This window comes from Trachurus trachurus (assembly GCF_905171665.1).
Source record: "Trachurus trachurus genome assembly, chromosome: 17".
Taxonomy (NCBI): domain Eukaryota; kingdom Metazoa; phylum Chordata; class Actinopteri; order Carangiformes; family Carangidae; genus Trachurus; species Trachurus trachurus.
In genome coordinates this window covers 22,389,261-22,444,638 of record NC_139900.1, presented here as the reverse complement: position 1 = coordinate 22,444,638, position 55,378 = coordinate 22,389,261, and the positions used below count along the sequence as shown (strand labels likewise).

The following is a 55,378-nucleotide window of genomic DNA, read 5'->3' as shown; positions in this document are numbered from 1 at the left end:
TCACATTTTGACAATGATGATGATGAGTCGGAGGACGAAGGCCTGAAAGTTGAGATAGAACAGAAAGTCGACTAAATACATCAAAAATATTTACTATGTATACTGAAAATTCACAGTGTACAGAAATATGTTTATACAACAAAACAAATACAAAAAAGAAAAAAAAAATTACTGTTGAGCATTGGGAAAAATATATCCAGTTGCTCCACAGAATTAAACAATGCAAACATGCACAGGCAAATATCCATTACAAATTCATTTATTGAGATGCATAAAGCCATTTATATATATATTTATATATATATAAAAAATAATACTATTGATCACTTTAACTTCCCACTGATGATGTTGAAAACAAAGACAAAAAGACAATCAAAATGCTTTATAAGTATGTTGAGCTAATACATTCTGCTGTTATTATGTTAACAGAAATGGATTTTGAAAAGAGACGATTTGGGTCCAGTCCATTTGAACTCCTCCAGCATTCTCAAAATGAGGGGGGTGGGGTTGGATTTTAGATCAAATTCCAATCATTTCTGTACACTTTAACAAAAATATAACTTGTTTGTGATACATTATCAATGAGAGCTGCCTTCACGTCCTGTCAAAGGTATCGTTGTACGGTGCTGTGGCAGTCAGTGGGGAACATAAACTCTCCTGGCTGGTGCATTCAAGGATGCTCAAACATTCAAGCATTAAGGTGACACTCCAGTGATGTAGCATAGCTCCTCCACAAGACAGAATGAAAAAGACTGAAAATCAGAGCAGCAGCAGAGGTTGAGTTTAAATCTCTAGTACAGATTCAATTATAAAATCCTCAGGGTTATTACTTTTAAACCTTGGAGAGCTTCCTCCAGAACAGCATTAGACAAAAAGGCTGCTGTGAGATACTGCTCATAATTAGTATTCTGTAGTAAACTTGCGTAAAATCAGCGGAGCGCCCCTTTAACAGTCAGCTGGCAAGACCCACAGAGGTGATGAGCTGTGATAAACAAAAAGCAACAACCACACATGAAATGAAAAGTGAATCTGGCCAGTTTTATAATATAATGGTAACTGTTTAGCAGCGAACATTTAATTAACTTATGAACATGTAGTTTTATGGGCTAAAACATACGGAGCCTCACACTTGATATAATGTGCATACAGTATAGATATGAAATGAACTGGTCCCAGATGACACGAGTGAGGAGCGACCCGTCCTGACCCGGAGCTAACCGTAAAGTACATACTCAATCAGCTGCCGTTACTTTCTTGCGTCAAACTCTTCGCTACAGTTTTCCAGGTGATGAGGTGTAAGGCACTGACAGCGCCTTGTGATAGTGCAATGGTCAGCTGTTCACTGTACACTAGCTTCTTCAAAAAAAGAACTCCTAAACAGCGTAGTTCTCCAAAAAATAATGATACATTCCTTCAAACCCAATGGAACTGCTCTGAAGAGACTGGGTAAAATACGTTGGTGTCCGATTCCAGCAGTGTTTGTGGAAACTTAATCATGGAAAGTACCACAAGATGGAGATTTGTAATAGACAGTAATAACAGCAGCTTATTGATTGCAAGCACTGGAAGTGGATCTATATGAGTACAAGGTACAGTAAACATGCACTTCCAAAGAAGAGAGAGTAACAACAGAACATAGGTGAGTCTCCCAATGATTATTGTCTGAACCAAAAAAAACAAACAAAACAATACAATTTGTTTTGAAAATGTACCATGACTATATAAAGCTGATTTTTTTTGCATTCATGTTATAAAATCATGATGAAATGAGGGAAGTAAGAGAAGAAGCAAAATGCTTACTTCCACGTCTAATGCTGAATACTTTCTAATGTATGTCAATGTAGATAAATACTTAGACGCATGTGACATGACCCTCGTCTGCAAAGCGCAAATGCCTGATCAGCACATGTGATTTTCATTTGTGTGTCAGCCTTACCACCTCGTAGATCAGGAAATTATGCTTGTGCAAGTTGCACAACAGACAAAAATAAAGGGCTGCTGACATTCAACACAAAGCCAGTTTAAAACAGACTCTTCAGTCACAACACTGCTTCTGCTAGAACATTTTAAAGATGCAGTCTGAGGAAGCACATGGTGGTGAAATCAAAACACAAACTCTAACTTTTGTTTTCTCTGAAGCAGGGATGTCACGATACCAAACACTTGGTTCCCTGTAACAATAACCAACGAGTTCCATTAGTCACAATACAAAAAGCACGCACACTGGTGCACACAGCCTGTTGACACACACATGCAGGCACCTTTATACAGTATAGTCATTGTGCAAGTGACTCTTTAAATTGACCAACATGGAGAAAATAGTCATTTGTCAGTATTATATTTTCAATGATATACTAATTCTGCAAGTAGCCACATCATGATAGCTGTCGCTAACTTAGCCTCAATGAGCTAACGTAACCTTTATGAACGTTGTGCGTGGAGCTTTGCTACAACAGATGCCAGCTGTCGCAATTCACAAACAGTAACATTTCACGTTGTCAATGTAAAGCTAACAACTGAAACTCACGCCCCCTGAATTCTGTGTACTGATGTGGATGACTGTCTCTGAGGTGTTTAGATAAGTTTGAGGTGTTTTCTCCTGCTCTGTTCTGGCTTTTGGTTGTCTGCAACTTGTCCCTGCTGAACCACGTCCAACACAAACACCTCCATACACTGGTCTGGGGTGATTTTCCACAAGTCAGGGCAGACCTGCACCTGCACCTGCTTCCATTCAACGTGTTGTTGTTTACTGTGGCTGCCTTCTCGTTCTTCTTCTTAGCTTTGTTGTCAGACTACAACACTTGTATGGTTTTTATACAGTTCCTGTTTGTTAGATAAGAATCACATCTCCAGTACCCATGATATCTACGGTACCTTTGGTGCATAAAGTACTGCAGAAAAACAAGTATCATTGCATTTTCTGAATTTTGGCATCGACTTGGTATCCAAGTATCGGTTATCGTGACATCCCTCCTCTGAACAAAAACAATGGAAAGCAGGCCTGCCTGTGACCAAAACACTGGGACTTTGTAACAAAATAAATTATTAAAATTAACCTAAAAACAAAAAATATATATTTATATTCTACAATCCAAGATTTCACCAGATAATTTAGAGTAACAAAGTCTGCAGCAACCGGAGGTTGGGATCCAACATAGTCTCTGCTCTCCTTGACCTGTGCGTTTCTGCTGCAGCCTGAGGGCTCACAGCCCATGAAGTAATCAACACAGTACCGTGACATGAATCAACCCAGGGGCGGAGGGATTTGCAAACAGACAGAGAGGAGTAGGAGAGATGCAATGTCCAATTTTGACCTCAGGGCTCACCTGCCAGAGCTTGTTAAGGTGTCAAAAGATAGACCCCATCTTGGAAATGGTTGTAGTAATGCATGTTTTCAAGGTAATGTAGTGTAGAAAATTTGAAAAGCTAAATCATAATTACAAAATTACAAATTTAGAGTTTTGATTGAACTCTTTAAATAATGTATTCCCATCAAGCTTTCCTGTTTTCTCAGGGATGGCCTCTCACCTGATGTAACACCAGCCACATGGAACAAAAACAAAAAAACAACAACACAACCACTCGGTGTGGAGCCAGAGCACCAAGCACCTACTATGTGAGTCACTGACACAATTCCTCGACAGAGACTTCACACAGAAAACTCATAGTGTCTCGAAGTGACACCAGGCTGTGTGGCAGGTGACCCTCACTGATTTATCTGCCGTCATCTGGCAAATGTTTATTTTGGACCCTGGACAGTGAGTAAAAAAAAAAACTCGAATGAATGAATGGACAAATGGCAGGTGTGGGGTGGTAGGAGAGGATGGGGTTGATGGTGCGGGCGCTGCTGCAGCTTGTTAAAAAGCACAGTAAAAATCTTTGATATTTACACTGAGGAAAGTGAATACATTCAGGCAGCAAAAGGAGAGGCGGGCGTCCTCTCCCCTGTACGAGGTACGTTTGGCACTGCTAATACTCAACCCATCCCCCCGCACAATCTCTGCGACAGTCCTCCTTTCATTTCTCACTCTTATGTCCCTTGGTCATCTGACGGCTGCATGTCAACATGCCACACCTCTGCTCTTACTATTAATTCATGTGATACTCAGGTGTTTGACGTGGTAAACGCTGAAGCGTGGGGCTGGCGGAGCTTCTCTGCGACTGTCTTATGATAAAGACAGGAACCAGGCAGATCCAGTCCTCCCCAAGGCCCCTCGCCACCCCCGCTTCAATCAGCAGGAGTCTTTGGTTCAGAAGGCACATGTGTGCATCTCTCAACAGAAACCCTCCTGTACCTTTTTTTTTTCTTTCTTTCTTTTTTTAAATAATCTCCTTTGATATAAAAAAAACCCCGGCAGTGTGCAGGCCACCCGGATTCTAAAGGTTCTTTCTCCCCAGGACGATCCATTTCCCAGCTTCCTGTTTTGTAGTCCTTTGGGAAAGGTGGAGGGAGACTGTGGGTGGGTTGTAAACTCAGATACCATTGGTCAGGTCTGCGATGACTCTGGCCTTCACCAGTTTGCGAAGGAACTCCTTCTCCTTGGATATGTTGTGTGTCCATGACTGTAAAAGATCAAGAGACAAGATTCAGCTCAAGCAGAAGGACAACTGCATACGCCAGACTCAATAACACTTATTATAAAAGCATTATATTCAATGAGCTACAAGCCCGTGTGTTAGGTTAAGATTTTCGTATTCCAAGTGTCTATACATTTGTACATTTATTTAATGTACACATGTATAATGTTTAAATGTACACAGTGGGTCACACTGGGTCAGCTTTCCCCTGCTGTGCTATGAGGATTTGGTCCTATGGGTCAACATGTACAGTAACCAGAGCTGCAAGTTCCTGTGTGGTGCTTTGGGATGGAGGAACGAAGAACCGGCCAGAGAGCAGATGAAGGAGGAAAAGGGTGGAGGAAGAAGGATACAGGAGGGAATAGCAGGAAGAAATAAGCGGAAAGCTCAGCCGGGCCCTACAGGACTTGGACTCAATTTAAGACTCTTCTGCAGACTCTGGGCCGTTCAGAGTCAAACCTCCTACCACTGTATGATGGGTCACACCGGGACCACGAGGAACAATGAGCTACAGTTTTATTGGAAATTAGCATTGAAACAGGCCTGCGGCATTTGATTTCCAACTGAAATCCATTTGGAGTCGAAAAATCTTGTCAGATTCATTTATGAACTGATATAATATGTAAAGTAAAATGCTTTTATAGCAACCAGCAACATCCGAAGTGGACGGTCCAGTTAAAGCAGAAGTAAGCGGAATGTTTGTGTTAATATAAGTCTTAAATAGTTATATCTTCCGACAGCAATCACTTACATAGAGTGTTTGGTCTGAAACACGGGTCTGTCAGTCACTCCGCTCTGCTGTAAGCCGAGGAGAAAACTTTCCTTGTATCCTACAACCTTTATCCAATGAGGAGAGAGAACGGCATAAAGGGGCGGGTCCTCTCTGTGTGTGCAGCCAAGGGATGCGCGAGAATGTGGTGACGTAGGGATGAGGGCGGGGACTGCTAACTCCATCGGCTGACAAGAAGTTAGCCAAAACCACCGGATCGCTTACTTCTGCTTTAAGTGAATGAAGACTGGGATAAATAAGCATCAACAGTCAAGTTTTTAAGCTTTTCTAAATGCTAGCAGTGACCAGCTAATTGTCTAGCTTGTACAGCACAGCAGGTGACCTCAGCAGCACCACTGTCTAATGCCACATGTGTGACATTTTATTATTGATTTTTTTGTACCTTGACGGAAAGGAAACAAGCTGTTTCTCCAAAGCAGTGGAATCATCCACTGGTCAGATAATCAAACGGGCTCAGGGACTGGCAGTGGTTAAGGCCTTCCAAACAAAAACGTCAGACGTATTCCCATTAATTAGCCATGTGTGGCTGATGATGACAATGTTGATGAAGATGGTGATAATAAATGCCAAAGGTTCGCTGGGAGTTTAGACAAAGGTTATCGTCATACTGAGCTCATGGTTTACAACCATCAGCACATGGGTGACATCTTTGATTCCACTGGGTTGTAGTGTAAACACAGAGAGGAGGACTTGACCGATGGAGGGGAGAGGGGTCTGTCGTGTTGCTACGGTGACTGATGACAGCCTAGTGGCACTTCAATCCATCCATTTCTTGATGTTTTATTTTGTATGTTAAAAAAAGTCTAGTCTAGTCTCATTTCAAGTTTTAAATATGAGCTTTCTAATGTGCGCTGAAAGTTTTTGTTTCATGGGTTGGGATGAAAAGAAGTTTTGATTTGTTTCAGTTTTAATTTAATACCTTCTTCACCCGCATATCCTAAGGACTTTTGAGGCAGAAGGAAACAGCAAAAGAATACAGATGTCTATTTGTCCATAGCGGCATGTACTGCCTTAAATATATACATTGTGTGATTATGCAGATAACACAAAGGGAATCTCCAAAGTTACTGAATGGGAACATTTTGAGCCCAAATAGTGAACGCTTTGTAGTGAATTTATTTTGGCTGTAAGCCATTTAAACTCCCCCTCAACCTCTTACAGAACAGGTGGTCCCTCCTCATCAAATACTACAGTTTTGTCTCTTCACTTCTTTTTCAGTGGGAAGGGAGAAGCCGTAATATATTGCTCTCAGGATAGACATACTGTCACACTGATTATTCAAAACATAGGGCAATGAGTTCTGCTTTCAGACGTTTGAACACTCACCTCTTTAATGGCGGACATCTTGACAGTCTCATAGTAGTGCAGGGGCGCGTGGGGAGTGTTCATGTCGTAGCCGAAACCTGCCACTGCCACTTCGTCACAGTTGTGCAGCGCCATCGTTATAGCAACTGTCCCTAACGTTGGAATGTTCTGTGGTGAAGGCGGAGAAACGGGCCGTCAGATCACAGCAGCATATAGACACACACACACAACAGGAGCATTTATCAGTGAAAGTGCACATGCTGAATAACACAAGGATTAATACTGACTAAAACATGCAGTATTTATTATCATTATTTCCAGCCAAGTCTGAAACTCTAGTTCAGAGACAGACGTCCACTCCCTCTCATGTATCTGCCTTCCTCCCTCCTTTATACCTCTGTCTTTGTTCTGCCCCACTGCTGCTAACTGACTTTGAACACTTGGTGATTAACTATTACCTTTAAGACACGACCCCTGCAGACCCCTGCTATGACACAGTGATCTACAGGGTTGCACCGTGCTTCCTAACTGCCCTGGGCTGCCAGAGATCTGGGGGGTAAAGGAGCTGTGTGTGTGTGTGTGTGTATAAGAACAAGAGAGAGGGGGGGGAGTGTGTATGAAGGGGAAAAAAGCAGGTCCTGAAGAAAGAGTGGAGGGAGGCCCCATTTAAACCATTACCCTGATTTGCAGCCCTCAGGGTAGGTGGAGCTGAACTAGCAGCTGGCCAACCCCCTACTGCGTGCTCTAATACAGATTAATTTACACACACTCAGACACACACTCCGCATAAACACTTGGATAACAAATAGACCTTCTCATTATTTTTCACATACATAAACATACACTCTGATAGTCAGAGGACAGACAGGAAAGTGTTTGAGGGAAATAATGCGCCAACTCATACAACTCTGTGGCTTGTATTGTATGAGACAGCACTGCAAACAGACACAGACACAAATGACCACGCACTCTCTCCCTCTCCCTCCCTCTAACACACTCAGGGGCCAGATGCCCACATGTTGAACACATGTTGCAGAGGGGAGTTCATGCTGGGGTGCTCTGGTGGCCCCAGAGGGCAGAGCAACATTGATGCACTCCTCATTTCTCTAATAATATTCCACTCTCTAGCAACAGATCACATAAACAATATGTGCATATGGAACCATGCACATACACACACACTGAGGATTTGACTATAATCTCTGACAAAATGTTCTCTTCATACTGCACACTCGGGTCCAAACAAGCATGATTCACGACCAAAGTACGTACATCAACTTTTGAAGCATACTGTAGAGTTTAGAGTGAACCAGGTTTGCAGCAGGTATCCAGCACCTTGGCAATGCCTTGGCATTCCCTCTTTTTCTCTCTCTCTCTCTCTCTCTTTATAATGTGATAAATGGTGGTGGTACGCAGCCTTCCTGAGGTTAAGAACCTCCCAGAAAGGCTTCAAAAGCTAGATTTGAGTACAGAGTAAGAGTCATATACATCTGAAGAGCAGATCATCTCCTACATGTCGGAGGAAACCTACGATTTTGACAAAATAGGACCCATATCTTTGGTACAAGTGTTCCCTAATCAAAGCTCCTCACTGGTCTTACCCCTTTGCCCATGAGGCCGTTGTTGAAGGGCAGGCCGATGAAATGGAAGGCGGCCTCCTGGATGAAGTAGGGGTTCAGGATTCTCATCTCAGACGGCTCCCGAGGCACAGAGTCAGCCACTGGCTTCCAGAAACCCTCTGTACCCCTCTGAGGAAACAGACAGAAGGGACGGTGGGAACAAAAAACAGAAAAAAAGAGCATTAGTTATGAATACCGGTCCGTTTTTGTCTCTGCACGGTCAAAGTTATGTACATAAAACACAACTGTGACACTCACATGATGACTCCTCCATTGTGAACAGCCAACTGTGACTTACCACCAACATCAAAGCAAGCTTATCCTCTGCAACACTGACATAAAACACAGAAGCCAACCAGAGGCCAGACCCCTACTAGCACTGATTAGGAAAATGGCTTTTGGGCCTTTAATGGATAAAGTCAGGGTGAGGGGCTCGCAGGACATCGGTAATTATGAGCCCTGGTAGGAGCACAGTGGGTGAGGGGGGCATCCGAGAGGGAACTGGTTAACACACATTTTGTAGCATCTTTTAAAAGTGACAGCAAGAACAAACTCCTTTTTTCATTCTGTTTTGTGTATTTAAAGGATATAAAACTCTTGTGCCCTTGATTTACAAGTAAAAAACAGAAAACCAATCATTATGATCATGGAGCTGGTGATGAACATTTAGGAAGTTCATGTTTTGCACACTGATGCAGGAACAGGATTTTCCCTTTCCATTACTGGGTTGATCTTTCCTATTTTTTTCCCCTTATGTCCTGATAAGATTTCTCTGACTTTCCTCTCAGAGCTTTCTGCTTCTAGACAGTGATAGAGCAAAAGTTGTTCAGATGATAAATGGTTATGTTTGTTCGGTGTAATGGCTTTAGTCTATTAGTTTGTTACATGCTTTTAATTAGAGAAACATGTTGAGAAAGTCAACTCTGATTTGTTATTTGTCATGTAGTTGGGAAATCACAAACCCCAAAACAGTTTTGCTAGCCAGCATCCAAGGTTAAATAAGGCATTTGACAGGAAATGGTTCAAATCACACCTTGACCTGAGGGCGTTCTGCGAGACCTCAGGTCTTTTTACACAAGGCAATCATAATCAGTCGCCAGGGCAACCTGTCAGACAGGCCTGCAGCACCACCTGTATAAAATTATGTAACTTTAATGAAACACATTCACTCAGCCACAGCAAACAGCTACTGATCCACTGAATAGTACGGAACAGAGAAACCTAACCTTCAATATAATTATGCAAACAGATACCTATGAATTACAACTCTTACAAATCACGCCCCTTGTCAGAATGACTTTAAATGATAAACCTAAAGACATGCAATGGACTGGCAGTGCGTGATTTACTTGCCTGACAGTGTGACTTCCTACGAGGCATGAAGCCAACAGGGTCAGCAAATGTAAATGGGAATCACCTGTTCAAATAGTCAAGCACCCACCCGGTCGCCTTTGATACAGCAATGCATGACTCTGTGTGTCTGTGTCTGTGTGTGTGTGTTTGTGTGTGTTGGCAGAGGCAGTAGCAACAAGTCTGCTGGCTTTGTGGCTTCAACGGTGGCGGCTCTTTTTGAACGCGGGCCCAGCTCTGTGCCTTCGGCAAGCTGCAACAGGAACAGCAGCTCATCTCTCCTGTCAACACAGCTTGTGTTTGCCAGGAATCTATTTAGCAGCGCTGTTTGGATGTGTGCGCGTCTGTGTACGCTGAATAAAGAGAGTGATGCATTTTTTCTTTATTCTAGGAAGGAGAGGAGCTAATGACACACACACACACACACACACAACACACAACACACACACACACACACACACCCCTGGCTTTACACAGCTATGACCTGACATGTACATAGACAAATGTCACAGGGTGGGGATCTCTTTGAAGATATTCAGACGAGTACAGGTGGCTTTGACAAATGTAAGAGCAATTAGTATGTAAGGATTGAGGTCTGGTGGGTGGGAGGGAATGGCAAATGCTGTTGCGAGACTAGGAATGTCAGAAATTGCTTACATTAAAAGGTTTCCAGCTTATCCTTCAGCAGTTAAGATGATCAGTGAAAGTTAATGACAACACTCAACCCTGCTTAGAGCATTTAGCTGTACAGTGTTTGCAAATACAACAGAGTTACTGGACATGAATTGAATGATAAAACTGCAAAAAGGGTGAGTATAAATAAGGAGTTCAGTCTTATGTGAGTAAATAAAGTTAAAAGCACGACTGTTCAGTCACTGCACTATCAGTCATGAACACTGCAGTACTCAAACCTCTCGCAAATAACCTCCAGAGAACAGGATGTGACTTCCACTGTGGACTGACCGCTGACCTCTCTGCGTGAGTGTGTATTGGTTTGTCAAGAGAAACAGCGGTGCACCAGTAGCATTTGAACAGTGACAGAACAGGAAGCTGCAGAGTAGTCCTACACCACTTACTCACCGAGCCCTGACACACACATGCTCAAAAGGTGAACACAAGTGTGTAGCTTGGCTGGTTAGGCTGTCGCTGGGCTGTGGTCAGAGAGGAAATGGCTGTTTCCCTTCTCCTGCAACAGCTTTATGGTTAAATTGGTCTGGATTATTAGATTTAAGTGTGTGCACAAGGCAGTGCACTTCAATAAAGCACCTGTTAAAACAACCTTGAACTTGGAGACTTAATTGTTTGCATTGCAAGGAGGGGAGATGGACGATGGAGTGGCCAACATAATTTAGTTCGAAGTGGTGGTGAAGTGGAGTGTAGCAAAACATTTTAACTAGTTTACCAGAAAATTTGCAAATGAAAATGTAAACACATTTTCACATCCGGAGAAGCTGTTGATGGCACCAATTTGCCGGGCAACTGCCAATGAATCACTGCAGAAGGAGACAACACTGCAAGTTTATATAATTATAGTGTCAGTCAAACCTCAAACAGCAGGTTGATGGTTATTGTTGTTAAAAGCATCAGATATGTGTGGAAAGATGAGGAAATGGACCTTCAAAATAACACATCAAATACTCTCCACCATGTTTTCATCTGTTGTGTTTTCTTTAATTGATATGTTAACCAAGTATAAACATTTTTTTTCTTTTTGGAATTACCAGTGTTTCCATTCAGGTTTTACATCTAAGTGGGGAAGCTGATAAAAAAAAAGAGGTGGATGGGAGCACTTACTGTCCACATCTTCACAATTAACTATAAAGATTTTTATTTTATATTTTCGCTGTTATTTCAAAGACAAAACAGGTGCAAAAAGCACTTAGGTGTGTTTTGGAAGTTGACAAACTTTTACCTCTTAACGGGCATCTTAATTTGCGGCGTTACGAGTGGTACTGTTGCATATTCCCAGTGGCGCCCTTAATGAGAGCCTGGTATTGTCAAGATGTGACAGTTCTTGGCAGTGCCTCTGAGATTATGAGTCAATGAGGAGAAAAAATAGTTGTGATGAACAACATGGCACAAGAAAAGAACAGTCACAGTGCCTTGCTTCACATTCAGACATTTAACAGAGCCTGACCAAACCTGGTAGGCCACATGACTACAACCATTTAGAAGGGACTGTATTGTCAAAATAAAGGTCCTACACCACTGCATCATCAAAACACAGAAGGCAAAGCTCACAGGTTTTGAACAAGTTTCAAAAAGCAGGTTGGGTAAGTGAATAAAAAAAGAAATGGTCGTCAAAGAAGTACACCTATTCATACATTACTTGATATCTGAGTGGCTAGTGGCAATCTGCTGTACATTGCTAACTTCAGTAAACATGTTCTTCCATACACAACGAGCTGGGAAGTTGGGTTGTGTAGTCGTAGGTGATGTAATGTGTGAACAGATCTTGCTGAGTATAAAATGAGCGATACCGATGCCAGTCTACAGTGATGACTCCTGTTGCTGAGAACTTGAGGTAGTACCATTACTCCATTTGCCACAAACAGACTAAGACCATGACAACACTGTCTCTTCATGACAGTGTTGTCGACTACACCAGAAGCTTTGTAAAGGCTAAGTGTATTTGTCTTGTAATTGTACAGCTGTAGGAAAAAACCCAGCTATACAAACCAACACCAAAGGAGCTTAAAGCACAGGATTAGATGAAGACAGTGTTAGAGGGCGAGAGGAGCTACTGTAAGCCAACAGAAGTGATGGATCAAACAGATGGAAAAAGTGATGCAGACTGAGAGATATTGTTCAGGATGGTGACTAAAGGTGTGCTGAAACGGAAAATGTCAAAATTACTATGATGGGCCCTTATCTCCTTTACAAAACATAGCCTATAGTCACAATGAAGATGTACAAAACCTATTAAAAAAATGTCAGACAACCAACTAAGGGTTAGTGCTGGTTAAATACTTATATTTGCCTGGTCATAAACAGCATGACATGAATTCCTTTCCAGTTGCATAAAACTTAAAATACACCTTAGTTGCACTTCACTCCATAAATGTAAAAATGCCCAAATAAGAAACAGCATGGTTTAGAGTCTTGCATTTATAGTTTTCAGTGTGGTTTGGTTTCAGTGTGGCGTTAAGCACAAACCAATGAACCTTATTCACCTTTAAAATAACAGGTCTCTCTGTGTTGAACGAAGCTCAGTTTATAGCTCCCGCAGGACTGAATGTAATGTGTAGCAACACAGAACACTGAATGGAAGTGTAATAAGAGGAGGGGGAAAGGGAAGAATAAAACGTTTCACATCTGCTTGGTTACTACAGGTGGCCTCAAAGCCCCTCAGTGTAAACAAACACAAACATAGTGAAGCCAGACCGTCTCTTCACAAGATACAGTGCATGCTGGGTATTGTCCACAATAATCTCATGATACATCTGACATGACATGTCGGACATCTCTTGATAAGCGGCTATCATACAAGTGGCTCTATCCATAAGTTGCTGTGTGAGGATGTGGTAATGTTTGATGTTTACGAAGAAGATGAGTGAAATGAGGGTGACTGGATTCCGGAAAGTCGACCTAAGCAATTTAGAAGCAAAAACAGCAGCCACCAAACTGCCAACAATCACAATTAAGGTTGTCTGGAGGTCATTAGCACTGTATACATGTAGGACCTTTGAGTTTACAAGTTGCAGTGTCTCACCACATAAGTGCTCCACTGAAGAGGAACCGTATCAGCAAGAATGTTTGAAAGACAGAGAGGTTTCCCTGAAGTAGGTGGCAAATGGTGAGGTGCAGGGTAGGGGACTACGGTTTCTTAGATCCACAGAGGTAAAATTGTGGAAAGCTTTGGTTATTTTATAGGGGTGGGAATATTTTACTATCTCACGATTCGATGCGATTCGATTCTGATTTTTGGGGCGATTGATTCATAATGATTTCTGCTTCAGTCTATCGCTGTGCAAAGGATCCTCATGATCTACTCCAGTCTGCTTTGCAAGACAGAATGACTAAAGTGTCTTTTTCACATATATTGAGTTTTAAACATGCATCCATGCTTAGATGGAACTGTTGAAACTTAAGCAATATCACATATTGCTTAAGTAACAAAATTATAAGTGCCTCTTTATTTAAAAAAAAAATAGTGCAGTTAAACATGCTGCCTTTTAAATTCTAAGGAAATGGAGGCCGACAGCCAGCAGATTTGTTTCATATTATTATTATTTTAAAATCGATTTTGGGACATTTTATATCGATTCTGAATCGTATTAAATGAGAATTGCGATTCCTATGTGAATCGATTTTTTTGGCACAGCCCTATTATTTTATTTACCTCTATGTGCCAGGAATCTGAAGCACTCCCCGGTTTGCTTTAACACGAACCGTGACCTTTGCCCTCATTGAGGTCGCAGCCGCTTCACTTTCCTTTCTGAGGTAAACCGCTGTGTTAAACCCTTGTCTCCATATTCTCTCTATGTGCAGAGTGGCCTCGGGCTACTAACAGGTGACATCTTGGGAGATCACACAGTTATCGCTGCTGACGGGACCTGTTCTTCTTGTATCTGGCTAGAAAACAACAAAGTGTTTCTTTTGGCCATTTTGACTTGTCAAAGTCCTCAAACTTCCCTTCATCAGATGACAACGTACTACTCAAGAAACAAAATGTACACGTCTGAGTGTTAATCACTGCAGGGTAGGTAGGTGACTCATTTCTGAAACACAACACCCGCGGTAATCAGTGACATCCGGACACCATGTTAGTCATTTGGTTCATGTGCAGAATCCATGTTTACAAGTATATAAATGTTTATGAATGCATGTATGCATGCTACTTTGGGCTTCTGCACAGATGTTTGGGCTTAAAAAAGAACCATATAGCTGTTATTTTTGTCTCACAGTGTGTTCAAGTTACAATAAACTTTTGGGGCTAAACTGGCATGTCTATAAACTGAAAGAAATGGGCATTACACAAACTGTAACAACAGGAAACACTTCCTAACCATACTCCAGCCGGATAGAGTTGATTTGGAAATTTGTCCGCGATATGAAGCAACAGGCTATTTTAGTCATTTCTCTCGCACTATCAATTTCTGGAAGTGGAGATGTGCAATGTTTTTAAAATATTGGCTTTGCTACAATATTTTGATACTTCTGAGTTGGAACCCTGGCTGTATTTCTATTAAAGGAGAAGTACTCTCTTCCTCAAATTGTCTCCATCCATCATTTATCTCTCTGGCCTGAAGAGAGTCAGGGAAAGCTCCTGTAAACAAACAAGAGAGATAGAACACCGACACTCCACCTTCGAACCCCGTGTTTACCACCGGCTGTATATCCTTCACAGGCTCTGTTTGAAAAGATCCCCGTATATACAAACAACTGCGGCTGTGTGTGCATGAACCGTGAGCGTGCGCTGTGCATGAGGGCAAAAATCAAAAGTAGACACATAGGGAAAAAAGGACATATCAACAATCGTTGGAAATCATGTTTGAGCACAGTTGCAAACAGCATGTAACCGGGCAATCAACCAGGCTGCTGCACATGTGGGGTCAGACTTTCAAGCAGAGTGACAAAGTTGAATGGTATAATCACGTAGGTCTGCGGTAATGAGGGATTACGGGCATTGGAAGCCTTGTGATGCTGCAGCACTGCGAGGGCTTCACTGAGCTAAAAGATGAAAGTTGGGGAGAGACCCATAAAAGTCTACAAACTGAAGAGGACCAAAGTCAAGTTTTCAAATTTAGACTTCATCTTAATGTTGCCCTGATGTTTATGACTCGGTGCGCGTGTGAGTGAGTGGGAGGCCATGTGTGTGTTTGTGAGAGTGTACAAAACACTAAATAACAGATTGTGAAATTGCCTCGCTAATATCTATTTAGTTCAGCCATCCAAGACTGCACTGTAGGCGTTTGAAAAGCCACAATAGTGCAGGATAGTGAAGCACGCTGACCACAGGCAGGATGAGTCACTTGCGGCTGCACTACAAGTGTGTACCGCCCACTAACCTTTAAAAAGAAGACGGCGAAGAAAGACACTTGCTTTCATAACCGCAGTGGGTTGAAAAGGTTTTGCATCCCTTCCAGCTGTGAGTGTGCAGGTTACACAAAGAAACCCCCTTCTCGGCCAGCAGATGTAAAAGCTCCCGAAGGACAGCTGTCCATAGTTACATTATGTCTCGTTCTGGGGCCGACTAAATGGACAGAGCAAGAAGAGGAAAGCTTCTTGCTACTCGGTCCCACTGTGTATCCTGGAGTCTACAGTATCAGTCTCTGAAGCAAATGTCTCTTGACCGTTTCATTCAATTGATTTAGCTACGGATTGTCTGGTAATAAGCGAGAAATTGAAAGGAAACATTTGGTTAGTGTTTTTGGAAATGTCTCCCTAAGTTCACCGGTGGCACATATCAGCACTTAGTCTAATGTGGGTGTGAGTCAGATACAATGAAGCTAGTGTAACAGCCTTTTAACAGGTCTTCAGATCCTTTCATGTTGTTGCTAAGACTTAATATCCTCTTGTAAATAGATATTGTTGCTCTGGAAACACAAGGCAGCAAACACTCATTATAATAAGAAAATGGCACTTTGTGTGTTCTCTTAAAGTGATCCTTTTCACTTGATATGAAATAAGCGGATAAGTGCAACTGCATTTTAAGTGAATTCAAACGGTCATTTATGGAAAAAAATGACTGAGGGAGTCACACAGTGGGTTGAAAACCTTCTAAACACCAACATGCTCACCCAACACCTAAAATCTAACTGCACAACAGTGGGCGCCAATGAGCCTGGACTCTTACTAGCAAGGTTAAAATAGCTTTGGATCATTTTGGACTCCGAGTCCACACACTGCTATTCCATGTTTCATTCATCTGTGGTAATGTATAATATTGCAGACACTGAACTAAGCTTATCTTCAATGCCAAAAACTAATTCCAGTGACCTCAGCCAGCTATTAAAGTGAATAAACTGCCCATGAAACATTAACAAAAGGGTGATATACTGTATTTATGTGGTAGTAAATCAACTACTGCAGATGTATAAAAACAAACTAAAGACTAAAGACTATCCAGAGGTCAAACACGGGTCTTTGCACATCTGTCAGTTCTCTTCTTCCATATTATCATCAAGGCTTGGATCAATGGACACTGATGATTTTTTTCTTTACTTTTTGTTCCCTGATTTTTAACCCATGGGAAACATTCTTCCTTCCTCAGCAGATCAAAGAGGGGCTGAGTCAGATGCCAGGGGCCAGATCAATTATCCCAGGCAGCCATTTCCACTGTCCTCTCCCTCTGACACACCAGCGAAATCTGGGCCCTATCAAAGGCTGAAGGGGCCATCAGCCAGCCAAGCAAACTATTTTCCTCCATTTTACTTTACCGTTACCTTCCACTGCTCATTTTCTTTTCCCCAGCTATTATCCCTTTACTCTATTTAACTTTATCTTTTCCATCTATCTTTCCTCTCTTCTCTCATCCTTTAATCCAATGTCACAGCATTACTTAGTTTCATCTTGCCATTCTATGCCCTTTCCATTGTCGACTATAAAAGTATTGTCCTTTCCTCTGAATTTTTTTTTAATCCCCATTTTCTCACTCATGACATATTCCCCCTGATCCCTCAAAGTCACACAGCTGGGATGGAAAATAAAAATTGGTTCCCCGACTGAACAGATGCATCCTGCACCATAAAATGAGCAAATGTGTTATTTAGTTTTTCTGCCTGAGTAAAAGAAAAGCTTAAGGATGGTTTAGCTGCTTATGCATGATTTAGCTCATTTGTTACAACACTTTTGAAGGTCAAGTTTCAATCTGAAGGTTTTTTTTTGTTGGTATAACTAAAATTAGATATAGTATTACCCAAGTACTATATAAGATGTTTTTTTTTTTTTGTTTGTTTTTTTAAACTTAAATCTTAATTAACCATGGTTGATAAGGGTTCCTAAATGATGGTGAGTAATTATAATTGATAGGAAACGGGCTAAGACATAAAAGAAAAAAAATGATGGTATGTTTCTTTAAATACCACCACCTTTATTTTACGGACACTGTGATGAGCTTTTACTAAGTGTTCCCATTGTCCTTGAGTTGAATAAGCTCAGAAAAATCTTGCAGAGATGCTAAAGACTGTTCAAGAAGAACTGAATGAGAGTGCTTATGAAAGCTTTTTTTCAGTGACAAAGGTTTTCAAATAGGGAACATCAGAGCCATTAAAAATGAATGCTTTCTGAAACACATTAAGAGATATGGGAGACCCTCTTCTGTCATTCATTCTGACCCTTGTGATAAGAGGCCAATTCACAGCCTGCCAGTTAACTGTGGCAATGAGAATGTTTCAAAGGACACCCAAGAGATTTGTTATGTGGTGAATTAAGCCATAATTATAAGTGGCGCTACACAAACATGAGTGAACAAGTGAACAGGAGAGAATGATCATTCAGGATAAAATTAAAACATGGAGTGAAAAGCCAGGGCCAGAGCCGGGGGGATGTGTGTATACATGTACCAGTCATTGGTTTTTCTCATCTGTCCTTTCCACATTAAGTATCTAAACCATTCAAAGCATCTAAAACATCCACACTATATCGTAGAGATCTGTGTTGTCCTCTGAATCCCTTTACTAAAATGGCTTACATTTCAACAGAAAGGAATGTACAGAATGTGATCAGAGGTTAGACTGCTGCACACTGCTAAATATTAAAAAAAAAACACATCACAACTCAGATATTCAGGCACATAGCAGTAAAAAAAATTTACTCTTAAGTGGTTTAAGTCCTAGAACCGAGCTTTGTTGTGCAGCAGACACTTCTCTCCTTTTTGACCTTTTTATATTTGAACACCCACTTAAAGTGTCTCAGATTTTTCCGCCGAGAGTCATCCTTCTGTTATCTTTACTGGTGTTGTGTGTGTGTCAAATATGTTCTTTTTTCCCACTTTCCTTACTTAACAATGATCTAAATACAAGCTTACCGGTTTCTCCTTGAAGACCATCTGTCGGAGCCACTTGAAATCCAGTGGTTTGAAAGCCGAGAAAACAAAAAGTGAGTCTTTTTCATAGTTTGCAGGTTTATGGATAGCCCCCTCTGGATAGGTTATCCTCATGGTGGTTTTGGTCCCTACGTCTCTGCCGTATCCGCTTACTGGTGCCTCGTTTAACCTGCCAGCAGAGAAAAAGTTTTAGTCAGCGGAATTCTTCAAACAGCCAACAAGGTCCATGGCACAGAAAGTGAGGTGTCAAGATTTTAGATTTTCATTTACACTTAACCAGCTACAGATTATGCACTCATCAGAGGAGTTGTCTCACCTCACTACGACATCGTAGTCATCTATGCGTGAGCCCAGAGATTTATTGAACAGGATGCCCCCGTTTCCCACGATGATGCACCTTTTACAGCTGAGACTGCAAGACAGGAGGGTCAGATGTTAGTCATATTACAAAGTGATAGAAAGATGAAACGGGACTCCCTGGGGATGTGGTTGAGCAGTGGTAATTACCTGTCCAGCTCCTCTCCAAGTCCATAACTTTTTGTGGCAGTTAATATGCTGTCTATGATTCTTTCTGCAGAAGGAAAAAAAGAAATAACCACCATGAAGAGGACAAATAAGGTTATCACTTACATTGCACTGCAGCACATCATACAAGACAAAAAAAACTTGAGAATATAGCGGAGATTATTTTATTCTCCTGTATAAATACAATGGTGGACAGTTGCTTTCTTTGCAACAAAAGCAGACGAGCTTCAAACCACAATTTTGAATATTGAATATTGAATTCTCTCCATCAAAGACAATGTCACATAATCTACTACCGAAAAATGAATTGTTATCCTCAGGGTTCGTCATGTCAAGGACTCACTCCTTGTGGAGCAGGACAGCAGAGTAACATCACAGATTAGATGTTCTCTAATAGTGAATATGATATATTTGAAAAGCCAGGAGTGGGGGACCTGTTCCTTTAGATGTATAACCTGATGAAAGCTCCAACATACCACTAGAGATATAGCAATCTAGGTGGTCTTTAGACAGTTGGAGGAGAGAAAACGCCTCTGTCCATTTATCCAGTCAGAGATAAGGACTGATCAATCAGCCCACAGGAATAGCGGTGATAGGAGAAAACGGAGAGGAGTGAATCTGGGAGAAGCAGACGTACAGGGTTCAGCATGGTATGCGTGTGTATGTAGAAACTCTCCCATAAAAGCACTCAGAGAGGAATGCTGTTTTCAAACAAGCACATTCTCCTGGTTAAGTGGGCGATGTTGAGCTCGTCTCCCTGCGTGGCCAGCACCCCTCTGATCGCAGGGCGAAAAACGGGGATGTTTAGCCATAGCACACATTCCTGCCATGTTCGACGGGGCATTCTGCTAGAGTCATCCTTCCAGTGTTAGATATTTCAATTATTTCTCTTTCCTCTTGACCATTTTTAGACCTCTCATACAACATCTCAAAGCCATCACTGTTGCTATCTTTAATCCAGGTTTCAGTTGCAATTTGGAAGCACCTTAGATGGGCCACATGGATTATACTATTAGGATACTCTGCCTACCTTTGCTCAATCTGCCTCCTGTATGAAAAGTTATTCTCAAAAAAATGAGTGGTATTTTCATTGCCCTCTGCTCTTTAAGTATATAATCACCATCACCATATAGCACATACTTCACAAAGGGGGGCAAGAGAAATTGTAAAAGCGAGAGTAAAGGGAAGAGTGAGAAGGACAAAGTTTAGACTGGGGCCTCAAAGCAGTTTGTAAGACATATTACAGCCCCATTCACCCAGGCTAACGATCCTAATGATTAACCTGCTGAGGAGAGGCGAGCAGAGAAACAGCCCATTGTTTGGATGTGGTGTCGATGTCTGGCGTCAAGCATCACCCCGAACAGCATAAACACAAGAGCGAGGACCACACCTGGATCCAAGCGAGTGAAAAGTGAAAAATCACAATGAGCAGGACTCTCTTCCAGAGAACGACATGGAAGCTAATTGTTATAAGTACGCGGGGTAAACATTTCAGCAAAGTATGTCTCGTGGTAGAGCCGGAGACAGATGGCTGTAGGTTCAGACATTAGTCCAACATGGAACTCTTGAAATGACAAAAATCTTTACTGGCAACAGAGAGGAACGGCGGAAGCACCGCATAACACATAAACACAGAGACACTGTCAGGAAGAGTGTAGCCTAAACAATATAAAGAAATCATGTGATGAGGGAGTGGTATTTATTGTGGTATTTTGTAGGCCTTCATTTAGATAGGCTTAACACTCAGCATCAACTGCCATGGGGAAAAAGACAAAATAATAATTTGATATCATATTTTATATTTGAACGATCCTAAAAAAAAATATATGTGGCCACAGATGTGAGGTGTGCTGAAGACTTTGGCACCAATTCACTATGTCTTACTGTCTAAATCTTGTTTCATCTCAACTTTGTGTCAAGTTACATAACAGTCTGTGTGTCTTCAATTGGTGGGCATGCTGAGAATGAGAGAACAAAACAAAAACAACTGTGGCCCAGTGATATCATTCATCAGTTTATCAAACTTGTAAATAAGCAGCTGAGGACATAGCATCACTGATTTGCTACAGTTGCTACAACAAAAAGAAATACTAATACAAGGAGGTTTCACACACCTCTGTCTCGACTGGCAAAGGTCTGCGAGAGCCTGATGTTCACATTGGGAAGAAATGATGCAATTCTACATGCAAAGATAAAATTACCTACAGAAAGAAACATTTTACTTGTCCTGGCCAATAAAAGATTGCCATCTCAAGCTATTTATTCTGATTTTATCCTACCATCTGTAAAACTCTAGAGTCACATGACTAATCAAAAGCTTCCAATTGGAAATACCTTGGGAAGGACTCTTTCAGTTAACTACACACCTTTTCTCTCTGGAGTTGGTCAATCCATACCATCTGCTTTTAAAAGCCCAGTGCAGTTGTGGACACTTCATGCAATGCTGGTACTGAGATTATTTAAACAGTCAACATCAGCTTTGCAAGTATACATAAACCTCTGTAATCTTGTGTACACCACACTGGAGGATAATTCAGTATTACGCGCAGCTTGCTGGCGTTAAACACAACTGTCTCTGCTGACATCAGGGGAGATAAAGACAAATGGTGACCTGCATGGAGAAGTATCAAACAAAGCAGCTGAAACAACTCTCAACAAGTCTCTAGCAATTTCTGTCTTTCCTCCTGACAGGTTTGCTAAATATAGCTCATGAGGAACATATTCCATATTCCTGCCCTGGTATTGCAAAATTCCCTCAGTTTATCAAAAGTTCAGTTTATCAACATAAGCTGCAGTAGGTGGTGAGATAACATGGCAGTCACTGCAGTGTGGCACTCTTATCCAGCACTGGCACAACATTTCCGCAAGGCATCAGAGGATGAGACCAGGGACAGCAGAGAGAGAGCTAAATTCAGTGGTCTGTTGTCAAAGCTGTGCTCTGTAAACGTCTTGAAAAGTCTTGCACTGATGGCAGATGTCCTGACTGAACTGAAGAACTTGTCAGAGTTTCTTCAGAACAGGAAGACCACACTCCCAAAGGCCCATGAGATCACGACGATGTATGTCAAGCGCATTGAAAGTCTCATTCCATACCCAGGGAAACATGTAGTTGAAGCTAGACAGGCAGAGGAAGAGATGAAATTTAAGGGAGAACAGTTAAGAGTTGGCAGGTCTCCCGTCATTGACTCTGCACAGTTTACGCAAGCAGTGGCAGAGAGTATGAACGACAGACTCTTCACAACCACAGCGAACAGAGCACAGGCCAGTGTCACAGCCAACAGAAAAGAGAGCTACAATAGGCTTCTAAATCAAATGACAGTCCTTAATCCTGACAAGTGGGACCATGAGAATCCTCGATATGGAGAAGATGAGATGAGGGCTTTGTGCCATGTCCTACATCTGAATGAACAAGAGGCACACCTTGGATTCATTGAGTACAAGGCCAGTGGAGGAAGAAGCATTCCTAACAACATAAAGAAGTTGCTTGTGGCAGTGGATACATTGTCAGCAAGTAATGCAGACTGTGAGCGGGGGTTCAGTACCATGAACAACATCATCACTGAGTACAGGAGCAAACTGACAACAAAGAATGCTGCAAACCTCCTCTTTGCCAGCTCAGTTGGACCACCTTGCATGCAGTGGGACCCGATGCCTTATGTGAAGACCTGGCTGGGCAAAGGAAGAAGAGCAGCTCACACAACAAGTGACATGGCTCGCCGTCACTTAGAGGAGGATAACTACTTTAGGCCTCTGTGGAAATTATTTTAGGTGATGTGTTTTGATGAGGGGTAGTTCAATGACCTCATGATCTGTTCTGTATTCTGGATGTGTTTCAATTAAAATAGTTTGGTCAAAAAAAAAGTACTAAAAGAATATACACATTTGTTGTGAAAGCTAAATGCTTGTTTGATCTGAATTCTTATGGTATAGTAACTGTTTAAGTAATATGTTATTAATTGGGAAAACTTATGCTGATGCTGCCTTGTGTTGCCCAGGTTTAATGTTAATGTTATGTTTAATGTTATTAATTGGGAAAACTGATGCTGATGCTGCCTTGTGTTGCCCAGGTCTGGAGATGGCTTGGGTTGTCCGTCCTCCTGAAATCATTAAGAATGGTGAAGTGTTCAGTGTCACGTATTCAGTGACAGCACAGGATTTTTTCTACCAGTGGGCCATCGATAACCACAAGAATATACAAATTTGTTGTGAAAGCTAAATGCTTGTTTGATCTGAATTCTTATGGTATAGTAACTGTTTTTGGTTTGATTGTTTTTTCTCTCTCTTTATCTCTTTTCTCCTTTCTTCTTGAATAAACTGAACTGAACTGAAATGGTAAAATAGTATTGTCAAGTGTTTTTAATTCCTGCCTACTAGGCACTACTAGTTTTGATTAACAGACAAAGCAGTTGTCAAGACTGTATATTTCTATTGATCTATTTTCTGACCCAGACAGGTACAGGTAGCCTACAGTAAAATATTGAAATGTTTATTGTTTGGGTTTTAACTTTGCTATTTTAAAATGCATGAAGTGAGAGAGAGATGAAGGTTTTGGTAATAGTACCGGCAAGAGTTTGAAACTACTTTCACCCCTGGATAACATAGATAACCGGCATCTGCCTAACTGAAATGGAGAACATGAGGGGGCGAAACAAAGCTACAACTTAAACGTATTTAATATTATTAATCACATTTTTTGTCTCTTCCTCTAAAGTTAATGTTTTTGTCAAAATGGGCCATAAAGACTGAGTGCGACCAACTGACTGAGTTTTAAAAAGTATCTCTGCAAAGTTCACTTAACACTTCCGAAATAACTTATGTCGAAAGAATAACATTTCATTTGTGGTTCAGCATTTCACAATTAATGCAAAGTATAATCAGTAACACATGTCGACCGTTTAGTTTAGTGTCCGACTGGCATCCTGACAGCAGCTATTCTCTGAGACCGAATCAACACAGCTTTACTGTTCTCAGGCTATGGTTGATGTGTGCCAAAAGATACCTCCTGGCAGGAGAAAGGGTAAAAATAAAACTCCCGCCCACCACCGCCTCCTCTCCGTGTTCCCAATTTGGAATCCTTTGTGGCGTTCTATTCAAGATCCACACGTATCATCTCTCCACATGGGTACCACTAAAAGGGAAACCCCACTGCCGTCGCAGTCCATCGAAAAAACAGAAACCAGGTGTGACACTCACACAGGGAGTGCTCTTTTGATAGTGATTGAAGCTGTGTGTATGTGGGTGACTGTCTGTGTGTGTGTGTGTGTGTGTGTGTGTGTGTGTGTGTGTGTGTGTGTGTGTGTGTGTGTGTGTGTGTGTGTGTGTGTGTGTGTGTGTGTGTGTGTCTGCGTGCATATGTTAATATGACAGCAGAGAACTTGCCAGAGCACAAAAGGTATCATTCAGTGTACCTTCTGCCTCTAGGCACTGGAAAATATGTGACAGAGTCAGTCAGTCACAGTCACTGAAGGCAAGTTAATGTTATCTCTTCGCTTCCCATGATATTATGCACTGGTTTGATATCAGAAGTGCTGAAGCATGTTAAGGTCAGAAAACAAGCACTGTGTGCGGAAACCAAAGCTCCAAGAAGACAGAGGGCTCATCACTAAAAAGGTTGTTATTATGACAAACAGACAGCAATATGTGGATTCTAAATAAATAAAATCTACAATCTACAGTAAACCTGTCATGAATGGTCACCAAATATTTTGTTTCAGCCGGGACAGAGGGTTACAAAAATGGAGCAAAATTTAAAAGAAAAATATAACCATATTAAACAGTAAATTATGCAGACTGGAACTGGAAAGTGGGTTTTTCAAATGGGCTCAAAAATACAGGAATAAATCTGATTTGACACTTCCACTCACAATATCCTTCCTGAAATATCCTTTGCAGTGTAATCAGTTGCACATTATGAGCTACTATGTCTGCAAATAAAACTCAGATGTCAAACAAGAACCAAGCATGGACGATTTAGTTATAACTTGTATTTAAAAAAAAGAAAAAAAGGAAGCTAATTTGTGGGGACTGAGGCAGTCCATGGATAAAACAAAAGCAGTTTTCAGAAACAAACTTTGTTTGCATTACTATTTCATGATAACACAATTTCAGGGGGAAAAAATCCCAATGGTCACTGAATGTGCACTGTGATGGATTAGCCCTCTCACCTTGTCCTTACTCACAACAGGACACAGTAATAACCCTGAGGAAAAATGTATTCTGCCAAAAACACCAGCCTCGTAACAATGACAAATGATGAAAAGTGCGCAAGTGGCAGAACTTTGGCATTCTCCACAGCAAAACCATCAGAGTGCAGCCTTGATGATGAAAAGCGCTGAAACGAGCAGGTATTCGGACAAAATAAGCATATTGGTTTCATACATGTGAACCACTGTTCGCATTTAGGGTATCTTTCACAACGGAAAGAAACAAACGGCAATTCTATCAAATAACTTGTCTCATAAGAGATGTTGACAGTCTGTTGATTGGCCTAGATTGGATAAGTAGATACAGTATGAGAAGCCAACTGATTCCTGGTGATAAGAGTTGGCAGCCCTTACTTTTCCTTTCATCACCTCCATTGACTCCGGGGGCAATGTTGGCAACGCAGAACAAGACCATAAAAAAAAAAAATCTGTGCAATATTGAAACCACACGAAGCCGAGCTTGATACCAACACAATCAGATGGTTTATTACTTTAAGATAACAGGCACCACAGGCACAAAGCACTGTACAGTGCAGCAACTGTTACGCTCCGACACAGCATCTAAACCTTCCACACAGGTTGAGCAGTGAAGGAACACTCCACTGATCTTACACATGAGGTTAGATTTTGCAATATTATCTGTGGCTCTGGCAGAAGCTTTTCTAAGTCTGAGAAAATAACTCTGGTGATGTCATTAGGGTTATCTCAACTTAAGCTCCAGACTATTATTCAATACAAAACTGCAGTGCTAACTTCAACGTTTTGGAGCTCGAACTGTACTAGGGGCTGAATGTCAGTAGATCTCAGCTGATTCTTTGGTTTTAATTTGCGTCTTGTGAATTCTCAGACTTTGAGGGGCGCAACATTCAGTGTTGAAATAATCCTTTAACTAAAGCATGCCTACATATAGAAAGTCAAAAAGAAGCAGCATGAACTACACTGGCCTTGAGGTCACATATATTCACTATTGGGAAGGGGAACTGATGTAATAAATAGAAATATTCTTTTTGTTCTAGATTATTTAGTGTGGATATACTTTTCTTATTTGTTTGGCATGTCCTCATTATTTATAAACATAGCCCTTATTATTTTTTTTTTATTATATTCTTTGACTATTATATTCTTTGGTTGATACGCACATGTTATTGTTTAACTATATTAATTTATCACTATTGTTAGCAGCCAGCCTTTGGCCCACCCACAGAGTCTATATAAGGGACTCCCACCTGTCTCTGATCCCTGACCCACGCCCTGAAGAAGGCCGTGTCGGCCGAAACCAGTCGGCGTCTTTTTTATCTTTATCCATGCCCTGATTAATTAAAGGCCTTTTACACAACACCTTGTCTCCGTGCGTGTGACTGCCTGAAGCAAGCCTTGTGCTTTTTTCGTCGTTTCTCAATTTTTTCAACTTCAAGAGCACCCCGCAATACCTGGAGCTTACTCCTTTGTTTCCACCACAAGCACTCGATACCACCCCCACCCCCCCCTTTTTGATGTAATAAATATTTCTTACCTTGAGTTTTAAAACCAAAGGGAGGTAAGTAACTGGTGACTTTAGCTAGACGTTTGAAGTTCCGATCAAGAAACATGGGCGCTGGTTTCATGAACCTGCAAAGGGAAGAAAGGACGGAAAGAACAAGGTGACACACAGAACAAATTCATATCTGCAAAATCAAAGAAATGCATCATGTTGCAATAATGACTTTCCTTAGTAAATCTTCTCTACCATAAAGAATGACTTATTCTGCTGTGTATCCCCCTGCCACATCTTTGCCCACATTAACACAATCCTCACAGGTGGAGTCTTTGGTGAAGGGAAGAGTTTATGCCACCGAGTGATTAAGAATTGAACTTGGTCTACTGTCATTAATGTAATAGCATCCCTACCTCCCGTGCCCTGCTGAAGCTTCTCAAAACAAGCACACACATTAGCAACATGGCTTAATACTAAGTAAATAATATACCGGTAAGCTAATGCAAAGAGGCATGGGGAGAGACAGAAGGCAGCTGCAGTGCGTAACCCATCAACATAACCTCTCCACCCAAGTCTAAATCACATCAGACACACAGTTTTGATAAATCTGCCGAGACAACGTGCTCGTGCCAGAATGCTTTTCCTCGAATGATCTGGGGCAGCAGTGTTTGTACAAACTGAATTAGAGTGGAGGAAGTTGTTCTCTAACAAGAAACTTCTCAGAGACTTGACTCTAACATATGAGATGTCTGTGTTTTCTCATGACAGAGAGCACACAGTTTCAACAACTCAAGCGAGAAGCCAGTCATCGTGCCCCATTAAAAAACAAACAGAATCTGATATTCAAAAATACGCCTGTGTGTGACCAGTGTTTTTATTGCCCCATGAACTGCTACTTTCAGCATCGCCTCTTCCTTATCCTGTGTGTGTATGTAGAAGCGTGTGTGTGGGTCCCTCTTTGATTAATTGCAGCACTAAAATCAAAAGAAGCCATTTCCTCTTAGTCACGCCTGCGACCTGCGAGTGCTGGGCTACGTGCCACTTGTGCGAGTGTGGCTTCAGGATGGATGTGTGTTTTTATGACCCGCTGTCAAGCTCGGGGGGGGGGGACACGAGAGGAGAGAGCCGTCTCTTTTCTGGCGTTAACATGCATGGATCATCCTGGACATATTTCTCCAGCTTCTCTAAATGTTGGACTGGAATAATCATTCAGGACAGGAAAGTCAACGCTGGGCGCCGTGAAGTGATCTAGAGAGCTGGCGCGCATTATTTTGTTTATGACAGAAGACAGTTACAGGGATTGTTGTACTGTCTCATTAACTGGAGCCAGACCACCGGCAACATAATTCCTGCATCTTGCCGGGAGGCTGATGGTTGGCTTGCCCTACACACACACACACACACACACACACACACACATGCTTCTCTTCTCTCACCATCATAAATTATGGGTCCAACAGCTGGCAGACTACACTAACTAGAAAAGGCATTTTAAAGTTTGGAATCGAGAGAAGACACACAACTACAATCACACTCTGGTGTTTTCTGAGCAGGAGGCTGGAATGGTTTGTTACCATAACACTGGTGTGGGTTCACAAGAAATATGTGGAGCTCCGAGGCACAATGACCAAACATGGCTGACATTATTGGGAGGCCTTCCGGATAGCTTCAACTCTTCTAAGCACCCTAATCGGTCTTTGATACCCTCATTATCCTCCAGCTTTAAAGCATGAGATGGGAGACTCAAGAGGAGAGGGCATTATGTATGGCTCTCTCGCCTTCTCACATCACCTGACAGGGGCACACACGCTCACAGACTTCTGTCCTGCCAAAACAAATGGAGATTCATTAAACCCAAGACTTTTGAGGCCAGAGGGGGCTATAAATAACACGGGATCACTGCGAGTCGCTGAACCCTGACCGACAGTCAGTCACTGACATCCTGACAAAGCAGAGAGACAGGGGGGCTGCTTGTTGTTAAATTAAAAGTGAGGCTTCCCAAAACAGCCAACGGGCAGGGACGCATTGTGCTTGCTTCCTTTGCTGGTTCCATCTCTCACTGGCAATATTTTCATAACCGTGCTGCTTCAAGTTCACTGCCAACACTTGATTTAGGGCTCCAATGCAAACAGTTTTGGGTAAAGCAGAGGGGAGGGGAGGGGAGGTGTGGAAAATGAATTGGATTCTGCAAGGGCAAGGGGCTTCAGAGAAGACAAACACGGAGGAAGCAGGAGATGATTAGAGGGAGAGACACAGGACCTCACTGCCAGAGGTTAAGTAGGTTTTCTCTAACAGCTGAACTGTAGGCCACTCCTATTTAGACAAAATGCTAACAGGAACATTTAAATTGATTTGTTTTAATGCCCGGTAAACAAACAAAGCAGGCTGAGATAAAGAAAAACAAGATGTTAATTGGTTGACTCCCTTTTCTCATAGGAAACAATTAATCACAAACGCACGGCACACAGCACCACTGTGTACATACATCCATACACTGATGCATACAAACACATACATGTGTACAAACTTACACAAAGCTCAGCCTTAATTGTGCTCATTGACCTGTGTGTGACTGGGATGAAGGTGGTAGTAATCACAGGACTCCCAGCGGGGGTTCTGTGCGCACAGAACTTTGATCCGACACGTGCGGCTGATTAGAGGAAGTCATTATGAGGGAGGACATTGTTAACACGTAGCCACTCAGAGAGGCAGAGGGCAGTTGCACAAAACTACTTGGTATGTCTTGTTAAACAGCGCTGCAATTTACAGCCAACATGATGCCGATGATGACGTTTGTGTGTAGAAACGCACACAGTCAAATGATTCAGTATATCAAAGTTAAAATGTTTCCTTGTGTATTTGAATTTGTTTGACGTTTTCCTCGTCTCCGCATCTTCAGGCATCAGATAAATCGGGTTCAATACTCGTCCCAAAACCGAGTCAATAATTGCATTCAAGCGCCATTGGCTATCATTCAGCAATGTGGAAAATTGGGCCACTATTAGCTTAGCTCCAAGAATGCTAATGTTACAATGTCCTATAGACTGAACTGAGGCAGCACATTGAGGCTCAGAGGAAAAAATCAAAGCAGCCATCAGAGAAGGCCGTGGAAGATCGTGTGGACAGCGTGGGCTGGGCACCAGGACGTCCATGGTGAGTCAGGACAGGAAGTGTAGTTCATAGAGGACGCCTCTAAGGCTCTAGGATTTGGTGGGGCAGAGATGGGAGACCTTGTACTCGGGTGACAAAGGTTCTTTTGTGCGACGGGGGGGATCACAAGGACACAGTCAAGTTTTTGTGGCGGGGGAGAAGATGATAGACACATGATTGAAAGTGGGGGAGATTGTATAGGAATGTGGCGGCTTCTCTGTTTCTGAGTCAAACCCCTTAAGGCCAAGTTGGAGTGACATCATGCATCTTGGTATGCTCGAGTAAAAGTTTAGACTTTTCTTGTGCTGACGGCCAATTAACATGATTTGTTTCCGAAGCTGCTGATTGTGTATGTGAAGTTATTAAGGTTTAAAAAAGAGTCTGCCTCCAAGTTTAGATTAAGCACACTCGAGCACACCGACGCATTTCCACCGCGTTTATCTGAAATTACGTGTTTAAGAAAAGGCAATCCTCCTCACTTAGGATAGATGGTTGTCATCTTGGCTGCTGCATATCCTGGCTTGCACACTCCTTCGCTGAGGTTGCCATACTTGTATGCCAACTCCAGTGGACTATACATTAACAGAACAGAAAGAGAGGGATTAATCAGACACATCATGATAAGCAAATATCAATTACACTGACACATTTCGCAGCCTCAAAGCTGAGCTTGTCAAACAATCTGCTTGAGAGATAGGGAAACGGGTTGCTTAGGAAGTTGGGAGACCTCAGCAACAGCTCAGAATATCACCTGTGTGTGTGGCGAGACAAAGCAAAGAGGCCTTGTTCAAATAATCACACTGGCGGTGCTAAAACTAGAACCTCCCGAATACTAGCACAATCATTAATAACCTGATGAATGCCATGAATCTAGTTCAAATAAACAAGGAGATGGGAGAGAGGCCCGTGTCTTAGCACTATGTGAGGCCCAAAATCAGGAGAAGAGGCTTGACTGAGGCCTACGACTGCACAACTGGAAACTCTTCTCTGTAATACATTTCAGTCCCACTAGAATGTCGTTCACCAAGTGATTTGGTGAGAAAGAAATCTATGTGGGAATAAATAACCAGTCAGAAAAGTAATTACTGGCTTTAAGATGAATTGCACTATTGTATGCATGTGCTATACCGGTGTAATTAATGACACTGTCGCTATAAAGTAAGGAGCCGTATTAGACAAACTCAACCCATGTGAAAACCACCTTAAAGTGTGTGCTGACATAGTGCTTACAGTGTGTGTGCAGAGTGTGGACAGACATGCCCTGTGAGAGCCAGGGTGATGATGGCAGCATATGATTATGGTCTACATGGTAATAGTGGAGGATGGGGGGCAGAGAAAGGGTCTTATCAGTGCAGTTTAGAGCAAGAGTGTCAAACCAATTCAGGGAATTATACACATATCAACGGACACGCTGACACAATGACAGCTGCATAATGACTCAAGGTAGCATGTTCTCACCCTGAAAAAGCACAGCCGCTCTTAGAGCGAACTGGGAAAAAAAACTCACTACATCTGAATTCACACCAACTTCTAAATGTATTACCCTGGCCACTAATCAAACGTGTGTATTTGTCACCGGGTTTTGGTTAGGACTCAAATGAGATGCTGTGTGTTTATTTAAAAAAAAAAATAAGTGAGATGAATTGGCTGAAGGTTTACATTTTCCCATTTTACCATGGATCAACCAAAATGTAAGACTAAGTATTTAATGAAACAAGCTGTAAAACACATCTAAATAAATGGGAGTTCAAGTCTGACAGGGAAACTCAGCTTGTCTAATTATAACAACTTAGGAATATGCCGGCCCGTACATGACGGAAAATTGCTAAATGTGCTAAATTAAATGACTTGGTGTTTACTATAAGGGGATCTACTCACAGTTTTGTGTCCAACTGCAGCAGAAAGCCCTGCTTATCATACACTGGAAAAGAAAAACAGAGAGAAATGAACTGTTACTACACATATATATAGTATACAAAGGATGTTGATAAAAGAAAACGGCATATTTGGGATGGAAACTTGATAGAACTGGATCATGAGCACGGCTCATCCAGTCTACGTAATTTCAACTATCAGCTCATTAGCTGTAGTTAACAAATTGGTACATCTTTCACAGGAAAACCAAAATGGCAAATGTAAAAGCAAAAGCATTAGAACTTGTGACAAAAAAGACAAGCAAGGTTAGGGAGAAGCCAGCCAAAACAATCTGTTGAGTTAAAAAAAAAAAAAAAAAGTTAGAAAAGAAGTTAAGAGATCACCTATGGACAACCAAAGAGGCAGCCAATAGGTGCCTGTTGAAGCGTTGAAATAGAAGACAAAGAAGCACAGAAAATTAGGAGAAATATTTATGGTGAAATGAGAACTTTATATTGGAATATGTCATTTAAGCATCTACTGCAGTCTCATTTTATAACAATGCACACAGACCCCATGAAAACACTCAACATTCTGCATTAACTTTTATCTGTAAACTGCTTAGTATGACTCGGATTAACATGACCATTAGTTAAAAAGTAAGAAAAGCACAGCATTACTCCTGTGGTTGCAGATCTTGTCTTCAAAGATAAGCTGGAGGAGAAAGATGAGAATGCATGACGGCTGGTTAAAGAGGGGTCCAAGCACTGCCCTGGAGGATGACGACTTTGCAATAACAGCCAAAATGAGTGTGTGCGCGCGAATGTGTGTGCATTATGTTTCTGTTGAGAAGCATAAGGCAGCCAGAGGGACGACTCAAAGGAAAAAGCATTGGAGAAATTAAAGGGGCTAGGGTCCACCAGTAAGAAAAATGTTGGTTTCCCTAACCCTTCAAGCGTTATGCACCCGGGCTCTTACAGATTGCTACACTTGATAACCATTTGCTATCAACCCACACCAACAGAGGGCAGTGTTGTATCACACTACAGCTGCATGAGAAGCTGATGGTTGTGCAGAACTTCAAACTCTTCACACATATCATTATCTGTGAGTTTCACAGTTTTATAACTGAAACTACTTCAATTTACTTGGGCAATTCTCCCTGTTAGTAAAAGATCTGGTTGATAAATTTTTTTGTTCCCATTACAAATTCTGCTTCTGTATTGCAGGGTTTTGAAAGCTTCTGTAATTTTCTTTTAAATGGCAGAGTGACAGCAAAGGATCGGATCATATTTGGCATTAACATGCATCTTGGATGAGTTAAGGTGTGGCTGCACCTAGGCTGCACCGAGGACTCATTGAAATCTGATCACTTTTAGCAGCATCTATACAAGTGTGTCTTTGGCCACACTGACAGACTGATGTTGTCTTTGTAAGCAGAAGTACAGAAATACTCATTCATAATTGATCAAATCTTGGAATTTGATTTCGTCCACAAACTCTAAATATCAGATTCAGATAAATTAAATGTGCATCAAACATTGTTGGTGATGTGGTTTGCCTGGAATACACCAAGGAACAGACAGTTTGTACTTCTTCTGATCTAAGTTCTGTCTGACCAGGCACAAGAACTGCATTTACTTCCTCCCAAGAACAACGTACTTGATCCTTGGAATGCAAATGATGTACATGTTCGGGATATTGATATCAAGTGGTCACTCGAGATGCATTCAAATGCCAGGTGTCAACTGATATACTTGAGATCGGATCACCAGAGATGCATGTTAATGCCGGGTTGAACCGGGCCAAGGCTGAGGTCGGGTTAGGTTGGTGGGGCTTCAGATGTACCTGAGCCTACTATTCGTCCCACGCTGATGTCTGGTTCCACCTCTGAAACACAAAAGGGCCAGTTAGCACCGTTTGAGGTCAGTTTGTTCATTGCAGAATTGGACTTAAATAAAGCAGAAGAGGAAAGGAGGCAGAGGACGAGGGGAGGTTAGTAGCTTTAATCCCAGAAGGTTGAATTATGATTCCACGTTTCAGTCATTATTCAAAGATGAATAGCCCAATGAAGTGGAAAATTAACTGCAGAAAACCCTCAATGCATTTTTGCCATTATTATAGTGGTAGACCATGTTACCGATGAGGACTGAATGTGTGAATGAGTACAAACATTTGTGATAACAACACATGTGGATAGATGGGTCAAAGTGGTAAAAATGGAAAGCTTGCATTGTTGAGTTAGCAGACATTTATATTCCATGAATTTTTCTTAAAAAAAGAAGGAAAAAAAACCTCTACAGCCCAGTTTAACGTCACCCACTCCACAGTCACCCAGTATAAAGGCAGAGTCCCATTGCCTCTACCTGTCATTCTTTTCACTTCAGCCCCTTTAGTCAGGACTACAGTTGTCTCTGCTGCATCACTCTCTGTAAAAAAGGGGGTTAAGACACTGAAGTAAGACCATTATCACTGTAGAACTGTGGAGGCAACTATGAAATGATAAAACTATTACACAAGTCCAAAATTTCTCAGAATATATAAGAAAATAAATCAATCAAAATCAGTTTCAACAAAAACACAGACAGTGGCTGCGCACAAGTACAAATGCAAACAAATAATAGGCAAAGACAACAGCAAACCAAAATTACCAATATATATCCTCTCTGAACATGCTTAAGGGCTTTTGTCAGCTACTGCACATTACAGCTTTCTGCTTCCCCTGTTTGTTAAATCATTACTTGTTTTCACAAAGAAAGCCTCTTGCTTTTATAAAAAATAACCAGCAGACAGCTGTTGATGAAAAAGCTCAACAAAACCACAAAATCCTCTTAAAAACAGTGAAGGAACAAAGGGTTCTTCTTTTAACAAAAAGACAACATAAATGGAAATTACACCAAAAAAAAAAACTGTCTTGTCTACTTTTGTCATGGTCTGCTTTCTGCAAGTGCCACACAGTCTATCCACGTCAGGGCTACTGGTGGCAGAGCATGAATCCCAATTAGTAAACCTCAAACTACTTTTGTTGATCCTGTAAAAGCATAACACTACGGCTCTGAGACTCCCCGTGTTGAAAACCAAGCTGGAGTCCTGAATATTGAGAGCATGCTCTTTAAGCAGCCGTTGACCACATTGCTAAAGAAGCACCGAAAACAACAGGGGGAAGGAGAATCCCATTTTGAAGGATCACAGTTATAGGCTTGTGAACAAACTATCAAAAAATATTCCTAAAAATCTATTTTGAAAAATGACAAGAAATAAGTCTATTCATCATGAGCTACAGTACTATGTTTTATTTGACAAGGGTTGTATACAAGTGAAATTTAAGGGGTTAAAAGTTCTGTCCTATAGGCTACTACAAATAGTCACGAAAAAATGAGCCACTTGGGTGGTGGCTCATGTTCTTTTCTTACTCTTCAGGTGTTAATCTGAAGTGTGATTTAACACCCAGACGTGTGGTGTCCCTGTGGCACCTGGCAAACAAAAGGAATAAGATGTTCAAAAAAATGCAGAACAAAGAGCAAGAGACTTTTCGTCCCACATTCTCACCCGCTCACAACATGACTACAGATCAATGACAATGGCTGCATTGTTATGTGATATTTTGGCACTCACAACTGGTAATTAAAGAGAGCGCTGAAGGTGACAGAATGACAGCTTGAAGACAGCTCCTGATCAATTCATTACTTGTACAGCTATGTTCTCACTTTAATACAGCGAAACAGCAGACTTTGTGAATTTATTTGATCATGACTGATGAGGCTTCAGTTGTGGTTTTAGAATTTAATTAGACTGAAAACAAAAAAGCTGCTGGAGAAACAGGTGGCAGGTAGCCACAGCAGTTCTTAATGTTGTTAACTGAGACAGCAGTGACAATGAGTACAACTTAAAGGTCCAGTGTGTAATATTTGGCAAGGTTTATTGGCAAAATCTGAATATACTACCCATGAATATGTATAATCGCTATAAAATAAAATTTGTTTGGTTTTCGTAGCCTTATAATTATTCTTTTATACAGCAAGGGTCTTGCTTTAGAGAGTGTCGCCATCTTGTGCCGCCACATTGGTACGGCAGCCTGAACGGATTCCAGCCAGCCAGAGAGTGCATTTCGCGAGTGCCGTTAACTGGTAAGATTCAAAGTGCTCTATTGAGTGTCTGTGACTAGGCTTGCGATCACCAACCGGATCCTCTATAGCCGTTTTCCCACTAAAATTAGCGGGTCGACGCAGGTTTTTTAAACGCGGGTCGACCCGCTAACAATCAACATTTGGCCCCTTTCCCATTGACCAAAATGAGTCGAGTCTGGCCCCCCCCCCCGGCCGGATGACGGACGTCCGTGGCACAACACGTCAGTTAAACAGACTGTCGCTTCTTTTCTTTTTTTCAATCGTTTTTGGTCAGTGTTGTTTGATCTTTTGATCCCAGTCTCGAATGAGAGCAGAGCTTTGTTTTGGTAAGTGATATGAGATGCGACCGGCACGACGACGTGGCGTCACGTAACGCTCAGCGTCATCACGTAAATTAGCGGGTTGACCCGGGTCTGGCGTTCCCACTGCAAGCCGATCGGAGCCGAGTCAATTAAAGGCGATTTTAACCCGCGTCGCTTGCTGAGTCGTTTGACCCGCGGTATCCTGTCCTCGGAGGCCACCGTCACTTTACCGATGGGAGGGGTGAGTGCGAACGAGCGCTGCAATCTATGAACGTCAGATGTCACGGTCTCCCCCCCCCCCTCATTTTACACACTGGACATTTAAAGGCTAATTGAATTATGTGGACAAAGGAAGACAGGGTTGTTGAAAGCACACAGGCAAAGCTGACCTGGGTTTCTGTGAACCGACCACCACAGCTGACAAAGAAATGACAATGGTCACTTGAACCTGCTCTGAAATTGATACTGTTGCGTACAATAGCAAAGCAGAGCGAAAGAGAGTGTAAAACAAATGACCACAGGAAAGGCTGCTGCGGACCATTGATTGAACCCCCCCCCCCCAAAAAAAAAAACAATAAAGAAATTTTCAAACAGTCAAAGCAGTAACAGAATTCAGCACTGATCTTATCAATGACTGCAGATGCTATTTAAAAAAAGTCCAGATTAATCGAGCAGGACTAGGTCCAAACGTTTTTTGGATGTGGTGACCATCTGGTAGACCTCCACATAGCTGGTTAAACCCAGCTCCTGTCACAGCCCACTGTTATAAGTACTGCACTTTCTACAGGAGGGAAGCTTATCAGGGCACTATGACAAGATCAGAAAGGCTCTGGTTCTGATGCGAGTCATCCTTCAGTAAAATCCTAGTGCTTCCCCAAGCCTGTGTTTTCTTCTGTAAGCAGACAGAAACAAAGAGCCCAACAAATAAGCACACACTGGTGCTATACAACTTGGTAGAAAAAAGGCACATATGTACTGATACTTATGTACATAATGAGCAGGGTATAAGCATGATATGCTGCATTTGTTCCCGCAGCAGTGACCTAGTCTTTAGCACTATAAATCAAGAATGAGGAAGAGAGATTATCCAGATTTGATCCTCTCAGCGAGACAGGGAGGGGGGTGGGGGGGGGGGTTGCAGGAGAGACTGTCCACATGCTCATCTTGCCCCTTTGACCCTCTTTAAGCCAAACATCTGGCACCACAGTACTGCAGAAAGCCAATATTTCTCACTGCAATCAAAGCTCCTCTCCGTTTTGTACTGCTGAACCGTGCGCTGGGAGAAAATAAGCCACATTCTTTTGCCTCACTTCACATCAAAGGGTATCATGCAGTTATTAAAATAAACTGATTACGTATCATTTCGATCCAGTGCAGGTGAGTACAGGGTTGAAAGCATTTTACTTCTCTATTTCCTAACAATAGCCATTGTTATTGTACACCCTTGAGTTACGGACCACAGAGAAGATCAGCAGCTCTATCATGCACACAATCTTTTTTTCATTTTTAGCAGTTTAGTTTAGTTTAGTTTCGCAAACCCAGTTATAGGAGGAGGTTAAAGGCCTCGTGGACTTTATATCGACCATAGAATCTATAGGGTAGATATGAACTTGCATTTCGACTAATCGCAAAAAGTGCAGCAATAGATCACATATTGTAAAAGGGCAGAGAAAGGTCAAGCTGCATCTGTACAACCCGTTCCACATGCTAAATCCGACCAAGATTTATGCACTGGACAAGACAATGTCCATGAGACCAAGAACAGGCATGAGTGGGTTAAATATAAATAACATGTATGATATAATTATCTAGATGGAGGTTGGGAATTAGGTAGTAGAGCAGGGGGGATCTGAAAGTAAACAGTAGAGTTAAATCTGATTCTATGCAGGCCTGATGGCGCTTTAAGGCAGTGGTTAATTCCTTTATGTCTTTTAGCTTTTACACAGGTTTTATGGTAGAGCTCCTTCTTCAAATGTAACAAAATACGTACAGATTGAAAATCAATCCTTGTACTCCTGGCAAATGAGACAGTGGAAATCTGAAGACCTTTATCTCCTCACAGTGAGAGCAATGATGACCAACAGTGATGAGACACCAAGAAACAAGAGCATTCTCAATTCTCTCACAGAGATCCTGAGTCACAAACGTTGTTGTGTTTTTTTTGCAGGAAAATGTTGAACATTTCAGGAGAGAGGTCAAAGTCTGAATGGATTTTACGACAAATATTCCTGATAACAACAGCAAAAGCCAAAACCAGCTGCTGATACTTAGCACTGAGGAAAGAGTGGTGTGAATTGGTGGACCCATACCAGAGCATGAACAGGTCATCCTCATCAGGAATCCTCATTTTACCAGCCAAAAGAAAAAAAAACCTTTTCAGAATAAAACTAATCTAAACTGGTTAGGTCTTGAGGTAGAAGACAAAAAAAAATCCATAACCCATTCCACTGTAAAAATGTGCCTCATAGCCAGAGTGAGGATTTCAAGGACACAACACACGGGATATATATATTGTTCCCCCAGCTTAACACTTTCGACAGCCCGTCGTCCCTCAAGCAGACTCTCAATCTGTTTCAAAACAGTTAGGTTTTTGCTTTCTGTGCCAAATGCCTTTTCTTGAGAATGTTTCCCCATAAAATGTGTGTTGTAGGTCGCATAGGCAGATCATTTTTTTTAAACATTTTTAAGAGAAATCTTCTAGCCCCCTCTGCTGGATTTCATTAGCCATTTCAGGGTGCTCACACAGTGCTATAACCCCCCTCCCCCAAAAAAGGACAAAAAAAAAAAAATCACCAGCTTGAATATACTGATTCCATCTACATGTTTGAGAAGTATTTCCTATAGAGCTACAGCTACAGAACAAAGCCAGGGCGGTAATCTTTTATTTGAACTAAAAAACTGAGTATACCGGTAATCAACTTTACTCAATCATATTTACTCGAGACAACGCGTCATGAACTACATCCAAACATACCATACTGTATGTGGATAGCGGAAGACAGGGCATTACAAAGCCACATTTCAAGTTTTGTCTGTTACTTTTTCATCATCCAAGTGTGGAAATCTGAAAATACCATGTCCTGTCAACAAATGCAAATGAGATGTCAGTGATCTGTGAGATGACCTACATGGGTGCACCCGCTAATTGGACGTAGCAGAGATGGAGGAACTAATGTTGAGTGGACAAAAAAATCTAATTATACTCTCCCAACAACATCCGGTGGTCTGTTAAGTGGAAGAAAAACTCATTTAATACAGCACAGGCAGGTTTTGCGACATCAACACACAGCTTGATATCTGATAAAGGTTCAGCAGAGACTATAAAACAAAATTGAAAAAACAAACAAACACTGAATAAACGCACAAGTAGCTGGCAGTCAGCACACAGAGGCGAACAGAAAAACAGACACAGATGCCTCACAGACTGGCTCAATAAAAACAGATGGATGATTGATCAGGTTATGAATAAATGATATCAAACTGGAGATGTCACTTACGAGGCTTCTGGCCCCATACTTGTAGATGTAGCTTCCCGTACGAGTAGCAAATAAAACCCAAGACCAGGCACAGGACGAACAGCAGCAGCTTGTGTGCGGGCTTCATGGTCTTCAGTCATTCACATGGCACCATCCAGGTCATCACCTGACGTATCACAAGAGGGGAGAGGGACGCTGGATTAATACAACCTCAAATACATCATCCATCAGCAGCAAAAATACAAAACTAATGCTGGAATAACATATAGTAAGAGCCATTATTCAAATTGTGTCTCAGCAGATTACAGTATGTCACAACCCTTACTGCAACAATAAAAATAAAATGATGACTAAAGAGCAAGTTGTAGTTGTTTTCAGGTACAAAAATACTCAATTCTTTTTTCTTTTCTTTTCTTTTCTTTTCATAATCAGCTTTCATTAAAAATTAAAAATGGGACCTGTTGGAACAAAACATAGCTATGCAGTGAGCAGCACTTCTCTGTTTTTGACATGTATGAAATTTCATCCTGGGCATCTATGTTGTATGCTGAGGGCTAATAGGCTACATCTTCCAAACATGTATCCATAAACATATTAACTTCATAGACTGATTTTGTTTAACACACACATACACACAATGTGTTGAGACTGTGTAATCCCTCTTACTGCAACTTGTTGACATACAGTACATAACATCAAATCCAACGTGTTAACCAGTGATGCTTCAGGTTAAATAATAACTGCACATAGGTCATACTTCAATTAGTCAGGTTAGATTGATCACTCAGGACCTTGAAACAGTAACTCACTTGGGGGTCCAGTCAAAACACGCTGAATGCTCATAGTTTACACGTAGCACTTTTAGACATGTGACATGTGACTGTGCATATAATAACCAAATGGGAATTAGGAATCTACGTTAATGGCATAAATGAGACAAAACAGAAAACAGAAACATGTTAACCCTAAACGGTACGTTTTAGGGCATCAACAGAAAGCGTCACCTCACCATTACTCATTTTCCTCAACCTTTAGTAGGCTAAGTTATTTCAACCTATGTCGAAAGATTTTCACTAATACGTCATGGGGTTTACCTGGTGAGCCGTTTGGCCCTGTTCGCTGCAAATAAAGTTCAGCACCTAGTTAGCAAAACAAACATAACGGAACTTTTGTAGTCCTGTGATTGAACTCTGCCTCAGTGTGTCCACATAACTTACAATGGCCATTTCATGATAACTTGGGCTTCGTCTCACTTTAAACGCTGTGTTTATTTTGGAAACGACCCAGCGAACAGGGCTAACGGCCGCAGGAGCCGTTTGAAGAAGCAGTGTCGGTGAAACGGCAGAGAATGTAACGTTACCGTTACCGTTAGCTCGGACTAGCCCGTCGCTATGCTAACAACGCTACGTTGGCACACTGGAGTTTTTTTCCTGATCGCCGTCGGCAGGCCTGCAGCTCCGGAGCAACACGGCACTGGTTCGGAAAAATTCTGTGAAGCCAGACGTGGGCTTCGGTACCACTGCGAGCGCAATAAGCGTCCAAAGCTGTGCACACATGTAGTTAGGGCAAATAAAGGTATGTAACAACAGTGAGGACAGTGAAGTCTGAGCAGAGAACAATACTGAGGTAAATCCGACTGATGTTGGGGGAACCGTAGACCTACGATTCGCCAAAAAAGAAAAAAAAAACACACACACACAACCACAAAACCTCTAACACGACGTAGCAAGGGGTTTCATCTCCAATAACTGTGGTCGTTACCTTTTCTTCCCACTTGAGTCCTTTGGCCAGAAACAATACCAGGCTTAGTTTAAATAACGGGATGGTCCATCCAAAACCACCGTGTGCTTCCCTCTCTCCAAGCCATCTTGATGAAATCCGTCTAAGCACCCCGGGTCTGTGAGAACAAGACCACCAGTCCGACTGCGTGTTTCCTCCACCGTCTCAACAGCTCCAGCTCACATCAAGAGCAGCAGAAGGAAGACACCCCCTCCATCAACACCATCATTATCATCACCCCCAGCAGCAGCAGCAGCAGCACCAGATTGCTCGCTTGGTCTTCTACAGCAACACAGTCTCTGCCACCGACAGTCACATGGGGTATCTCTGTGAATTACGATGCCCCCTCCTGTTTTAGCAGCGCAAAAATGAATGCACCTTTTCATCTGATTCCTCACGTGGTGTTGCTGTCTGCCCGTCAGCTGTTAACATCCCATTGTAACTGTTTTTGTATTTATAGCCAACAGACACATCGAGCCCCCCACCACCACCACCACCACCTCCACCACCCCGACACCGAGTCGTAGCAGTCCTTGCTCAGCACCAATAACAGAGATCATAATGTAGTAGGCTACTATATGGCTTGTTGAACTGGCTCCCCCCCCCCTCGCCACACACACACACACACACACACACACACACACACACACACACACTACAGTGGTATGTGCTTGGGCAGCACTATTTGGCGATTGAATGTATGCGAGAGCCACGTTTCATTCCACCGTCGTGGTTTGCATTTGTTGAAATCCAAAGATCTAACAAGTCAAAGTCTAAGTCAAAATCATTTATTAGTCTCCCGTAGGAGAAATTTCTCTCGGACAGAGAGCAGTGCTGCGTCACAACAAAGACAAAAACAGTACAAGGGAAAAGCAGCAGGGAAGTACTAAAAACATACAGTAAAATCATTAAAGTGCAATATGCCTCAGAAAGTAGGCTACTAGTGGCAGATGTGTGGACACGCAAACATTCATACCATCACACTAGCTGCTCATCCATAAATTTAATGGACAGAGGGATGAACGAATTTTTGAGGCGATTGTGCCTGCAAACAACACGCAAACATTCATACATAACATCACACTAGCTGCTCATTCATAAATGGGCTTCTAGTGCTGTAAAAAGTGGTAGTGTGATTAATAAAACAGCTCTTTCTAGGTTTAACCCGGTTTGTATGGAGGAATTATAGGCAGCAGGTCTTTGAGATAAACACCACGGTCCAGACAGTCCTTCCTGTCTTTGTTTAGATACTGTATCCCAGTGTCAATATTTGCCTAAATCAATATGCAGGAGACCTTCAGTATTGCTGACCGCGTATGAAAGCCTGTTGTCTATAGAGTGCTTACAGAAATGTTTCTTATTATCCCCTAAGTCAATTATCAGGACTCCCACAGGAGTGAGCCCATTTGCTTTATGAGTCACTCAAGTACGCTACATTCCTAGATGATAATGCACCTGTCTACAATTTCCAGGAGAACCCATAGTCATAGTATTGGTGATCAACTTCAATCACTGCTGTACACTCACTTCAGTGTAAGAAAAAAGAGACTTCCGGAGACAGTTCTGGAGTTGCAGCATTGAAGAAGTGAAACATTATGTCAACACAGTTCAACACCCCTTTGACTATTATCAAGTAATCACTTAATAATTTTATTCAATTAAATATCAGTTACATCGTGCCTAAACCTTTGGCCTATTTGACCATCAAATTTCACTTAATCTTTGAGTCAAAGTGAATGTTTGTGCCAAATTCAACCAAATTCTCTCAAGGCGTTACTGAGACATCACAGTCATGAGATAGGGACATGCAGTCTGGACAGACAGCCCTGAAGCCTGAAAGCATAATGCCTCCAGCCACAGCTGTCGCTGGCTCAGAGGCATAAAAAGATGAAAAAGGGTGATGATGAGTCAAAGATGGTGACCTATTTAAAGTTTGGATTAAGTTTCTAGCTAGTATCACATTTTCAAAGTAGGATGGGTTCAAACATTTCTTTCATTCACTTTCATTATAAATGACATTGAAAATGTGTTTTTTAAATGTGAGGGGAAAACTCCCAATTGAAATTTTAGGTATGACTGAAGGTTCACTGTTGATCCCAGATAACCCTATAGAGAATTCCTTTGGAAAAATAATCAAAACGCCTATATTGTAGCAAGTTAAACCACAGTCTACCATCTATAAAAATATTTTAAGTGGCCCCCAATAAACCACCTGACTTAAAATACATGCTGACAGCTCATGTTCCTGTGGACACATGTCCAGTCAGGCTCCGATTCAGTTGTTTCTACAGCTCGTTGTTCCCTGTTAATGTGAACAGACACCTTTGTTTTTGATGCGTTTGAAAACAGAGGTGGTGATTTGAATATGCTAATGACTTCTGCTCCACTAAGATGCTTGATAAACATGGGCCCTGCAGACTTTGTATGTCATCCACAATCCCAGCTAGGCTGTTACCCTATGGTTGCTCACAGCAGACTGTTACTGTATATGGTAACGGATCCATAGTACTACCCTTCACACCTGCACAGATTACACTGTTAATTCACTTTTCCTCTCGGAACATGCATCTTATTTATGCCCTGACATTTACAAGGCCTTGTATCCCACATAAGCAGTGGCTGGGCTCGGAGCCAAGGTAAGAGAGAGTGGCTGGGGATGGGGGTGGGGGGCGGGCTGTATTCAGCTTTTGCCCTGCAAAGATGGGCAGAGCAGCAAACCGATCTATTAATATTGAATCAAGCAGGAAATACAATATGCTCACCTACTGTTCTCCATCTGGGGTCAGGAGATTACCAGGAGCTGGAGAATAAGATACATACACAAGCAAACAGAAACACACACAGAGTGTAGAGGTGTGAGGAAAGTGGAACTCCTACTGAGTTGGCAGAACTTTGTGGCCTTTGGCACAGAGACCATTTGTTTACATTGCACTTATAAGATGGAATGACAAATGGCCAGGGGGAATAATGCAAGCGGGTGGCAGTTTACATTTTCTGACCCTGTCTTTGAAGCGCACTGTAATTTATTTGTTTGCCAGGAAATTTACAGGCATCTGAAGGGGAAGTAGCTGTTTGTCTTATACATCCACAGATTGTAACTCACTTGCATCACTGTACATGATATACGTCTCACTGCCAAGATAAAGCCACATCAAAACAATTTGATCCTCTCTGCCTCAAAATGTGATTCAGTCAGTTCACAATGCGTTTTTCCTGCTTCTCCTTCGTCATGCCCCATTACTCTGCTTATTGTCAAACTAGGTCAGTTTAGTCTTGAGTGACATATCTGTCATGATAACAGAAAACACACTCCAATAAATATGAAATCCTTCAGCCAGTGCATATTGTCAAATCAGCAGTGGTACCATCAGGTCCATCACTAAAATTAACATTTTATCTTTTCTGCCACACACAAGCTCACATTTAAGCCCGCTCCAGGGGCTTAAAAGTACAAAAGAGCAGAAGGTGATGGAAACAGAAAAGTCACGTTGAGTCATTTAATAACACTGTATAGTTTACATAGCCTAAGTGATAATGGTGGGAGGTAGCAGCTAGGAAGAAGCTCAACAGAGATTGTGAACTTCATCATAAAATGTGTGTTTACTGTCACATCTAACCCCTAATTTCCTGAACTATAAATCCCTCTTGCAAGGACCTCAATCTCTGTTCCTGTCTTTCAACTGTGTTGCAAACTCCTGTGTAATCATCTAGTGGATTGCACCATTAACGAGTGTATTTTTTGTCACTGCCTCTACAGTGCATTCACTGAATCATTAACAATATCAGTAAAATTACTTTCCATGTTTTATCAATTCATCTCTGCATGAAATTCCTACATTAATTCTAAGCTTTACTGCAGCAAAATAAGTGATTGATTGTTGCATCATCTGAATCATAGATGAGCTCACAGCTTAATGATCTGCCCTTTGCTGTAATGGGTAGGCAGCAGGAAATGAATGTGCTAATTGAAATATATTAGATCCCTTACATACAGGATAAGACAAGAGTGATTATATCTAAATGACCATATTAACTGCACATCTCTTCATCACAAGTGTGGACAAACACCTAAGCACCTGAGCTAATCACACACAAAAGTTATAATCCTTTAAAGGGTTGGGGTTTTAGTGTTGCAATAATTGTACAGCTTGGGCTTCTTTCACATAACAGTAATTGAAACAAATACACTGTCAGGACTAGATCATGCAAACACGATATGGTGCAGAGTCAGGGTAGCTGATCTTAAAGCTAAGCTAATAAACCCTTCACATTTAGCATAAAAAAAACATTGGTGTTGGTAATGATCTTCTGCAGGGGCAGGAACATGCATATTCCCTAAATGTTGACTGTTGATTTGATGAATGGCACTTAGGAATACCAGACAAACTGAAGAAACATGGAAAAATGATAATAACAAACTGGTACAAAAATTGGTAGAAAAAAAAGAACAGAAAAGAAAAGCGTCATAATCCGCTTCTATTTATCTCTGCAGGACTGTTGTTTATTTCCTCTCCTACACTGAAATCACTTACCATGTGTGTTTCTTGCTTGTTTTACTTACTCTCTTTGTTTCCTTTTCCCACTTTTGTGACTGTCAGCCCTCCTATTATCCCACTCTGCCCTGTGCATTTAGTCTCTCTGCTCCCATCCATCACTGTCAGTTCGTCTGTTGAGTTTCCCTGATGTTTTCTTGTGCTTCCATGGCTGCTCTTCATTTCATTTGGATTACTTTGGTTTGATTTCTGAATTTTGTGTTCCTGCACCTTCAGCTTGAACTTTTGTATTCATTAAAAGTCCCTCTTTGCACCTACGATTTTGTTATTGTCTGATTTGGGTTCAATTGTCTTTGATTACTGATAGAACAAACTGACCACTACAGACCCAACAGACAAGTCTTTTCTCTGTTTGCCATAACTTAATGTTTCAATGGACTTTTTTCAAATGGACATGACCTCCCCTGGCCATCTTCACAGGGTTTAATGATGACACAGAAAAAGATTAGGACATCTGTGGGTGCCGATCAACATCTTGACCCCAAGTTGGTGGTTTCGTCAAAACTTCTTCCTTGTTACCAGTTGGCAGTCAAACTTATACAGGTCCTCATTCTCTGGCAAACACCTGGTCCTGATCTACAGTTAGTGGTCCAGCTGACTCCAGTCCTGGTTTCAAATCTTCCATCCTTGCTGACCCACAACCAGATCTCCAGTTCATCAACATTCAACCTAAAGCTCCAACTTACTCCAACTTACAACTTTCTTTTTGTATTCTTTTCCCACTTTTGTGATTGTCTGTCTTTGTATTTCCATGACCTGTGAGCTGTGATGTATATTAGTCCTTGTGCTCCCAGTAGACCTACGACGTTTTTTTTTTCTGCTGAGTTTTCCTGATGTTTCCCATGTTTGTTCCTGAGTTTTGCGAGGGGAGGAGAGGAGACTACACTCTGTCTGTGATATTTAAAACATATTCTTTGCACTTTGTATATCTACGTTATCTGTGTTTGGGTGTGATTATTAGCTGAAAAAAGTAAAGTCTATGGCATTCAGCTCTGGCACTACAATGTCATTGGTTATTGACTGATCTCATACCAGACACTGAAACACTATACTGCATGGGTGCTGCTCTCTGGACTTAATGTCACCTTGGACTAACTAATTTGTATCTTATAAAATACCTAAAGATGCCTAAAAACTAGTGGTCACATAGGCTTGTGTGGTGATATGCAAAGCAGCCGTTGACAGTTACAAAAACAGAATTTGGCAGTGGTCTCATTTACATTCTTTCCTCTCTCCCTGTTTATCTGTCTCATAGATTATCTGTTCTCTCCTATTTGCACACTTGAGTTTTATCTCTCTCTCATGCATGACTTCATTAAACACCTGTAATGTGCTTATTCAAGTTTTGGATTCAAGTAAACACAAGAGAGCAAAGGTCCTGGGTATTCAGTAATGACGTGGCAGATGAAATAGATTCAGAAATGAGCTTTTATTTCTGTTTACCTTGGTTAACCCTTCATCAGAAAATATAACTGTTTATAAATCAATAGTTCATCTGCAGATATCGTATAATTTGTAACAGAGAGTTCGATGAGACTATTGTCACCACTTTCATGTCTTTGTTAAATGTGAAGCTACTTCCTGGGGGATGGTTCCCTTAGCTTGGCATTACTGCTGGAAATGGGGATAAGGCTAGACTAACCCTCTTTAAAGTTTACCAAAATCTGCCCGTAGATATCTCTATAGCTCACAATAAATAACACTTGATGTCTTGTTTGTTTAATATGTGCATACATACACATTTGTCATTTCAAAAGACAGTTTGATCAACAACAAGACAAGATATGACAAATTGTCTTTCTTTGGAGAGTAATGTGTAAAATAGGGTATAACTGCACTTCATGAGTAGAAGTGAGAGTTTCAATCCTCACCTTCTTCCCACTTCTAAAAACATTCAAAGAGTCTGTCTGAGAGCCTGTCTGTGTCTGTTTTGTCAGATCAAAGGTTACAGTGAACAAAATACTAAAAATAGATAAAGTAATAATTATAGTTTGATTAAAAACTGTAAGAAAAAAAACAAAACAAAAACAACAACAACCACATAACCTGTATATTGAACAAGTTACTGTAAAATACTGGACACAAAACAAGTTGCATTCATGTGGCTTTATGACTGGAGTACAGCATCAAAGGCTATCTTTCTGGAGCGGACCAAAGCTTATTCTAAGCCCCACAAGGCCATGCTCATTGATTCATCCTTGGGCCACAAATAATTCCTGTTTTTTTTTTTTGACCCTACAGATACTCTATCTCTATATAGATAAAGACCCTATGAAAAAGACACAAATATATAGTCAATATTGGCACCACTTTGTTTAAAGACTACTCTTACAAATGGCTCATAATTAGATAATCATTTGAGTTGTTAACACTTTACAAATCATAGATAAACAACTATAAACAAGCCATGATAAGGTTTCTACCAGCAATAAACAGTTCTAACTAATAAACAATGTAAAACAAGATGTCAAAAAAACATTAAGGTGGATGAGGGAGAACTATCTTAATGAACAACTGCCACAAATCTCTGAAAAGTGGGACAAATAATGCATGAACAGTTCACCAAGAAGCAACTGTACTGTACCTGAAATAGTAAAGCTACCACCCCGCAAAGGGCATCTCCACACCAATCCACTGAGCGTATGTCATATCCAAACAAACACTGCCGGTGACAGTATTTCAAGATAAACTATATTACATGTGATGATCTGTATAACCGCTCTGCAAAAGGATGTGGTTTTTAGTTAGCTTCCTTTAACATATATATTGATGTGCTTTATTTAGTTGTGTTGCATATTTTATTGGCAAAACTATGTGGAGAAATTAAATACAAAAATAATTTTGCTAGAAAATTATGACTCTGATGATTCTTTAAATCTTGAATAGAAACAATACCTTTCCGGCAGCTGCTGTCAAGCTCCTAATCCAAAGAATCAAATGGAGAGTATGAGTAGTGGATGATGAAATGATCAAACACTATGCTGCGATAAAGCACTGGTTTCAAGAGAGAGAGAGAGAGAGAGTGACATCACAACACCAAAGACACAGTTTGATCTCGTCCTTGTCCTTTTTGTACTCTCTTCAAACATTAGTTAACCAATAACAGAGCGGATTGAAAAGCAAAAAAGTGCTGATATAGATTATCTCAATTAAAGTCAGCCCACTACCGTTCTGTATATTCAAACATCTGTCAACTGGTATCAAGATGGGCAGCAAAATCTATATGTTCTATTAGTCTTAAACTAATAATAAACAAACTATCCTTTTAGGAAAATACTGTTACTTGGCTATCCACTATCATTTCATAACATGTCTGGGGTTCAAATGTAGAGGGACAAAACAGATAAAAAGAGAATTTTGGTATGACCTTTGTACCAGAAGGCAGCAGGCATACTGACACTTGTTGTGAAAGGTATTTTGTGGGATTTGGATCTTTTACACAATTATTAGCTCATTTGTCAAAACAACAGGATTTTGTTAATAATTAAACACATTTCCTTTTTAATTCAAGGGAATTAACTATCATAGAAAAAGCTACATGACTGTAAAAATGCTCTGTGTATGTTTGTGTATTGGGTTACTATTGTGTATTTTGTGAAAAAACAAAAGGTTTTCAGGAAAAATAGTATGTGTGATTATTATAACATTTGATAATGGCTAAATAATCAAGACACAATTCCAGAGCCCACGACAGCATGTTTAACGTCAAGACACAAAGACTAGGCAATGGTGTTTCGTTTGTGTTAGAGACAGGGGAAGACTGTGTGCTGCTTGCAGACACAAGACTGCTTTGACGATTATGGGCTCAATAATCATGTGAGAGTGTTGGGCCAAAGGGGAGCCTTAGGGAAACATATAGGCTTGTTGCTGTCTGCTGCTTAATGAGGTGGCAACAATAGGGGGTCCCATTAGGATAAAACAGAAACATTTCTGTGCATGATCCCAATAGCAGCTCAGTTCATATAGGTTCATAGAAATGGCATGATCTGTCTGGCACCATTCAACAGACAGACTCTGATCATTTACTTAATGTGATAAAACCAAAAGGATACGATGAACAAGAAACCGCAGCACATCTTCTTGAAAATGGTAGCATAACCATGTGAGAAGGAACTTATGAACAAACATGGTAGACCGTTGTGTTGAGGTAACAACGCTCAAAATAGACATCTATCTATGTGAATCTTCTTATCAACTCGTGTTCTCACACCCTCAAACTCAGACTCTCTGTCTCTGGTGTTAGTGCAGATAAACGCCCTCATTGGTGCAGCTGTGGAGGACTGCAGATCAAGAAAGTGGCTGCTGAAATGCTGTAATCTTTTCTCTCTTTTTTTTTTGCACATGTGTGCGAGGGGGGGTTTGTGTGTAGGAGGAAGTAGAGCAGCAGTGGAGCCAGATTGTGGCAAGTCTGCATGCACAGTGGCTAAAAGACAACATGAAATGCAATTTAGGTAATTGGCACATGCCAATCTTTTCGATGCTATATGTTCTATTGAAAACACTGTGTTCAGTATTGTTTTGGCAAATTAATAATTGGTTAGTCAAAATCAACTAAAGCCACAGAGATACACAGTATTTGCTTTTGGTTGCTCATGTGAAAATTGAGCACAGCAGCATGAGCTCATCTTTTCAGAAACTCTCCAGACCATAATAAATAAGGATTTAACATTTTGGTTTTCTTTGTGTAACCACTTTTCACATTATTTGCTTTGTTGATTTATTTATTTAATTTTGTGAAGAATAATCCATTAATGCAGGATTAATAGAATTTTAGCCTGACAAAAAGCAACCATTATCAGCCTAGACAGCACGGGTTTACTCACTCAGGTTTTCAGCAGTCCCTTTTAGCAGTAACCAGTCATTCACCTTTGATCAGTGTGTCGGGCTATGCACCCATGACAGTGGTCCCGCAGCCAGCTCAAACTCAGCTGTTGATAGCCTTAAACGTTAAGGTGTTAGACACTGTATGCCCCTGTAAATGGACAAGTGGTATATGTGACTGCACCTTCATGAGGGGCTCATGGGTAGAACAGTCCACTGTCACTGACTGGGAAATGATTAATGTGAGTGCAAACAGTTTTGACAAGCACGGAGACCACATCCAAATCCTGAAAGATTAAATAATAACCGTAATGGACTTGGATTTGACATCCACATTCACCTGGGAAAGTCGACGCAGCAACTCGTAGTAAAAGGAGAATAAATGTCACAGGGAAATACCCACTGTGCAGAAAGGTGCCAGTTCTTGGTAAAAAAATTTTTTTTTTTTTTTTTAAAGGCTGTGAGTGAAACCAACCAAAGAGAAATTGATTTTCAATTCTAATTCTATCACAAACTCTAATGAATCTCTACTCTGAAGTAGTTTCATTAAGGAAGGACAAGGTTTCCTGTTTTGCAAGAAAAAACATCCCATGACAGTGTTGTCACATCAGCACACATCACTGTTATATGTAATCTGTCGGTGTTAATGTGGGGAGACATATCTGCTCTTGCAGATGCAGATCAAGGTTAAGTGACGCGTACAGTTGTGACCGTATCCAGCGAATGAGTTGGTATCACAGTCATTTCAGGATTCAAGTTATCGAGTCTGATCTCTCAGACAGCTATGGACTCAACACATCTTGACACATCATAGGAAATCCACCAAAACTTTTTCTCACAGAAATCAGCTAGATACATAACTAGATACAATACACACTGTAACTTGAAACAGCAGTAAAAGGTTGGCTGACGTATGAAAAGCAAGCTCACTGTGGTCTCACATTTAATCATTTATCTAATCTCCGTTGCTCCCCCCTCACCCTCACCACCCCCAACGACCGTTTTCAGTGTGAGGATGGAAAAAAAAAAAGGTTGTTACATTTGACAGTTAGCCAGGGGCGTCTTGCTCAGGAAACATCCATGCCGAGGTTGGTGGGTGGAGTGCAGACGTATCTTTACAGAAAGGCTCTTGTCAACTCTAACTCAAATCTCCCCTCCTTCTCTCGGTGTAAATGAGTGCTCCTGACTCCTGTAAGACCACAGATAAAGAAAACACATGTTTCATTATTTATAGTACTATGTTTTCCGCAGGCTGTTGTGAGTTGTTCTCCTGATGTTACTTTCCTAGTGTTCCTTTAGTGTTGCTTTCTCTGCACTGTAACCATGCAAGACGTTTTAAGAGAAAGACGATGTCTCGTTATGAATAGGCTTTGAGGGAGATGTTCATGGGTGTTACTTCAAGGCGCTTTGATGTGCGGCTCTTGCTCTTATTTGGCTGTGGTGTCAAAACCTGCACTGCACCACACTCTCGGGGTGGTTATCCACAAAAACAGTAGGCCTATGTGTTTTGCAGCTGTTGCTCAATCCAATTTTTTAATAATACTTAGTGTAGGCACTATATGATGTGTGCTGGCAATCACTCCTGTTTATGCACACTGTACAAGCAGATGCCCTCCAGCTCACAGCATTCTGTGGTGCATCAGTAAAGCAGGATTACCATGAAGAATGTAAATACTGTAATCATGTTAGAGATGAAACGTTATGGAGACACAAGCTGTTGATTGTGTGATTGTGGGGACAAGCTCAGTAATTGGCAACAATGTCTGAAAATCAAACATCAGTGGCACAAAGTAACCTGAGCTGTGTCACTTGACTATCATGTGAGTGGTCAGACAATAATACCCTACTAACAGAGGGGCCTGAGGGAGCCACAGGCGGGTCACAGACGAGGGATGATGGATGGTGTACGGTTTAGTTAGGGAGGCTGAGAAACAGAGCGGATGTGAAGGCAATTATTGAGTCTTTTGCTTAAAGAGACCCTTACTTTAGCATCAGTGTCAGTCCCTACCTTATGGATTTTTTTGTCCATCTCATTGGAATTTATTTAGAGTAATAGTAGAGTTCCAACTCTATATGTCTGTTAAAGCGATAGTTTGTAATTGTTTTTTTTAATTTTTATGTATAGTTGCTACAATGGCATCCGGTACAATATGATGCAATGCAATGCAATGTGCTACGCTACGCTATGCTACAATATGATATTAAATTAAACAGTACGATACGAAACAATATACGAAACAATGCAATAGGATGCGATATGAAACAATACGATATGCGATGCAATACAATACCATACGATGCAATGGCATACAATATGATACGATACGATACGATACGATACGATACGATACAGGGCCAAAGGAAAAAGTAAGTTTTATACACTTTAAAAAACCCTACAAGTTGAATATTGTCAGCAGTTGATCTTCCCATGAGAGCATCATTTTTTCAACCACTGAAATATTCTAATCCTATGCACAAGTGTGCCTTCAGTAGGTGTTAAACAGCATAATACAGGAGGATAAACTGATAAAAAAAATATTTGAAACAGACATTCAATTGTTGGTGGCTGTTTTTAAAAGTGTCTAAAACACCTTTTTTTCCCTGTGCACTGCAACGTCTGCCACTCCACTAGTGCTGCTAATCAGATCTCCCAACTGGGTGCACTGATCAGATTCTACTGCACATTATTCAGGTTCAGGTTACTTTACTCAGGTTCTGGTTGTTTACAGTCTATATAGGTCTACCTCACAATCACCTATCAAAAAATCAAAACTATCCCTTTAATGTCTTCTCGCCAGCTCTTAAGGCATTTGCGTTTGGTGGTATGTGCTGTGAAGGCATCCTGCAGCGTGGGCAATGACAGCAAGCCAAAACAGAAATGTTGTGGGCCATCAAACTGAACAATCAGCTGAAAGCCATAAAAAAAATGTAGGTTTTTTTTGTGGGTTCATGACTATCAGAAATGATGCTTCCTGTTATCTGAGCCCCATACCCTATATATGTCTTTGTAGCAAAGCATTTTAGCAGTATGTATATATAGATGGACACACTCAATCTGAGCTGAGCCTCTGCACAAGTCAAATAAACAGGCAACACTGAGGAAACTGGCACAATTCTCTGATGAATTCACATGACCCTGATGTGTTCAGTCATGATATGCCCTTCGCTATTGCCCCACATAAAAATGACTTTGTTCCCTGTGATGATCTACTTCAGTGCGTCGCATTTGAGTAGCACTTACCCACACAGTGGCTCTTTTATTGCATTTTAGCTCCCACAGACTCACTGAAAACACCCGCTGGTGAATTAAATATTTAAGCATGCAGCACTGAGTCATGGAGTTCTGGATCCTAAAAATAAGAAACCAATTTACTCTCACAGTGAAATACTTCTAAACCAAAAAGAGGCCTGTATTTGACTGGAAATACTCAATGTCTGTGTTGGAAAGCGCTTTTCACTTTATTGAAATAAATCCTCATTTAAGATGGAAATTCTGGCTGTTATAAAACCTCAAATGGGAGGAAATGGAGGGATTGTATATTTTTCCCTTTAAATCCCTCACGTTACTTTTTATAGCATTTACAACTTTGTACATGTCACCACTGACTTCCCCACACGTGGCAGAAGCTTAAGGGCTGAATGCAGGCAAAGCAGCTCGAGCTGGCACCCACAGTAAGCAGATGCAGCTCGGCAGATGTTATGATCCTGTTTTCGATGTGGAGCATGCGGGGAGGAAAAGCACAGAGCCAACAACGGCGCTCAGAAAATGACTCTGCAGGTGGTTTTTACTGACTGTCTTTGTTGTTTTCGGTGAATGACGTAGCTATCAACCCACTTCTCTCTCACCACACTTTCCTGCCATCTGTCTGTCTTAAAGGACTTTTCTCTGATGTCATTCCCCCATGCCTGACTCAGTTTCATTTCATGCCATACTGGAAGTACAGTTGAATAATACATAGTATAAAAATCAATTTCTGCCAGCACTTTTTGTCAAATGTTGAAGAGTTTGATTAATTGAGCCAACACTTAGGATAAAATTAATATTGAATTATGATTGAATATTTAATTTATTTAGAATAGGCCTAAAAAAAAACCTCCAGCTTTTGAATAAGAAATATCATATCACAACAGCCGATACCACAACAAAAACCAAGATTAAAACGGAGAATTCGCAACAGTGACGTCACAATACTGGGTAGTGCCAACCATTGGCTAAAAAGCAGAAGGGGAATGCCTGTCATTGAGGTTTAAAGAGGAAGTAAGAGCAAAAGTCAAGGTGGCTGGATGTTTGCAACTATTTCTTACAACCAGCCCACATGTGAATGCCCCATTCTCACAGTTTAGAAATTTTTTCTGAAATTTAAGCAGAATTTTACGGTAACGTCAACCTGTTCGAACCTGAAATTCTTCAACATGGGCATTTCTTCCAAATAAAGATGACTCAGCTCAAAAAACTCCCCAGAGACATTTCACTCAAGCAAAA

The 55,378-nt window shown here is 41.2% G+C and overlaps 1 protein-coding gene across 4 annotated transcripts; it reads right to left on the bottom strand.

Annotated features, from left to right (window-relative positions):
- Window positions 1-231: 231 nt before the first annotated feature.
- On the bottom strand, window positions 232-51,051 carry st3gal3b (ST3 beta-galactoside alpha-2,3-sialyltransferase 3b). Of its 4 annotated transcripts, none has more exons than XM_083991723.1 (13): window positions 50,898-51,051; window positions 39,764-39,908; window positions 34,204-34,266; window positions 33,686-33,727; window positions 31,862-31,904; window positions 30,463-30,555; window positions 26,873-26,967; window positions 19,139-19,202; window positions 18,948-19,043; window positions 18,614-18,800; window positions 8,275-8,421; window positions 6,695-6,841; window positions 232-4,563 (listed from the first exon to the last, which is right to left on the bottom strand). In XM_083991723.1, the coding sequence occupies exons 2-13, from the start codon at window positions 39,867-39,869 to the stop codon at window positions 4,474-4,476; spliced, it is 1,173 nt and encodes a 390-aa protein (XP_083847849.1). In that variant the 5' UTR covers window positions 39,870-39,908; window positions 50,898-51,051; the 3' UTR covers window positions 232-4,473. The 4 variants fall into 4 exon arrangements, with proteins under 4 accessions (XP_083847849.1, XP_083847848.1, XP_083847850.1 ...); XM_083991722.1 differs by lacking the exon at window positions 50,898-51,051 and adding an exon at window positions 48,970-49,096; XM_083991724.1 differs by lacking the exon at window positions 50,898-51,051 and adding an exon at window positions 41,504-41,925.
- Window positions 51,052-55,378: the final 4,327 nt, after the last annotated feature.

Excerpts from the sequence above, each read along its gene's own strand:
- st3gal3b (XM_083991723.1), bottom strand. The coding sequence starts at position 39,869 with ATGAAGCCCGCACACAAGCTGCTGCTGTTCGTCCTGTGCCTGGTCTTG. Across the intron at positions 30,556-31,861 it reads CTGCAGTTGGACACAAAACT|TCCACTGGAGTTGGCATACA; the intron begins GTGAGTAGATCC and ends GTTAATGTATAG. Across the intron at positions 18,801-18,947 it reads GACTACGATGTCGTAGTGAG|GTTAAACGAGGCACCAGTAA; the intron begins GTGAGACAACTC and ends CTCTGCTGGCAG.